Here is a 72,089-nt window from a genome sequence, read left to right on the forward strand (position 1 = left end):
ACAATTAGTTACTCCTATTGCCACTGCTAATAAACTTATGTGTGAGATATGAATATGAGAGAAGGCATAGCTCCATACCTAGGGAATCTGTAGAGTTCCAGAGGTGTTGTTGCCGAACTTTTTTTGTGCTAGGGAGAAAGAAAAAACCAGTCGCTGGAGAAGAAAAGCCAACTCCAGTCGCACAAGTTGTTGTGGTCGAACGATGGCTGGGTTGCTGTCCTGCGTTGAACGGCGGCTGGGCAACTTCCATGGGTCCTGAGTTGTCGAACGGAGGTGGGGGGCGTTGCCACTGAGGAGGTGATGTGCGCGAGGTCGAACGGAGGAGGAAGGGGTCACGATTGGAGGAGGGGCGCCACCACCTTGCCCTACGGAGGAATGGATGGAGGAGACTTGAGCTGAGATTTGAGGGATGGAGGAGATGTGAGCTCAGATTTGAAGCAGGGATGATGAAACCGAAGATAGAGTTCGGACTTTGCTTAGCCGAAGAAGAAAATGGTGAGTCCGAAATTGGTGTGATTTTTTCTGAAAAAAATGTTAAGTGGCGGGCTCCCAAAATATTACCGCCTTTTTCATTTGCTACATATATAACATTTACCATAATACTTTTTCATTTCTATTATATTCATGTGTTATGGAAATGGGTATTTGGTGTAGTGTGTCCTGGTTGGCTATGGTGGCGTACCACTTCAACTGAAGGTTGGACATAGTAACCCCCATCTTATCCAGCAAGTCCGCAGCAAACAGAGCCGTGTCTTACCCTAGTTCAGAACAGAACCCCGTCTCAGGAGCAAGCCGGTCCACGATCGGCTGGGAAGCGCTAAAAGCTGCCGGACGCTCTGAGAACTCGGCCTGACGAAGAATCATCAGGGCTCGGTAAACCTCTTCCCTCTTCTCCCGGCCACTCTCCCACGTCCGGGATACCAGTTTGGATTGTTCCTCCCGCAGAACCGCTTCTCCCTCTTCGGGCAAAGCCAGATGGACGAGGAGCACAGGCGCTCCCGAAAGGTCCTTGGTGGCAAGGTGACTATCCCAAGAGGATTCCTCGGCCGAGCCAACACCTTTGGTCTTGGCCCTCTTTGTCCCCTTCGCGACCTCACCTGTGCTTGAGTCCGCGGTTCTCTTCCCGAAACTCTGACTCACCAGCGGGTCCCACTCCAAGTCGATTACCAAAGGATAAGCAGGAGCTGAGACAGTTTCAAGATTAACTGTCCTGATCAGGACCACGGCTGAGGCCTCCCCGACTGAGTTAGGCTTCGGCATCGAGCTCCCAAGGATTGCGTCTGGCGCTTTTGTCTTGGGCGCGCCTTTGGCGGTCTTCTTTGCCGAAGCTCTAGCCTTGGCAGCCCAGACCTCAAGGGGCTGCTTCATCTTCTCCACGGGATCGGACATGTCGGAGTCTTCTGAAATGAACAAACAAAAAGGGAATTTGCCAAATAAACAAGTCACGGTGAATGACTAAAAGTTATCCAGGACGAACCCTTGTCTAGACCTCGGACTCGACTCAATTCTCCTAAGGCGAAGGAATGGATTCGATCAACCATGTCATCCGGGTATAGGAAGTTCCTATACTGAAGGAACCCAGATGAATATGTAACACCCTGGTTAACCCAGAACAGTTGCGGTGAACCAGAAATTTAACTCGCTACCCGAGTTCTTTGTTTAAAAATGTGCTTCTAGGTATTATTAACAGGCTAAGGTGGAAAACCAATCAAAAGGAAATGATATATTTTATTTAGAACATAAAACTGTTCATGGGTCCATAAAAAACATTTACAAGTTATTTACAACTCAAAATGGTCATTACTGTTTAAATTTACAACACGCTGACCTAAGCGGCAAAAATAGGGTAAACCCCCTAGTTCCTCTGAGAACTCCTTGGCCGTGGTGGTCAAGCGACCGCATATGTACACATCACCACCTAAGCTCTCCACTTAAGGCTGGGTGAGCTTTTCTTTCCCTTTACCTGCACCACATAGCACCCATGAGCCAAAGCCCAGCAAGAAAACAAAATATAGCATGAATATAATATCAACAATGATCATAATAATCATTCAGGACTTTCAGTCCAAAACAGATGAGTGACAGTTGAAAAGTCACTAAGGTGGGTTCCGTTCCCATTAGCCATGTGACGATAGGGTCACCGGGGCTTTACAAATAAGTGAACCTTTCACTAGCTTAAACAGGATAGGTGCTTGATGAACTAGTCACCAACGTAACCTATCTCATGACCATAGAGTCATAACTATGGGATTCCGCTCCCTAGCCATGTGACAAGCTGTCACCTAGGCCTTTGGCCTTGGCTCTGAGTAACTAATCATAGACTAGACAAGCGCTTATAAGTTTCATCGACCTTAGGGTCGGTCCAGCATTAATGCTCCTAGAGTCATTCAACGCTGATATTAATTAGAACTAATCTTTAATCGGCCCTGTGTTCAGGATGCTTATGCCGTTTCTGACTCTCAGGTCAGTAATATGCGACCAGTGCCGTCCCTGTCTAATCAGTGCCATACACAAGTAAGCAAGCTCTGCTAAGAATTTAACATGCAATCAATGTCCGCATTTATCAACCAACATGCCTCAACAACAATCATGCATGTCATATACACATGGTGCAGTTTTCTTACCTCTGATTCGAGCGAAAATGAATAAAAGAACGACGCTTGAGAACGATCTGACTTTTAGCCTTTTAGCGGTCACCTAGTCATAACCCAATATGGGACACCATCACTAAAATGAATAACAAAGGTTCCCAAACCAAGATCTAGCCTCCGGGACATCAATCCCCACTAATCCGGGTAATAGGAACAATCCCGAGGCCTAAAACTAAGTTCTTGAGGTCAAAACACTCAAACGGCTTCAAAACCACCCAAGTGCCGCGGCCCCTAGCCACACCAGGAGCAAGGGCAGCGGTGCCCCTTACCCAGGGCCACGATGCCCAGCACGCCCAAAACACCTCCAGCTGCTTCTTCGAGCTTGGGCCGCGACCCCCAAGAACAAGGTCGCGGCCCCCCACCCAGAACCAGCCAAGAACTCGATCTTCTTCATCCCAAACCCTCCAAAAACATACCTAAACACTTCAAAATCCAAAAATCAAAGTTCCCAAACTTCCCAATGATCCAAAACCATCAAATCTCATGGCTCAAACGAACCAAAAACTCAACGATTCACAAAATCCAATTCAAAGCTTAGAAACTCTAAAAACTCAAAACTTATTACTTAGATTACCTTTTATTGGGTTTTTTCTCATCAAATCCTTCGGTCAAGAAGCTTCTAATCTTTCTTAGGATCACTATGCCTCGATCCTCGCTTGATTTCGACTCCTAGAACTCAAGATTTCTTCAAAAATGCCTTGAACGGTAAAATGAACTAATGGGAAGAGAGAAAGTATTTTCTAACGTACGGTTCTATCTGACAAGCTACTTCAAGCTTAAGTAACCTCAAATAAAACCTAGTGCTTGGGGTCCCGAAAACACCCCCGGGGACATTACAGTCAAAACTCCCAGAATTTCCTCCTGATCTCAATACCTCCCAATCTATCATCAAATAACATTCTCATTACTCAATATCCCAATAAATGACCCCGTTATGAAAAAACCGCTAATTTATAATATAAGACTGTCTCATGCCGAATAGCTCGAATATATATCCACAATAATGGGATCTCATCCATAAATCACAATATGCACCAAAATACACAAATATGCCCTCAATGGGCCAAATCACCAAAACACCCTAATAATCAAATGTGGACCCACATGCATGCATATAACATCATATTATAATATAATTCACATAAACATGCACATATTCATTTAATGGCATAATTAAACAGTTATGGCCCTCCCGACCTACTAATCCAGTCATTAAACCGCATTAGGCATTTCAGGGCATTACAAATACATGAGAGTTTCCTGATCCACAGTGATGGGAGACGAAGGTCTCATCTCTCCATCAGCCCCGAACAGGGGGCTTGATAAACTAGTCTATCCTTAACTAATTTCCCAACTCGGGGAGCAAAATTCAAAAGCAAAGGTGAGTTACCTCACCCTGATACACTAGCACCGAGGGTCCCCTGTTCAGATGGGCCTCGTCGAAGAGGGCTTCCAGCTCCTTGGAGGTGGCACTCTCCTTCTCCTAGGCCTGGTCCCGCTTCCTTTTGGCCGCATCTGCCAGGGTCGCGCCCTCTATGACCTTGATGTGCTCAAGGGCCAGCTCCTCCCTCAATGTCGTGTCTTTCTTGCATTGTATCCCTCGGAGACTGGGGGCCTTGATCGTTTGATTGGCCGCCAGCATCTCGACCACCTGGAGGTTCTCAGTGTTGACGTAGCCCCCTACGTCCAAATCTTCCGCGCTTAGCTCGGAGTAGAATTTCTTCTGGTCCAGGATGAACTGGGTGAGGGGAGTCTAAGCATAGGGTCCTGCCATCCAAGGCAATATGTTGAGAATGAGGAATAAAAATCGAAAACAAAAAGGAAACTAGGGAACAGGAAGCCACTTACCCACTCGCTGGAAGTCCAGCATCAGCGTGGGGTTCTTTTCTAAAAGAAACTCGGATGTCGTGAACCAGTAATGTCTGACGTCCGGGGTGTGCTTCCATGTGCTGGTAGGAGCAGCATAGTTGCCACGCAGTTTCAGCCTGTAGAAGCCGTCCAGGGTCTTGTCCTTGACGCTGACCTACGGCTCCAGCTTGTAGAAATACAACACCTCTGCCGGTGTTGGATCCAGGATCTGCTTCGCTATGCAAAAGATGCGCCATCCTGCAAGCAATCGATATGCTTGAGGCAGGAGCTGGAAAGGCGCAATCCCCATGGACTTGAGGAATTGCGCGAAGTAGTCATGAAGCGGGAGAGTGGCTCCGGCACTGATATGGCCCATGCTCCAGGCCCCGAACTCACCCATGCCGGTGTGAGCTTTCTCCTCTTTCGTGGCTAGACGGTTATAGAACAGACCGAGAGTAGATTCCACGCCCAAGTGCTTCTCTAGGGCGTACAACATTCGATAATTTCGGAACAGGTTCTGCACCCCATCCATCTCCCATCTATTGCCACTGGGAGTCTTGGATCCTGATAGAGTGATAAGGGCTGCATTAACTTGTTCTTCCAAATGAAGGGTAACGCCTGAGGTCATGGCTGATGATCTGGGAGCAAAACAGAACAAAACAAATAACCAAGCAGTCAGCACCAAAACCCAAGAGGGTTGGTTAAGGTACGGGGGCTCTCCTATGAACTGCTTGGAGGAGTCCCCTTCGGATCAAGTCCGAGATCACTAAGAAGTCGCAGAACCATGATCGGGAAAAAAAACTAAGAAAGGATCTAGCTGTTCTCCTAAGCCGGCATATTGCCGCTTGTCCGGGAACCACCCGAACTCGAGGAGATCTGGGACAACCCAGACTAGTTTTCTTTTCCTAACCTATTCTAATGCACCCATAGCCAATCTAAACACAGGCAAGATTTAACAGCCTAAACAGATAAATATGACGATATAGCAAACGGAAGAAAATAAAAGCAAAAGTCAGGAAAACTTACTGTAAAAGGCTGGTCGTGAAGAATGGTGGGTTCCCGACGACAGTGGCGGTAAAATCGCGGTTTTGAACAGGTGAAGGTGGCTCAAAAGCACGTCTATGGGACAGGCTGATGTCGTCTGCTCAAGCGAAGGTGCGGAAATCGGGTGCGTTGGGAACAAGCGACGGCGAAGACGAAGTAGACGATGGAAAATGTCGTCGGCAAGCTCGAACATAAAAGGTCCTTTAAGTTTTTTCTTTTATGATAAAGTAAAGATATCAAATGAAAATCTGAGGTTATTTATAAGAACCATAGGGTTATTTCAATCTAACGGTTCAGCGCGATCAACCCCCATCGGACGGTCCTGGATCGTGCAGGGACATTAATGGACCTACTCAAGTACTGGATCACGGTACCCCTGAGGCGTGATCCACGCTGCCCTGATCCAAGGCCCAGAAAAAGAGTACCTCAAAGGTCGTCCCATCCAACGGTCCTCTTTGTCGCAGAGATAATAATGGGAACATTCGTGCGGATGGGACGCTTCGTAAACCGAGCTGACATACTAGCCCCCAGCACAGTAACCAATAGAATGTGTGCTGACCTTTCAAGACCAAGTGCCATCAATGCGCCAGTCACAATGGGACACGTGCACCCTTCATGATGAAGCAGGCCGAACGGGAAGGTCTCCAGACGGCCCTGAAGTAAATGAACCGGGGCTCTGGTAAACGAACCCAAATCCTGGTAAACGATCTGGGCTTTTTGGATTCTGTCTTGGACATCGAAGCGGGCTGTCACTCCGTGATCGATTAGCCAGCGGTGTCACCCGTCCGCGGACCCGTCGCCTTGGAAAAGAGCCGGGAAGTGCCGAGATAGTCCGAGAGGGAGACAAGCCTCCATCGCGCAAGCCCAGATGATGGCTTGGGGTAATTGTTATCCCCGTTTCTTCCTGCATGCACGGGTCCACACTGTAAGTCCATGACCCGTTTTCCTGGGAGTGAAGGCCCATACGAAGCCCATTAGGCGAGGGGAAAACGGGTATTGGTAGCCCAAGTCGCGGCAAGGCCCAAAGGGCTACCGGGAGATTAAGCCGGGACCATCGTCAGCGCAGGTTATATAAACCTGGGACCGCGTACCGATATGTTCCCCGAGGTACGGTAAAGGAGGTCGCGACTACCAAATCCAAGACTGGGTTGGGATCCCCGTGGACGAACCCGGGTCCTGGTAAATGAAACGGGGCCTTGGTAAACGGAGGGGGACCTTGGTAAATGGACCTGGATGGGTTGTCCGAGTTTGGCACGATAAAGTGTTTAAGATACTGACATTGTCCCATGAAGCGTGGGGGTTGTCCCCACGCTTAACCTGCAGAAGAGACTACCTCGGGATTGTACGCCGTTGGTTCAGAACTACGCCGCCACTACCCTGACCCATCTTGTCCCCCAAATCTTCCTCGTAGCCCATAACACCCAGACTGAAACACCAGTTTGTCGCATGTCTTAGACTAAGACCTTGTTTGGGCTGGCCCAATGGGCTTTGATTAATGTATGTTTCATATTTCAATCCTTTGTATTGGGCTCCCATCAGAGAAGCCAATGGTATTTACACCCTTATTGGGCCCGGACTAGCCCGACCCAAGTCCAGTGCACTCATGTGCCTATAAATACGAATAGTGGTGCACTGGGGAGGGGATCAGAGATTTTGATTGTAAGCAGTTACTCTGCTCAAACTTGTAGAAAACTCCATTGTCAAAAGTTCTCTAAGCTCTAATACAACTGTTTCGTGGACTAAGGCTCATTAATGCCCCAACCACGTAAAATCCTTGTTTACTTTTATTAAATCTTTTCTTTTACGCTCTCTAATCTTTCATAACTCTAGTTTCCGAAAAACTCGGTAAACAGCAGTAAAAGGCAGAGACTTATCATTTTGGTAGAAAAAAGTCAGCTTTGTGTGCGAGAGATTGTGAGGCCTTTGTTGTACCTAAGAAAGAGAGATAGTAGATCGTGAGAAGAGTGATAGAGTTTTTCAGATTTAGGGGGAAAACGTAGAAAGAGAGAAATAAAATGAAATGTTTCTCAATTCTCCCTTGTTTGGCACACATACTCGTTTTCTATATCGTAGCACGTCTTCTTTTGTCATTGAAAAATCTGCATTCTCTGAGCTCTGTAGTAATGCCCTTTTCTTGAGAAGAAACTCATCTTTTTGCTGCTTCTCCTTAATCTCTTCTAGAAGTTTAGACTTAATTGTGAGGCCGGCTAATCGTCTCATTATCAACTCAATTATGTATCTCATAATATCTTGCTGCAATGGGTTGCGCTATCCCCCTAAGTACTGACATACTTCTGTAATTCCGTCTACTGAGTGTGTCTGCCACAATGTTGGCCTTTCCCGAGTGATATAAAATATCACAATCGTAGTCTTTCATCAGCTCCAACCATCTTCTTTGTCTCATATTGAGCTCTTTTTGCGTAAAAAAGTAAGCTTTTGTGGTCTGTGTAGATTTCACACTTCTCTCTGTATAGATAGTGTCTCCAGCTTTTTAATGCGAAGACAACAACGGCCAATTCTAATTCATGGGTTGGATACCTCTACTCGTACTCCTTTAGCTGTCTTGAGGCATAGGAGACAACTCTTCCATTCTACATCAACATGCATCTTAGTCCTTGTTTTGACGCGTCACGATATACTACAAATCTGTAGGTATTATTAGGGACACATAGGAATGGTGCCAACACGAGTTTGTCTTTTAACGCCTGGAAATTTTCTTCACATTTTTTTGTCCATGTGATTTTCTATTGTTCCCTTGTTAAATTTGTTAAAGGTGTAGCTATCTTGTAGAACTCTTCAACAAATCATCTGTAATACCGTCTTTAACTGGTCTACTTCAACTTCATTCTTAGACACAATGTAACCCAGAAATGCCACATTTTCCAACCAAAATTCACACTTCTTGAATTTGGCATACAGTTGGTGATTCTTAATTCGTTCCAACGTTAGTCGAATGTGCTCCTCATGCTCGGCTTTCATTTTTGAGTAGATAAGAATATCATCTATGAACACTACTACAAACTTATCTAAGTAATCCTTAAAAACTTGGTTCAACAGGTCCATGAACGCTGCTGGCGCATTCGTTAAGCCAAAAGACATTACTAGAAATTTGTCCATATCTTGTCCTGAAAGATGTCTTTCAAATGTCTTATTTCTGCACTCTCAATTGGTGATACCCCGACCGTAGATCTATTTTTGAAAATACTGTGGACATTGCAGTTGAACGAAAAGATCGTTTATGTGGGGCAATGGGTATTTGTTCTTAATGGTCACCTTGTTGAGTTCTCAGTAGTCGATGCACATTCTCATACTCTCGTCCTTCTTCTTGATGAAAAGTCGACAATCAAAGATTTAGTATACAGATATGATGGGCATTACATATTTGGATAGAAGATAATATCAATTCCTAGGCAAAGATAACAGGTCTTTATATAATTCAATACTCAAGAATACGCACATCCATCCAAGTGAAAACAACATACTCATAATCAGACACCTCAAGAATAAACATTCCCTACAGAATTACTTACAAACAAGACAATTACAAGTTTCAAATTTTCACCAATTATGAATCTAAAAATTCTAAAACCAATAGCAAGATAATATTAACAGAGATGAAATGAAATCAAGTTTTCAAAAGGCTGCCATAGGTAATTGCGTCAAAGCAAGAGCAAACTACATTAGTTGTTTAAAAGAATAAAAATCAGCCAAAAATACTTTCAAGCACATAATCGACCAAAAAAATCGTCATGGACGAAGACTAACAAGCACCACACCCTATTGGCTATATAAATTTAGTAGGGAAAAAAGAGTCTTAAAAAAGGTTCTTATGAATCAAGCGCAAACCCTAATAGAAACTTGAAAAGGAAAAAGTACTGGAGATGAAATCAGACATACCAAGAATGTTAAATATACATACAAATTGAACGTATATAAAAAGAAAGTGAAGAAATAATGATATCACCGAAAAATCTTTCTCAGATCAGTCAAATAAGGTATACATGTTGAACATCGAAGAAAATGACAAAAATATATATATATATATATATATTGTAAGAGCATTTTCAATATCAATGTTCTACTTTATCTTTTAAATTATCTCATTAAAACTTTAAAAAAAAAATTACTCTATATTTTTTTTATATTATTTAAATATTATATTTTAATTAATTAAAATAATATAAAAATAAATAAAAAATAATTGATTTAGAGAAAGAAACAAAATTGAAGGAATAAAAAAATATATAAATTGTTTAAAGTAGATGTAAACTATCTTCACATGTAGAGAAGGAAATGTGTAGAGGTAAAATAAAGTATTGTTTTACCTCGGAAGGGGCAAAATCTTTCTTTCTTCAAATGTTTAAAGTTTTAGCTATTATACAACACCTATTGAAAGTGCTCTAACCACCGGAGAGCAATTGTAGGCATACGTACCAAAAAAAACAAGGATATTGAATGTATATTAATTTTGACATTAATTGTCATAGTTTCAAAAATCAATAAAAGTAAAACTAATATAAATTTATGAAAAATTGAACACTCAATAAAATTATTAATTTTACCATAATAATAAATTAAAAAATCTTAGTGAGTTTAAGAATTTGAAATTTTAAATTTATGAAAAAAATGAATATAACATAAATAACAAAAATTAAAATTGTAATATTTTCAATAGTTAAATAAACTATAAAAAAAACAAAAGATTGAATGGAAATTACTATTATGATGCACCTTATAAAAAAAATAATTATATTGGAAAAAACGTAAGTAGTATAAATTAAATTTTTACATATATAATCTAAACCTAGAACTATGAATGAAAATGTTTTATATGGTCCATGCAAGAATGAGGAACGTTGCATGGACGAGGCATCTCTCGTTCTTAATGTGGAGATGGACGACACTCCTTATTAGAGATAGAAATTGAGCGGGTAATTTGTAGGGGGTGCTCCCCTCCCCCATCCACGTTAATCATTTTAATTCTCATCCCGTCCCATCTCCGCATATTCCCAGTCGAGGGCGGGGGGAATCCCCGTTGGGGCGAGTAATCCACGCGGGTACCAATTTATTTAAAAATAAAATAAACAAAGATAGATTACCTAAAATTAATTTATATTACACTATTTTTATCACTTAAAATATTAAATATATCTAAAATAAAATTTAAAATATTTAAAAAGTTGCTAATATGCTACAAAATCACATAATGAAACATGTAAAATAAATACAAAATTAAACGGGAACCCCAGTGGGGCAGGAGAAGTGCTACCCTGTCCCTGCCCCGTTTAACATTCGAGGTTAGAAAATAGCCCCCGTCCCTGTCCCGTTCCGCATTTAGGCGAGAAATCCACTCCCCATCCTCGTTGAAAAAAATTTCATCCCTACTCCTCATCCTATCATTTTCCATTTTTAAAATTCCTTTTATTTAATTCATTTTTATTTTTATTATAGAGATTTTTTCAAAAATATTTTTTTTTTTGTGTTTTTTAACTTTTCTACGGTCCCAGCTTTTTTTAAAAAAAAAATACTACCTTAAGTTTTCTGAAAATACGCTTTTAAAGTTTTATATTTATAAAAATACAGTGTCAATGAAACAACTAAAAAACAACAATAATATAACAACTAAACATTAACTCACATATTTTTTATAAAAAAAATCAAAATATATATGAAAATAACTAAACAACAAATTGACATCAACACAACAACATAACACTTATATATAAACTTAAACAACTAAAAACCAACATGAAAACAACTATACATAAAATCTAAACAACAACCCCACAACAACACAATGCAACCCATTACATTTAAAAACAACACGACAACAACCTTGAACCCAGAACATGAAAAAAAACCCAGAACTTGCACCCAGCCATCACTGCCAAACCAACCTTGAACCCAAATCCCCTAGCCTCATCCTCACCCAAGCCCCAAAATTGAGCCCAGGTGCACCTCGTCCCAAGCTCCAAGCACCCCCGCGATTCACGACCTTGTCCAAGCTCCGAGCTCTGTAGTCCATGTATGTCACAGGCGCAATTCCACTTGTGCAAGCCGGCCCAACCCAGACCTCTGCGCAAGTCCAGGACCCTTCACCTCTCCCCATCTCAGCTCCAAGTCGCTAGATCCCCAAGCACCCAACCTTACTGCGCGCAAAACCAGCCTCGAGTTCCCAGTCGCGAAGCCACAGACCCAGCACCCAAAACGCTGATGCCGACGCCGAGCCTCTCCCACGCTTCGTCGCAACCACCAGCTGAGAGTCTCTTCGCACGAGTCCCTCCACCAGTACCCACACAACCTTGCCGACTTCCCACATTCGAGAGCTCCATCAGAGCCGGAGACGAGAGTCCATTAAAATGAAAGAACAAAATACGATGAACAGTAAAAGATGTTAAAAAAAACCGTGTGTCAATAAAATTATTTAAAAATTAGCTTTTTTGTCACTTTATGTAAATATTCCTTTATTATATGTATATATATATCATAATAAAGATTTTGTTTTATTTTCATACAATACACATTTATTTATATTACGTGTTAAATTAGTATTTTTTTTTATTATGTATGAATATTTATTGTGTTGTCATTAAGGGTGAACATTTAACTCGCAAAACCAGAGAAACTCGACCGATCCGAGTTCGAGAAACTCGATTTTGCAAAAAATCTGAAAATTTAGGGTGAATCCGAACCGATCCGAATCCAATCAAGTTCGGGTTCAGATTTAGTATTTTAATGGTGTGCGGGTTTGGGTTAAACCCGAAAGGGAATATGAAATTATGTTTTGAAAGTATGTTTTTATAGATTTTGGTTTTATAATTTTTGTGTGAAATAAAACACCTATCTAACCAAAAACAATTCAACAATTATGTTTTTGAATGTTGGCATGTTGCTGTAAATTATTTTATTTTGGTACATGACAAAAGTTTAAAAAAAATTTCAAAAAATGGCATTTTTGTTTGTAAAAAATATTGTCAAAGCCCATTCAAAGTCCAAACCCAATCCGACCCCACCATAACCCGAAATCTGAAAATACTCTAAATCCGAAAATACATCGGACAGATTCAGTACCATTTTCGTGCACTAAAACCCGACCAAACTCAAACTCAACAACCCACCCAATCTGCAGTTCTAGTTGTCAGTGTTTTATATATTTTTTTATGAGGAGGGGATAAAGCATTCCCTGCCAACTATGGTTCCTTACCATTTTTATTTAGCACTTTAGGGTGTGATTGCTTGGGGATTTGAAAATGATTTTATGTTTTTGAAAACTTAAAATTTGTGGGACCTACCAAAATATTTGATTAGTAGGTTATTTTTTAAAACTATATCCTAATCAGAATTCTAATTTTGTGTTGTAATTTAGAAAACAACAATTTTGCATTTTCTCTGTTTTGTGATTTTTTCTCTAAAAACTTAAAATCAAAATCATAATTTGTTTGTTCTCTCTACTCCTATCATTTGTATCATTGCTTGTATTTATTTATTTTTTTGCCAATTTTTATGATTTGAGTATGTTCCCACTAGTAATAAGGTGTTTATGGAACATTTTATGACATTTATGCACAATTCAAAAATAAGTTGTGCTGGTATTTTTATAGATGACAATGCAATATTGTTATAAATTTAATCAATAATTATTATTAAATTTTAATTTATCAATATAATTAAATTTTACTTAATTAAATCTATTGATAAATCAAAATTTAATATTATACAACCTATGTATATAAAATATATAAAATACAAATAATATTCAAATTCAGCTGTTCCAATCACATATTCAGTTTATGTTATATTTTCAAATTTAATACCAATCACATATTCATTTTTTTAAAACTCAAAAACAGTTTACTGACATTGAACCAATCACATTTTTAGAAACATGATTTTAGTCACTAAATTTAGATTTTCATTTTAGAATCTCACTTTTCAACAATACAGTTTTCTAATCGCGAACCAATCAGACCCTTAATATTCCGACATTAATAATTAAAATTAAATATAATATTTTGAAATGTTAAAAAATCGTCTAATTATTAAGTAGTATTCTTAGTTGTCAGATGCCGTCACAAGTAAATAAGAGTAAATATCTAATGGATAAAAAATTTCGTGGGCGTAATCATGTAAATACAAAGTAGGTACAGTTAAAAAAAAATAATAATAATTCTTATTGTAAATTATTATTAAATAAATAATGTCACTTTCAAAATAAATATATTCCAATTCGTTAACAACAAAGTCGTTGTAGTATAGTGGTAAGTATTCCCGCCTGTCACGCGGGTGACCCGGGTTCGATCCCCGGCAACGGCGTTTTTTTTTTTAACTTTGGCTCTTTTTTCAAACAGTGACCACTTTAAACTTTCTTTGCCTCTTTGGGAAGTTTTAAAGAAATAATCTACTTTTTGTTTTGTTAGTACCTTGTGTTTTCTTCCCTAATAAACAACTACATTTATTAAAAGACGAATGTGACTGTCTAGTGTCTAGTGCTATTGAAATCATGTTAGATTTCTTGTTACAAAAGCAATGAGTGTTATTCGTTCACAACCAGCAAGGCGCAAGGAGAATCAACTTGAATGAAGAACACAATTTTATGAGAATAATTTTTTTTATGCATCCTTGGAATTTCATGATTCTTGTTCTTATCAATCCAAACAGTACAATAGTCCACAAATTGTCATGTTTAGTCATTTCAAACAGTAAAAGCATAGCCATTTAGATTCAATTCAACAGAATGAGGACATAGGATAGCACAGTCTTATTCATTATGAAACGTTTTGAGAACAAAGAATGCAAAACACTTATAGCCCCACAGCTTATTTTGACTTCTTCTTGTCTACTTAATATTAAATGAGAAGCAAATTCAACAAGGGAATTAAACGTGTTTATCAAGTTTTAATAATAATCAGACTAGTTAACCATAGCCACACTACCTCTACCATATCACCTTCAGCCAAGGACTTTCACAACCAAACCCATCTCATAAGTAAAGAATGATACTGTAACACTGTTCGTACTCAAGCTTAATCTCAATATGTTTTCATTTAAAACTGCATTAAATATAAGATGAAATGCCTGAGCCTAGAGCTAGAACATTGCAGATCATTGGACCAGACAAACCAAATGTGTTGGGAAAAGATAACCCTTTTTTTTAGCTAAACACTTGTTACAAAGAAGACCAAAGGGTTACAGAAAATGTTTTATTTCACTGAGAAAAAAATAAAGTAAAAACAGGATCATAAGTATATGAATTTTGCAAGATTTGACATGAGCTCACCTGCTAGCTTTCTCAAAACTTGCTCTCAACTATTATAAAATTAAAAGCGGCTGCAGCGAACCCCAACCAAAACAATTTTTACACATACATATCAAAGTGGAGCACCACTTATCAATTTTTCTAATAAATAGCAGTAACAGTAGTGATATTAGTTTTGCCTATAAGCAATATAATTAGCCAAAGCAATCAAAGGAGCTGCCTTTTGGGGATCAAAACCACAGAGATGTTCTTGGGCTTCTCTGTTCAATTTCTCAGCAAACTCTCTTGATTTCTCAATCCCCATTAGCCTTGGATAAGTAGCCTTATCAGCCACCAAGTCTTTCCCTGCTGTCTTACCCAATTCTTGAGAAGATTTGGTCACATCAAGAATGTCATCCACAACCTGAAACAGCAGCCCAATACACCTAGCGAAGCTCCTCAGTTCCTCAACTTGCTCATCAGTGCCACCACCAAGAATGGCTCCCAAAACCACCGAAGCCTCCAGAAGCGCCGCCGTCTTGTGGAGGTGGATGAACTCAAGTTGCTCAAGCCCAACATTAGCCAAACCTTCTGAATCAATATCAACCACTTGCCCAGCCACGAGTCCTTCTGACCCAATTGACTTGGCCAGCTCACCTATGGCCCGGATAATCCTGGCCGCTGGGACACCAACGGTGGAAACCGCCACGTGCTCGAAAGCATAGGCCAAGAGTGCGTCCCCGGCCAAAACGGCGACGTCTTCGCCGAAGACCTTGTGGTTAGTGGGCTTTCCACGGCGGAGGTCGTCGTTGTCCATACAAGGGAGGTCGTCGTGGATCAGAGACATAGTATGGATCATCTCGACGGCGCAGGCGGCGGGCATGGCCACGGACTCGTCGCCACCGACGAGCTCACAGGCTGAGAGACATAGCACGGGCCGAACTCGCTTCCCTCCGGCCAGGAGAGAGTAACGCATGGCTTCGTGGATCATCTGGGGCTCACGGAGCAAAACGGCAGCGTCTAAAGCTTGGTTGACTGAGTTGGCCTTCTGGACCATGTATGACTTGAAATTGAAGGTGGATTTTTGCTCTTCGTCTTCTGTAACGGCTTCTTGCTCGGTCAGGACTGCGGAAATGGATGAAAAAGATGAAGTGGGTCGTCTTTGTTTTGGGGTTTGGAATGAAAAAGGTACTTTTTTCAAAGGATGGTAGTGGAGGAGATTGAAAGTTGAGGATCTGGATCTACCTGCTTGGTTGAACATGGAACAGGTTTGAACCCATGTAAGATTCACAGAGCTCATCGTTCCTCTCCCTTTTGAATCACTTTATCTTACCAAAAATTGAAGCTTTTGATTTCGCTATGTATGGCAAGGAAGAAGAAGAAGTCACAGTGCCAATGGCTACTATGGTAGAAAGACCGGAGAAAAAAGAAGCTGCTTGGGAAATTTTAAAGGTTGACTTAAGAAGAGTCTACAGCATTCTCATTCTGTGAATCTGGACATCTGAGAAAATCAATAATGGAAAAAGAGGAGTAGTTGTGTTGATATTAGGAAAAAAAATGGGGTCTTTAAAAAGTGGTGAGAGCAATATAGAGAGACCAACCAAACAAGAAGAAAAACATAGGACAAGGATAGGATATCGGATCAGATGGCATTATATATAACTAGAATCTCTTCTTTCCATCTTTTTTTCTTTAAAAGAAATAAAAAATGCATTTATCACAAAATTATTTGTGATCACCCCTATGTGGCATATATGGCAAGTAGCTTATCCTTCACCCACTAATTAATACAATTTAGTATAAGACTACACACATTATATTACAGCAAATACTAAATTTTAAACAATAACAATATATTATATTAGGAAGTATTGGACACTATTTGGTACCTACTAGCAATATTCATAAATAAGAGTATTGTAATTTGAGATATCAATATTAAGTATTAAATTAAAATATATAAGACTTAATATTATATTACACTAATAATAGTATGAGGGTACTACCGGCATATCTTAGCAATACTCTATAAATAAATAAATAAGAATATTGTTGGTATTGTTTGGTAACACTTAAAAAAATAATTTTTTATTTAATTAATTAAAAATTTGACAATTAAATATAAAATATGTTTAGTAACTCTGTTTTTTTTAATTAAATTAAAATTTATTAAATTTTGAAAATAGAATTTTTTTATCTTCAAAAATTTTTTAAACTGTTTTTTTTCTTCTCTTATTTAAATCAATACTTCATATTGTTAAATAAAAAATAAAAATAAAAATTATCAAACGCGTTTATTATTTTTTATTTTTAAAAATAAAAAAAATAATTACTAAACATATTTTTATTTTTTAAAAATAAAAAAAAATTATATTTCTATTTTTATGTTTAAAAAATTCAAAAACAAAAATTTTACCTTCACTAACAAGTGTGCCCAATATTATCTTACATTTAATAATGCAATTTAATATTGGATCTAATTTATTTTGGTATTCAACACCAGCCATACTCAATAAATAGAGAGTTCTCAACGGCTCTTGTTGATTTCATATTATGACTTCACTGTGAAACTTATCACACTTGATAAAATTAAAGCACAAAAAATAAAAATTTCATTTTCTTTTTATACAATACTTATTTTTTTTAAATGCCAAAATAATATTTTTAGGTTGATTAGTATTATCAAAATCATGAATTTGTTTTTGGAAATAACATATCACACGGAATTATTTGGTGCCAACACTTGCTAACACTATCTTATCTTATTATTATTTTATTAAATACCAATTATATATCAATTATATATTTATATAGTAAGTAATAAAATTTAAGGGTAATGGGGAGTAAAGTATGCAGCATATTATGTTATTTTATATCTGGAAAAATATTTTAATTATATTTTATGGAAAGTTATACGGTCATCAAATATGTCTATATATGATTTTTGTTACACTCTCCTTTTTAAAAAATATATATTACATTCTTAATTTCCTTAAATGTTTAGAGAGCAATTAGTTTAATTGAATTTTGAAAATAAAATATAAAAATGCTCGAGTAAAATCGTCCTGAGAGAAGGTGTATATTGTAGTTAGCTAGTTTGATATTTATCAAAAATTTATGAGAGGAAATTAAACTAAATATAGGTTTTTTTTTTTAACTTTGAAAAATATGGTGTATTTTTTCTTAAGTGTCATATGGTATATTTTTTTTGTCTATATTTTTATGGGAGTTTTTTTCGTATATATTTATAATATTTTATTTGTATATTATATTTTATTTTCTTATAAAATTTTAGTAGCCAGTTTTAATATGTTTTCATGTTAATTTTATAATTTTAATATCTTTGTATTATTCTTTATCATTCATATTATATAAAAAGTTTGTTTACATTATTTTAAAAAAAAAATTAAGACATTCATCACCATGTTTTTTATTTTCATTTTTTCTTCTTTTTTCCATTTCTTATCTTCTTTAATCAACATTTTCTTAACCAGCTAACACTATCAAAACAATTTTGATTTTTTTGTGATAGTAATCGTATGTCACTATCATTTTTTTAGTGATGTGTAGTAAATCGTTACAACTATAAAAATTAGTTTTATTTTGTAAGTGGTGCTATAGTAACTGGTTACAACTATGAAAATAATTTTAATTTTTTTTAGTAATGTACCATTATCAAAATATCAACTGAATTGTAACTAGTTACTTGGCGAATTTGGAAGAAAAAAAAACTGATATGAAAAAAATAAAATAAATTGATCGTGAAGGAAACTGGTTACAGTTAGGTCTAAAAAAAACATAGATATGAAAAAAAGGACCAGTGGTGATGATAACCAGTTACTTAGCTAGACCTAGAAACAAATAGAATCCAAACAAAAAATATAAACCGATCATAATCGTAATTGTTGTATTATTTCATATAATATAATGCTAGATTAAATAATGTGACAAAATATGATTTGTCACACCTTGTAACATATTATTGAGAGTCACAAAATTAGACACATGTGTGTGCCCAAATGTGAAATATTTTGGAGTTACAAAATCATTTACAAATTTGTAACTCCCAAATATTACCCAATAATGTATATATTATATGTTACACATTTGGGATTGGATTTCACAAAGTCATGATGAAATATGGTTGTTGGAGACATGTTTTTAACTCACAATGAGTGTTTGGAGGTTACAAAATCATGTGGGAAATGATTTGGGACGTTTTGAAAAAATGACTTTTTTGTGCACAAAATGGCATGTGGCCGTGGCAACTGACAATCCTGGCCGCAACCAATGAGGCTGACAGCCAACTTGGTTTTTCAGTTTTTTCCAAATTGAACGGTTCTAACATCCCAAATAACTTCCCAAATCTCCATTTTAATTCCATAAACATCCAATTAAACATTGGTAACAGCCATGGGGGTTGGTGGAATTTGAAAATCAAAGGATATCTCAAACTCTATAAATAGGAGTCTAATGCTCACTTGTATGACACATTATTTTCTATCCACAAAGCACTTGGTTGGAAAATACACCATAGAGGCTTGATAATTCGAGAGAGTTATTTCTTAGAGAGATCCCTTAGTGCTTAGAGAATATGGGAAATAAGCTTTTGGGCAAAGGTTTTGAACCTTGTTCAAGTTGGTGATCCCCACTTCTCTACACTTTGGTTGTGTGAGAGTTTGTTCTTTTTATTGGTTTTATTTTCATTATTTTGATCTAGTTGATCTTATTTACTTGTATTAATATTGTTTTGAGTTTGTAATCTTCTTCTTCTACATCTTTCTATTTACTTGTATTTTGAGCAATTGAGTTGTAATATTTCTTTAATCAATATTATCTTGTCTATTGTATTTTTGCATAGAGTTGTATTTTGGTTTTTCCATATTTCCATAGAGTATAAAAACATATTCTCTAACAGTAACTGGTTACAACTAGGTTTGAAAAAAAAATCAGATTTAAAAAAAAAAAAAAAGCAATCGTCATGGTACATAGTTACTTAGTCAGGTGTGAAAACAAATACAGATCTGAAAAAAAAAAAAAACAGATCGTGATAGTAACTAGTTACAGTTAGGTCTAGAAGAAAAAAAATCAAATATGAAGTGCGAAATTAGATTTGAAATTGCAAAATCAAATGTGAAAAAGAAGAAGAACAACAAAAAAGAATAATAATAAAACCATATCTGAAATGGTAAAATCAAATGTGAAAAAGAAGAAGAACAACAAAAAGAATAAGAATAAAACCAGATTTTAAGAAAGACGAGGAAGAAGAACCAAAGGGGCAGAGGTGCGTCGCCGGCGGGGGTGGAGATGGCATTGCCGGCGGAGGGTTTAGATGAGGGAACAAAATGGGGGAGAGAGGAAGAAATGAGAAAATAGAGAGATATTGTAAGGGAGAGAGGAGAGATTGAAAGAGAGCTTTGTGTATTTATGATTATAGTAATATATTTTATGGAATTGCCATATTTTAAACTTTTTTTTTAAAAAAAAACTTACCATATGTAACGCCCCAACTCCAGGGATCGTTACGGTGTGCCTTGTAAACAGTGCTAAACTCGCTAATCGAGTCATTTGGCCAAAATCGTGTAACTAAGTAGGATTAGCGGTTTAGGGATAAAATTTTTGGTTAAGATGTAACGTTTCATTAGAACGTTTAATATATATGTTGGGATCCCGAAATTATAATTTCAGAGTCTATTACAAGAAAATATTTACAACAGGCTGTTCTATGCGGCAAAACAAGGTTTAACCCTAGTTCCTTCTCAACCTCGGTCGTGGTCGACGAGCAGCTGCATATGTACACCTCATCACCTAAGCTCTCCAACTCAAGGATGGTCCAGCTTTCTTTTGCCTTTACCTGCACCACATAGCACCCGTGAGCCGAAGCCCAGCAAGAAAACACAATATAGCATGATATAATATCAACAGTAATTGTATTGCTTATTCAGGACCAACAGTCCAAACAAATAGGTGACTATCACAAAAGTCACAAATATGGGGACAGCACCCTTTAGCCATGTAATGATAGGATCACCAGGGCTTAACAGATATCAAAAGTCACTAATATGGGAACAACACCCTTTAGCCATGTGACGATAGGATCACCAGGGCTTAACAAATAAGTGAGCATATCACTAGATTTAGCAGGATAGGTGCATGGTGATTAGTCACCAACATAACCTTCCCCCCTGACTCTAGAGTCATAACTATGGAACAGCGTTCCCTAGCCATGTGACAAAAGTCACCGGGGCCATATGCCCTGGCTCTGAATAACTAGTCTCAGACTAGCCAAGCGCTTATAATTTTCATCGACCTTCTGGTCGGTCCAGCGTTAATACCCCATATGAGTCATTCTTGCTGATATCGATTAGATCTAATCTTCATTTGGCTCAGCGTTCATGACGCTATGCCATTTCTGACTCTTCGGTCAGTAAAACACGACCAGTGTTCAACTCATTGTGAACTTGACTAATAAATCACAGTCTCACAGATGGATCTAACACCATTGCCAATTCTGACTAATAAGTCAGTGCCACACACACAAGTAAGCCATGCCACCAAACATTTATCACATATCCAATATCCATAACAAGGTATTCAGCATGCTTACCTAACAAGTACTAGTACAATTAGGGCTATGCACGAACACAGAGGCTCAAGCTCTGAACGATATCATACTCAGTATATAAAGCATGTCCTAATCACATGTTTCTCGTGCATCATATGCATTATATTTAACAATCCAACATGCATCAATAATAGCCATGCATGTTATCCTTAATAATCAACCAACAGCATCAAGAATAGCCATGCATGTCACATATACACAGGGTGCAGTTTTCTTACCTTAGATTCGAGCTAGAACCAATATAAGAACGACCCTTGAGAACGATCAACATTTAAGCCCTTAGCGGTCACCTAGTCATAACCAAATATGGAACACCATCAATAAAATGATCAACATAAGTTACCAAACCAAAATCTAGCCTCCGGGACAACAATCCAAACTAATCCAAGTAGTAGGAACACTCCCGAGGCCTATAGCTGAGTTCCCGAGGTCAAAACGAGCAAACAGGGTGAAAACAGGGCAAGGGCTGCGGCCCTAGCACCTTGGGCCGCGGCCCCCAGAATTCTCTGAGCCAAGGGCCGCGGCGCCCAGCAAGACCAATTTCCTGACACCTGCTTCTTCAAGCTAGGGCCGTGTTGCCCAAGAACAGGGCCGCGACCCCCAACCCTGGACCATTCCCAAACTCGATTTTAACACTCCAAAGCCTCCAAAATCATACCTAAACATTCCTCAATCATCAAATCAAAGTTCCCAAGCTTCCCAATACTCCAAAACCCTCAAAACCCAAGGTTCAAACCAACCAAAAACTCAACAATTCACAAAGTCCAATTCTAAGCTTAAAAACTTTAGAAACTCAAAACTTCAAACTTAGATTACCTTTGATTGGGTTGTTTTCCGTCAAATCCTTCGGTTAAGAGGCTTCTAATCTTCCCTAGGATCGCTATGCCTCGACCCTCGCTTGATTCCGACTCCTAGAACTCGAGATTCCTTCAAGAAAGCTTCGAACGGTAAGATAAGCTATCGGGAAGGGAGAGAGAGATTTTATAACGTATGTTCTTATCTGACAAGCTACTTCAAGCTTAAGTAACCTCAAATAAAACCTAGGGCTCGGGGTCCCGAATACACCCCCGGGGACATTATAGTCAAAACTTCCGGAATTCCATCCTGATCTCAAATACTCCAAATTTATCATCAAATAAACATTTCTATTACCCCAAAATTGACCCCGTTATGACAAAACCGCTAACTCGTAATCTATGATTGTCTCATGCCGAATAGCTTGAATACATCTTCATAATAATAAAATCTCATTCACAAATTACAATATGCACCCAATTTACAAATATGCCCTCAACAGGCCAAATTACCAAAATGCCCTTATCATTATAAATACCCCCATATGCATGCATTTATCATCATATAATAATATAATTCACATTAACACGCATATGATCATTTAATATCATAATAAATCAATTATGGCCCTCCCGGCCTCCTAATCAAGGTCCTAACCCTTATTAGGAAATTCGGGGCATTACACCATATTTTGTATATATTTTTCTCATAAATATAGAAACTGTGTTTATTTTTCTCATATTTATGTACACTTCTCCATTTCTAAATAAGAAATAGTATGACACTTATTCTACCATGTAATTGTTGTTCTAGAAGATGTCATTAATTGTGCACTCTCCATAATGAAATTATACCTATGATGAGGAATTGTAGGATGGGATATATTGAATAGGTTACATCATCATTTTAAGAATGATTTTTAGCATTACTACAGTTTATGAAAGCAATTTCTATTTAGGAGATTTGAAGAAAGAATCACTCAGAAGAGATTTCCATTCAACTTAGCGATCTTTCTGAAAAGTAAAGATCTTATTTATATAGCTGAGGGATTACAAGAAAGCCTATAAATGTTACAACAAAGTTAACAACCACAGCTAACTCTAAACAATAAACTAAGTATAGTTAGGACAACTAATTAGAAAACTAATTATGGTTATCATCACCCTCAAACGAAAAGGGGTAATGTAACGCCCTACTTCCTTAGAGCCGTTACTAAGTGAGTTTAAAACGTGCATTTAACTCGCTAATCGAGGTTTTAAGACAAAAGTGTAATTAAACCATAAACAGAGCCATAAACTTGAAAATAATTCCATTTACTGAAAATCATAAAGCGTTTAACATTTGGGATCCCAAAATACTGTTTAAAAATATTTACAACTCAAAAGTATAACTAAAGTCGGCTAAACGACAAAATCTGGGATTAGTACAAACATCTCCCAAAATACCCCTGGTCGTGGCAGCCAGGCAGGCCAAACATGTACGCGCCGCTTCACGCTCTCCGTACTCATGGTTGGTCGACTTTCCCCTTGCCCTTACCTGCACCACAGAGCACCCGTGAGCTGAAGCCCAGCACGAAAACTGTAACGACCCAAAATTACTAATAAGGCTTAAGGGTCTTTATTAGTGTGTCAGGAGAGCATAATTGGAGGTTAAGAGAATTAACGGTAATAAAGCATGAATATGGGTATTGGATAAGTACTGCGGGCCCTGTTTGGCTAGTAAGGGCATAATTGTAATTTTGGCCCGTTTGGGCATAAACGTGATTGTGTGTGATAAAATTGTTGAGACCACATTATTATGTGGATAGGTGGATATATATATATATGCATTTATGTGTGTTTGTAGCTTTCGACACGAGGCGATCCTAGGGCTTGATAGCGGGAAAAGTCACAACGGGGTTTAACAGTTGTCTTTGGATAAGTCAGGGGTATTTTAGGTATTGGGTAGTTATTTAGACTATTGGGTTATGAAAATAAATATATGGAGATATATTTGAGGTTAGGAAGTCTAGGCGGGAATATTGGAGAATTTTACTGTTTTGCCCTCGAGGACGGTTCCGGCACCCCAAGCCTCGGTTTTGACTTAAATGATAAGGTTAGACTTAAGAAAATAGTAGAACACAAATAAACCGACCTTTTTCCTTCTTCTCAACTCTTTTCTCCCTTTCTCTCTCTCAAGGAAACTAGGCAAAACCACAAGGAAAGAAAAAAAAAAAAAAAGTCAAGTGGATTGAGCTGGAAATTGCTGAGAATTTAGTGGGGATTTGGAAGCTCAGTTCAAGGATTATCCAAGAAATCTTTAATCAAAGCCAAGGTGAGAATTAAAATGTGTTTTGAAGCTAGAAACTTTGAGTTTTTGACTGAGTAGTAAGATGATTGTGTGGTTGATGTTTAAGGTTAAGTTGGAGCTGATAAACTTGAGAATTTACTGGGATTCTGCTTAGAGAATGGGTTCAGCTGAAGAGGTAAACTTTAATTCATGATTAGAAGCTTAAATTTGAGTTTGGTTTAGTTGGATTTAGTGTTTGAAGTTCTTGAGTTTCAGAGATTGAAACATGGATTTTAATAAGTTTTAGGTTGGGTTTTATGTTGAATTATTCTGTTAAAGTTATCTTAAAAGTGTTGGGAATGATTGATATTGAAATAGGGAGCTTTGGGATGATTTTGGGTAAGGTTTAGAGGTTTGAAATGGTGGAAATTCTGGGCTCGAAGGGAAGGGTCGCGACTCTGTTCTAGAGCGCTGCGACCTTAGGATGAAGATGAGCCAGGAGGTCTCGGCCAGGGGTGAGCGCCGCGGCGCCCAAAGCAAGGGCCGCAGCGCGTGTCTTCTTCCAGGAAGGGCTTAGGTTCTGTTTTGGAGCAGGGCCGCAGCTAGGCTTCAAGGGTCGCAGCCCTTAGATGTATACTTGAACATTTGTGGTTTTAAAGCACGGGAATCTTACCTAAAGTGCTCGGGATCGATTTCACCACCGTGTTTGGTGGAACTCGATTTCCGGAACTAGTTTTGTACTCGAAAACCTATATTTGAATATTAATGGAATCCATTATCTTGGTTGTGACTAGGTGATAAGCTAGGGCTCGGGAAACAGATTGTGCTTGGGGGTCGTCCTTTCTAATTAAAGCACTTGGAATTAAGCTAAGAAAACTGCACCTATGTAGGTGGATAGGATGGGACTAAGTGTTCCCTATGTTTGTATGTGTTGTTATGTGATTGTGTTAAACCATGTGAATGTGTTGGGACTAAGAGTTCCCTATAACTGTATGAATGTCATGAGGTGATATTACGCCATTGGGACATGTGATAAACGACCTAAGGGTACCGAAATCAATACTTGCGCACATGGCGCGGCTCAAACACTGGTATTCGAGGACAGCTTATTAATCACTAAGCTCGGTTAAGCTAACTGGAGTTAGTGGGTATGTCACTGGGCTTGGCCTAAGCGAGCCAAAGATAGTGAATTAAATAGAGGGTGCGGCCTGCGGGCATTAACCCTAGTTATTGCTTGATATATGTCTATTGTGGATTATTGTCTATGACTTGATGAGTGTTTGGAGCTGAATTATTGGTTACTAACCAGTGTGCTGCCTCGAATGTATTTTATGGCCTGATGGAACTGATTAATGCTTTGTGATTATTGGATTATGCTCTGCGAACTGTTTAGCTGCTAATACTGTTATATTATGATATTATGTTTTCTTGCTGGGCTTCGACTCACGGGTGCTACATGGTGCAGGTAAGGCAAGTTGACCATGGGTTGGAGAGCTCTGGGGACGAGGTGTACATTGTCAGCTACTCGGCCACCACAGTCGAGGATTTGTACAGGGAAGGGGATCCAAAAACGTATATTTTGCCATTAGAGTGGCTTGGTTATTTATTTGTAATTAAGAACTTTGTATTTACGTTATTAGACCCTGATTTGGGATCCCATGTATCAAACATCGGTTTTAATAAAATTTAATCGCTTATAATCAAAATTCTCTTTAACCTAATCTGTTTGTGTCATTAGATACACATTTTGAATTAAATGAATTGATTAGCAAGTCTTGCACTATTTCAAACACACAGTGTAACGGTCTTGATTATCCAGGGCGTTACAACTTGGTATCAGAGCGTCCTAGGTTTAAAGGTTCCTGGAGATAGGCTGGACATGTACACTTGCCGCTAAAGACAAGCTTGACTCAGGGTTCTATGATTGAATATTTGAGACTATATGCTTAAGCTTTTGATTAAAATATGAATGTATTATGTTGTATGACCATAGGGAGCATGAGAACTGATATGGCCTGGCCCTTGACTATTGCATGATGTGATGGAGGCGTGTTGATCATCATTGCTGTTGCATGTGAATGAATATTTGAACGATGGTTTGAATATTGATTGCTTGTGGGTGATTACCCAAGCTGAATTTATATGTTATGCTTATCTATTGATTTATAGGAAACATGAGAAAGTGTGAATGAACATGGTAGCGATAAATTGGATAGCTAAATGCGTAGAATTGTGAATTAATGTCTATTATGTTCTATGTGTGTATGAACATTGTGATTACTTGGAACTAGATGTGGTTTGGTTCGAAGTACGAACCTGAGGGTTGAGAAGTTTAGTCAGTAGTGGCGGGTGAACTTAGATTTTTTGCATCCAGGAGGGTTAAGTAGACCTGGCATCATAATATAGGAGGGTTGTAGATGATAACTGGGGTCGGAAACCTCCATCTACCCTGAAAGTCGCAAAGATGTCCGTTAGCGTATGAGTAATGGTGTTGGTTCAGTATAAGGATACAGACGAATAAAGGATATTAAATGGAAGGCCTAAAAGGCGTTATCCTCTGGTTTAAAGAGGAAAGTTTGGGTTTGCTTAAGAATTGTTTAGTGGATGGGCAAAGCTGATTTCATTCTTGGTGATATAAAGGTGAGAGGTCATAACTAAGGGATTGTGCTAAGTACTTGTGACAGGAGGATGCTGGGAAAAAAATGATATTTAGACTGAGATATTGGCATGATGGATGGGAAAGAACTTAAATGGGAATTCGATAAAAGGAGTTATAAGGACACAACATGAGTTGCGGAGATTAATAAATCTATGAGCTTGATTTGAAATGATAAGACAGTGACAACATGTGTTAATGAGTGTTAAGAGTTGGATACTTCATTTTGGAAATTTATACAAGCGGTGGTCGTTGGGAATAATGACCCATGTAAAGGTTAAATTCTGGAATGGTTTAGGGTGACAGGGCCACTCCAATGTATCAGATCTTCGGTTGTGTTTGAGCAGCAGAGAGGGCCATGTTATTTGAGATCTGTGGAATGAGGTGTTGAGCATGAATGCTACAGGGCAAGGGATGTAAAAGATAGTAATTTTATTGGTAGAATTCGGTAAGGACAGATCCTCGACTATCAAGGTAGAAGGACCCCAGACAGTGCCGTTCATTCACATATATGCACACATAGCATTATAAAGCGAATACTTAAACATGAATAAATTCAATCAAAGGGCTACGCCCTACAACACAATCATATAGGGTTGTGCCCTGCACACAAGCTCTACAGGTACAACAGTTTTCTTACCTGTGTCCTGAGCTTTCCAAGCACCGATGTCCCGAGCACAGTCCCTTAGTCTGAGCCTCGTTGAAACCCTAGTCACAACACATCAACAATATCCATCCATCAAGTTATAATCCCTTAAATAACTTTGGGTCATAGTTCTAGTCTCCGGGACCTTGAATTCTATCAATCCGGGTGATAAAATCCATCCCGAGCCTTAACCTTTGAATTCCCAAGCTTAAAACCTCTTAAAAGCCCAAAATTGCACTAAGAGCCGCGGCCCCATGAGGCCATGCCGCGGCCCGCCCCCAAACCTGAGAGCAACCCCAAAATAGGGCAGGCGCGCCACGACCCAAGCTAGGGCATGTCGCAACCCGCCCCTCTTCCTGGCCTCCAACCTGCTTCAGAGGGCCGCGGCTCAACAAGAACAATGTTGCGGCCCGACCCTTCGAACCCAGAAAAATCCTTCATTTTTTCCATGAAAACCAATCCAATTAACCCCAAAATCAACCCAACAATCCCCCTGAATCATCACAACATTTCTAGAGAAATCCTAGCAGCAAAACCCAATAAAAACTAACCCCAAAACTCACCAAAACAATCAAGAGCAATTCACCACTTTACTCACATGCAAACTCTGAAAATACCAACAGCTATTCAGTACAATTTACTAAGATTAAAGCTTACCTTGAGCTGAGTTAAATCCTTGGATTAGTTCCCGAAGCTCCAAGCCTCTAGCTCCCAAAATCCCATCTCAACTTCTTAGTCTTTGATTAGATTTCACCAAGAGTTCTCCAAGCTTCCAAAGGAGAGAAAATCTTCAAGAGAGAGACAGGGTCGGTTTAGAGAATTCTGAGGGTTTCCTATATTTTGTTTTATTTAACTTAAGTCTATAAGGTTACCTCAAAGACTTGGGGTGCCAAAAACGTCCCCGGGGGCAAAATAGTAAATTTCCCCAATATTCCCTCCTAAACCTTCTAACCTCACATATATCTCCAAATATTTATTTCCATAACCCGATAACCCCATAAAACATCCAATACCCGAAATACCCTTCGACTCATCCCGTTGTGACTTTCTGGCTAACAGCTCCCTAGGACTATCTCGGATCGTGCAACACAGATATATCACATTTATCACATTTATGCCCTCAGTAGGCTAAAATTACAAACATGCCCCTAATATCCAAACGAGGCCCACATGCATATTTAATTCAACGAAACATGCATCTCTAATCACATATTCACACAAATTAATATATTATAACAATAAATCACCTATTGCCCTCCAGGCACACTAATCAAGGCCCTAAGCCTTATTAGCACATTTGGGTCGTTACAGGTAGAAACTACTTTAACTTTCGACTTAAGATACACAAAGTGATCCACATGAAGAGACTTAGTAAGTACATCAACAACTTGATCCACAAAAGGAACATAGCAAATTGAGAGTTGTCTTGCAAAAATCTGGTCCCTCACGAAATGTAGATAAATTTCAATACGTTTGCACCGAGCATGAAACACAAGATTAGCAGCCAAAATATCTGCACTTTGATTATCTACCCACGAAACTGGGCATTCATTTAATGAAACCTGCAACTCAATAAGCAATGAAACTAGCCACTTTATCTCAGCAGCAGCATTATCCAAGGCTCTAAATTCACTCTCTGTGCTTGAACGAGCGACAACTTTTGCTTCTTAGCAGACCAAGAGATGATATTGCCTCCTGAAACATAGCATAACCACCTGTGAATCTTCTATCATCGGGATAGCTGGCCCAATTTGTATCAGAATATTCTTGTAAACTCATATTGGAAGTTGGTTGAATGAGTATCTGTTGGGTTTTATGCCCTTAATAAAACCATATTTCTTATGTAACACGTTATTATTATCAATAAAAGAAGTAGAAATCGTTTTGTTTATTCAATTGCATTGTTCGCTTATTTTATTACATGTTTATTCAATTAATACAAACATTCATAAAATCCTGAGCATATGGATAGTTACAATTATAGTGACTAGGTCACAGTAGATTATAGTTGTAATTATATGCTCAAAAGAACGAGTCCTAGATTAGATCAGTGCATTGGATTTTCACTGATTAGGAAATCTACGATATGATCTACTTACACATTAGGAGTGTGATGTCTTGTCCAAGACATTGACCAAGTAGATATGATCGGATGTATTTGGTTACATCGTACTAGGACCGATATTGATTATTGATTGATAAATAAGTATCGTTGTTATCGAATCTAATCAATATCACAGCTTTGACCATAGGTTAAGTCGATCTTAATTCTGAGTGATAATATTCTGCTAATTATATTATTTAAATCTTTTGACTTGTTCATTACCAGCTTACCCTACGGTCTAGCCCATACTTACATCTTGGAGATTTAGTAATGTAATTGAGTAGGAGTATTATTCATAGATATGAAATCTATAACTTCTGTATGAGAAGTGAAAATATGATTTCCTTAATTTCTTTGTTCAAAAGGTTAAATGATTGAGATCTCATTTCTATGATTAAGTTCACGGAAATATCATTTATAAGGAACTTAGTGGGAGTTAAGGATAAAATACTGATGAGGGGTAAAACGGTAATTTTCACCCAGCTTGTTAGTAAGTCATCGATAGAGGATTGACTAACTGTAATGGTTATAGCAATGGATAACGTATTTATGGTTTGGAAAATACGTTCTATGAATTCAAGAGTTCAATTCCAAGTCTATAGTGGAGTCACGAGGAATTAATAAGGTAGTGAAATTATTCGTAAATAAATTCACGGTAACTTATTGGTGCTTGATTTCATGGATCCATGGTCCCCGCATCACCTTTGAGTAAATCATCTAGAATGTCTCAATTAATTGATTTAATTATCAATTAGGATTTTTTAAAAGTTGACTAGGTCAATTTTGGAAAATTTATAGAGATATGAGATTTAGATAATAAAAGAGAATCTTTGGGTAAATTTATTAATATTCATAAATTGGTGTCAATATAAATAAATAAAAATTAAATTAAGTTTCAAATTATAATTAGTTAATTTGAATAAGGATTTAGTTAATTAATTAAAATAAATAAATAAATAAAATGTTTTGAATTTAGGCCCAATTGGGATTTAAATTCAAAATAAAAGTATTGGGCCCAAGTCCATTTGTGGGAGCCCAAGGCTTTTATCTTTTTGTTTATTATTTTAATTAATTCAAAATTTAAATTTAAATAAAGCACATTAAGTTGTCTATATAAGGAATATGATATCTAGGGTTTTCAAAAAAAAAAAGTTAGTCTCAGTTGATTCATTGGGTAAGTGAAAACCTAGACACTCTAATCCTTTCTTAGCCACTAACTCTACTTCTTTTCTAGATCTCTATCTCATATGTTGAGAACCAGCCCACACTAGTTCTAGGTTGATCAAAGGCTTGGTGAGGAAGACTGTGTTGCTGATCTAGTTCAATCTCTTGATAATACTCTGCTACAAAAAGGAATCAAGAGTTAGAGAGATTGAAGGAAGGAGTTGTTCCAGTTCCGTTGCGTATTCGTAAGTTTCTACATCATTGTGTTTATGTTAATTTACAAATCTAATATTCATATGTATGTCATGTTATTCTATGTTTCTATTATGTGTTTGGATAATAATAGGAATCATGCATCTAGATTTAAATTCCAAGATCCTACAGTAACCCCTCTGAAATAATTCCTTTCAAGTATCGCATCAATCGTTTGCATGTTCCCAATGAACCACTGTTGGAGCATGAATAAACTGACTTAGTTTATTGATGATGAATGCAACATCTGGCCGCGTAATGGTGAGGTATTGAAGAGCACCCATAGTGCTTCTATACAAGGTAATATCATCAAAATGAGCTCCATTAGTAAGTGACAACTTGTGTGTGGAACTAGTAGGACTAGAACAAGCTTTAGCACCCTCAAAATGTAGCTTGACAAGTAAATATGTGATGTACTTTCTTTGAGACAAATACATACCTACTGAATTTTGATAATCTCCACTCCAAGAAAGTAATGAAGAGAGCCCAAGTCCTTTAAAGAAAAGGAAGCATTTAAGTCAGCAAGCTTGGTAATAAGATCTTTATTTGGACCTGTAATGAGAATGTCGTCCACATATACTAGGAGAAGAACAAGCTGAGATCCTAAACCAAAGACAAAATGTGAGGTGTCTGATTTGGTGGCATTGAAACCCCACTGAAATAGAGTGTGTTTAAGCTTGTCATTCAAAGTTCTAGGGGCCTATTTTAATCCATACAGAGCCTTGTGTATCTTGTACACATAACTAGGCTTGGATAAATCAATGAAACGTTAGGGATACTACATATAAACAACCTCAGTTAAGTTTCCATTTAGGAAAGCATTGCTTACATCTAGCTGCTTCACTTCTATAACGCCCTCTTAATCAGGGACCGTTACACTGTGTACTTAAAATTGTGTCAGACCTGCTAATAAGGTCATTTGGCTTAAAACGTGTAACTAAGGTTAGTGACAAGGGTTAGGGTTAAAATTTTTGGTCAAAGAACCATTGAATTTTATTCCAAAATTTTTATATAACATGGGATCCCAAAATATTACAACTCAACGATTAAAAAGAGTAAATACATAACAAAAGTTACATCAGCCGGCCTAAGTGGAAAAACAGGTTTGTAACCATAGTTCCTCTAAGATAAACCCCGGTTGTGATGGTCGAGCAGCCGCATATGTACACGCCGCCATCGAAGCTCTCCAACTCATGGCTGGTCAAGCTTTCCCTTTCCCTTACCTGCACCACAAAGCACCCGTGAGCCGAGGCTTAGCAAGAAAACAGAATGTAATGCCCCAAATTTCCTAATAAGGTTTAGGACCTTGATTAGGAGGCCGGGAGGGCCATAAATGATTTATTATGATATTTAATGATTATATGCATGTTTATGTGAATTATATTATTATATGATGGTGAATGCATGCATATGGGCTCATATTTATAATGCAAGGGCATTTTGGTAATTTGGCCACAGTGGGCGTAAATGTATATTTTGGGTGCATGGTTGAGATTAATTAATATAGCCACATTATAGGGTGGATTGGTTCGAGCTTTTCGACATGAGACGATCACGAGATGTAAGTGTTCGGTCTAGTCATAACGGGTTTAAGTTCGGGGCTCGGGGTGAATTTATTGATTAGAGCATTACCGGGAATTAAAGGGTAATGGGATGTGATTTATTGGTAATTAAAAATATGGAGATTAGTGGGAATTGGGAAGCGTTAATTATGATTAACGGGATAGGTGGAAAGTACCAATTTTACCCTTGAAATGGTTTAGAGGCTTTTATTGGCTTAAGGGTATTTTGGTCATTTTGGGTTTTGGATATATATGATTTAAAGGCTGCTGGCTGTGGAAAGTGGTAGATTAAAACAGAGTTAAAACAGAGTCTATCCCTTCTTTCTCCCTTCCTTCCCGTACAAGTTCTCCTTCACCCTCTTCTCTAGGTTTTGAGAGCCTATCTTGAGGAAGCTAGCTAGGGAGTCAAGCTTGGGGAGGTTTAGCTTGAGTTCAGCCATTAAAGTGGATTCAAATCGTGTTTGAGGTAAGCTTCAACCATTAGTTTCTGGTTCATACTCTGTTTTGAGTTTTAGTTTTTAACTTGTGAATCATTTGTGGAAAGTTTGAATTAATGGAGGTTTGGATGATGTTTATTTTGGGTCTTGATGAGGGGAGGTTATGGGTGATGTCTAGGGGTTTGAATAAGTGATTGGAAGAGGTTTTGGGCTAATTAGAGGGGCTGGTTCTAAGGGAAAATGCAGGGGACATTATGATGTGCGTGCTGGGTTTTCTGGGCAAAATTGGGTGTTGCGCCGCGGCATGGCCAGGGAGAGCCGCGGCCCTTGGAGGATGCTGGGTTAGGCGCCTCTGTTTGAGGGGCGGGCCACGGCATGGCCAAGGAAGGCCGCGGCCCTTAGTGACCTTTTAGCCCAAAATGGTGTTTTAAGCTTGGGAATTCAAGCCTTAAGCCTCGGGGTTGTACCTAGTACCCGGTTAAGTGGGGATTGATGTCCCGGAGGCTAGATATTGGTTTGGGAACTTATATTGAACATTTTTATTAATGGTATTCTATATGTTTGGTTATGACTAGGTGACCGCTAAAGGATTAAAAGCTGATCGTTCTCAAAGGTCGTTTCTTTTATTAATTCTCGCTCGAACCCAAGGTAAGAAAACTGCACCTCGTATGTGACATGCATGGCTATGATTGATGCATGTTGGATGTTTAAATGTAAACATTGATAGCATAGTGAATGCTTGGCGATCTTGCCCAATTTCATATGATTATTATTGAGGCATGCTGGATGATTAAGTGTGATGCATGTGATGCACGATAAACATATGATTAGGGCATGCCATGAGTGATGAATATGAGATTGGCCAGAGCTTGAGTCTCTGAGTTTATGCATGATCATGATTATGCTAGCAACTGTTTAGTAAGCATGCTGAATGCCCTATTCTTGGATAACTGGCATATGATACACATTGATAGCATTGCTTACCTGTGCATGGTACTGACTAATTAGTCAGATTTGGCAAAGGGGCTAGTATCAACTGTGAAGTTGTGACTCATTAGTCAGATTCGGCAGTGGTACTGGGCACTGGTCACGTTGCACTGACTCATCAGTCAGAATTGGCAAAGGTGTTGGTATCAGCTGTGAAGCTGTGACTTATGAGTCAGGTTCGGCAGTGGTACTAGGCACTGGTCACGTTGCACTGACTCATCAGTCAGAATTGGCAAAGGTGTTGGTATCAGCTATGAAGCTGTGACTTATGAGTCAGGTTCGGCAGTGATACTGGACACTGGTCACATAACGCTGACTCATTAGTCAGAGCGGTCTTAGCGTGGTTCACGCAAGCCAACGGAGATTAGATCTAATCGACCATCAGCATTGAATGACTCAAAGAGCATTAATGCCCAACCGACCTCGAGGGTCGATGAATGAAATAAGTACTTGGAGGCTAGTGGCTTACCTAGCAGCCACTCTCCTTCTTGAATCATGTGATGTTCACTCATTGGTTTGAAAGCTTTACGCTCAGAATGGCTATAATGATAATCATATGATAATGTTTATGAAAGTATTATGTTTTCTTGTTGGGCTTCGGCTCACGGGTGCTATATGGTGCAGGTAAAGGCAAGAGGAAGCTAGACCATCCTTGATTTGGAGAGCTTAGGTGATGATGTGTACATATGCAGCTGCTCGACCGCCACGACCGAGGTTTAAAGTGGAACTAGGGTTGAACCCTGTTTTGCCGCTTAGAACGGCCTGTTGTAAATACTTTTCTATAATAGACTCTGAAACTTTATTTTTGGGATCCCAATGTATATATTAAACGTTCTAGTGAAACGTTACATCTTAACCAAAAATTTTAATCCCTAAACCGCTAATCATACTTAGTTGCACGATTTTGGCCAAATAACTCGATTAGCGAGTTTAGCACTGTTTACAAGGCACACCGTAACGGTCTCAGGAGTTGGGGCGTTACACAGAACGTACAATAATAGAGAATATAAATTTAAATAACCATTCAATAATAATCAACAACAATAATTCATAGCCAATGTCATTTAGTTCAATCACACGATCATTGGATCGACCTGGGGTTGTTGCCCTATTCAGTTGGCTTTTAAGTCAACCCTCGGGCCTCTGCCTTAGCTACATGACCATAGAGTCACTTGGTGCCTCGCCCTTAGCTCTGTCTCACTAGCCATAGAGCTAGGCCAACCCCCGTGGTTCATCTTCGACCTTAGAGTCGATCAACGTAATAGTACGTTGCTAGTTTAGGCCAATACCTCTCGACCAGCACACAACACACTATTGCCGTCCTTGACTTATAAGTCAAGCCCTGATCCAGGATTACATACCTTACTTATAGGAAACAGATGTGGATAGGCACATCCCGACAATTAAGCACATAATCATGATAATCATACAATCCCATTGAATAACCATTTTCATAATACTAAGCACATTCATATAATGGGGCCACTTGCCCTAACCATAGAATTCACATAACGAATATAAGCACTTAGGCATCTAACATGAAGCATTTAAAACATTAACCTAACATAACCAATCCTGAGGCCCAAGCCCTAATCACATTGATATACAATAGATGGGCCAAGCCCTAATCACATACAACACGTTCTGCATGCAGTTTTCTTACCTTAGGTCCAAGCAAGCGAAAATAAGAACGACCCTCGAGCATGATCCCGGTTCCGAGCCCTTAGCGATAGCCTAAGTCATAACCATAAAATAGGATTCTATTAATATCGAGCGATCAAAGGCTTCCAGACCAAGTCCTAGGCTCTGGTTCCAACAAACCAGGTAGTGGAAACAATCCTGAGCCCCTAAGGTTAAGTTCCCGTGCTCAAAACCCTCTAAGGGTCCAAAAACCCCTCAAGAGCTGCGGCCTGATGCCCCTATGCTACGGCCACCTCCAACCAAAGGCCCAGCCTCCCCAACCAGTAGACACGCGTCGCGGCCCAGCCAAAGTTGCACCGCGGCCCGCCCTCCTTCCCTGGCTCCTATCTGCTCTAACAGAGCCACGACCCAACCCCTTTGAACCCAGAAAAAACTTCCATTTCAACAGCCAAATCTCATCCAATTTAATCCAAAATCATCCCAACAACATGACTAAATCATCACAAACACTCTAATATATTCCCAGCAGCAAAACCCAATAGAAAGCTAGCTTAAAACCTCATCAAAACTCCAATTCAATCCATGAGTTAAGAGATTCAAAAACACCTCAAGAAACCATGCATTCTACATAAATTAAACCATTAAATGATGTTCAGATGTTTACCTCAATTGAAGAAGAAGACCTTCTAGCCTCAAGAAATCTGAAACCCAATCCCAAGATTTAATTCTATGGCTTCTAGTCACTAATTCCCCTTAATTTCAATGGTTAACTTCAAGAAAAAACCTTGAGAAACAAAGAGTGAGTGAGAGAGAGAGAGAGAAAGGTCGGTTTTGGTGGTGGCTCATAGTATATCTGTTGTTTTTGTCTTTAATTAATTAAGCTTATCTAACTTAGGCCAGTCTCAAGGCTCGGGGTACCAAAAACGTACCCGAGGGCAAAATGGTAAATTTCCCCAACATTCCCTCCTACGCTCCCTAACTTCAAATATATCTCCAAATATTTATTTTCATAATCCGATAACCCGATTAATTATCCAATACCCAAAATACCCCTTGACTCACCCTGAGTCGAGTATTAGGTCTCGTTGTGACTTTCTCGCTAACTTGCTCCCTAGGATTGCCTCGTGCTGAATAGTTCAAATAAACCCACATAATAATGTGGTCTCTCACATATATTACATATATGCACATAAATACACATTTATGCCCATAACGGGCCAAATTACCAAAGTTTTCATTCTAATAAGAAGCGGGTCCACATGCATATTTAATATCCCTAAATATGCGCATTTAATCATATTATCACATAATTCACATATATTAACAATTAATATAGCAATTAAACACATAATTCCATATACTGCCATCCCTTCCCCTAATCAAGGTCTTATTAGGCAATTTTGGAACGTTACAACTTCCCAATTAGAAGAGACAACCAAGTTGAGAAGTGTATGAATTGTGGCTGGTTTTACAACTATACTAAGGGTGTCTTCATAGTTAATTCCAAGTGTTTATAAATACCCTATGGCAACTAGTCGAGATTTAAACTTGTCCAAGGTGCCATCTGCTTTTAATTTAACTCGAAAACCCCATTAGTTGCCAATGACATTCATATTTGAGTCATAAGGAACTAAAGTCCAAATACCTTGTTTGAGCAAAGCATCATATGTTAGGATTAATGCCCTAAAATCATGTAAAGACATTTTATTGAATTAAATAAAAGAACAATTTTATTATATTTGAATATTATAATTATTGTTTGAATTAATTATATGATAATATCAAGATAATTCCTTATTCATTCATGAGAATATGATCTTGTATTAGTATGAGAGAATTAAGATCATATATAATGAATAAAATATTCATTAACATATTAAAGTATGAAATCTTTAATGAATGATTACTAGTACAGTTTACTAAGCATACAAGATGCAAGTGATCTAGATTCGAAGTACTGATGTAGATAGACATCTTAGTAAAGATGATGTATATAATAGAGATTATATATGACAGGACCGATAAGAATTAATTTGTACGCCCTAATTTTCCAATGGGCTATTAGCGAGCTGAGATATGGCCTAATCATATCTCAGCCACGTGGATCCCCCATGACCAGAGCTGCTGTCGTCAGGTCCTACCTCGTTAGCTCGGGGTATCCAAAGGTTCACCAAGATTACTTAAAGACCCAGTCAGGAATGTAAAGGCCGCAGGTCGAGGAGGCATCCAGCTCGTGGTACGAGCTGGAGTTGGAAGCTATGACCTTTTGTAAAGTCAACCACGCAAGGTAAACATGCATATATCAGACATCACGCGTCTGATATATCCCTGACTTCTCAGACACGCAGCATGAACGTGCGCATTCAGGCAGCCACGACTGGGTTGGGCCGTGCGGCCCATTATCCCCCTTTACCTATTGATTAGACCACACTTCGTTTGTCAGGTTTTAGGAATTAATCATGAATGTCACAGAAGTGACATGATGGGTAAGAGGGTCACGGGATGACCCCCCCCCCCCCCCTTTTTTACCAACTCTCAGGTGCCCTCTCATATAAAAAGGGAGACCCTGGGAGTTGGAAAGGGTTGGATTCTATGGTGTAAGGAAATACCCTGTAAAGAATATCATAAATATAGCAATAATATTGACTGGTGGAGTAGAAGGGTTTTAACCTTTGAACCACCTAAAAACGTGTTTGTGTCATCAGTCCATCTTAAGATCATTCATCTATTTCGGTTCATTATTAAGCACTAATCTCTTCCTCTTATTCTCTTAATTACCTGTTGGCGAAGAACCGCGTCAACAGTATGGTGCTTTCATTGAGAGCTAGTTAGATTGGTGCTATCACAAACATCCAACTATGGTGACCACTCGATCAAGACACGGTAATGAGGCAGAACAACATGATGGGCAGGAGGCTCATCGTGCCGCCATCTCCGGTGAGCAAAATCCTGAAGTCCAACAGTGGCCGGGCAAGCAGCCGGTAGGCCAGGATGACACTGGAAGTTCGGCACCCAGGCCACCTAACCCAAGCCCATATTTTTACACTGCGGTAGAAATGGACAACGCTCAGCTGAGGAGCCAACTAGCGAAAGCTAGTCAGCAGATTAAGGAGGTGTTGGCCCGACTACCCCCTCTTACAACCGACGCTAACGTTGGAAAGAGGCAAGGCGAGACTCGTAAGTCCCGCCGGGGTAATCGGTCCAGGCCTAGCCGCTCGGACAGACCTCCGACATCCAACTTTATTCCCTCATCGCACCGTTGAGAGGCAAACTTCGAAGAAATACCCAGAGCCAAACAACAGTATAGTCGCTCGGTCCGAACTTCAACCCCCAGCTCACAGCCAGCCTCGAGCGCGCCCAGGAGGGCTCGAGGAAATTCTAGAAGGAGATCCGGGGAGGACTCACAGCACCAGCCCGTCCCCACCAGCCGTCCGGCGCCTCGTCCAGATCGCCAGGCGCGGGACCCGCAGGTTGGCAGGGACGAAAGGCCCCCACCTAACTTGATCCGCCTTGACGGAACCAGGATTGCATCTCCGGCCAGGCATCCTCCGTCACCAATAAGATATACGTCTCCTCCTCGGCCTATCCAAGATATCCCAGCTTATGGAAGCAGCAGGAGAAACCCGCCGTCCGCAGGACCTTCCTGACGTAGCAGGGCACCTAGAGGGAGCCCGGATCCTCTCCCCCAGAGGCGGACTCCGAGCTTCTCTAACGGGACCTACTGGACCGGCAGTCGCCGGAGTGACCTTTTTGGCGGAGACCTGCATCAACGCTTAAGCTCGGTGCAAAGTCCTCAAGCCACCCAGAGGGGCGACCTGCGAGATCGCCTTAACTCTCATAGGGGGGAACCAGTAGGAGGTGGCAGCCATGCTCGCTCAGGGGGAGACCTGTCCGAGATACGTAACGGCGGGAATGCCCCAAATAACCTATCTCAAGATAGGAGGGGCAATAACCCACCAAATGTATATAATGGATCCGGAGCTGTCGAACAACCCCAGAGTAACCAAGGAAATCAGGACAAAACCCTTGAGCGCCTGGCTCAGATGGAGGAGCTAATGAGGAAGCTCTTGTCGGAGAAAGAGAAAGACGAATATGACTCGAGGGACGAGCTAGAACTCTTCACCCCCAGTATAGCAGCAACGGCATACCCACCCAGTTTCTGTATGCCGCACCTGTCCAAATTCAACGGAGACAGAGATCTGTCGGATCATTTGGGGATGTTCAATACCCTGATGATGGCCCACAACATTGGCCCTGAGCTGAGGTGTCTGATATTTCCCTCCACACTGACCGGGCCAGCCAGACAGTGGTTCAAACAAAGCAAGAAATAATCAATCAGCTCCTGGAAAACTTTCTCTGCTAACTTCAAAAGGGCATTCCGAGCCTCCCAGGCTGCCCGCGTCAAGGCCGACTCCCTGGCTAACGTGAGGCAACAACCCGACGAGCCTCTGAAGGCATACCTAAGCAAGTTCACGAACGTTGTTTCTCGGGCCAGAGACGCAGATGACAGCTCCAAGCTCATGGCTTTGAGAACTGGAATCCTCGTCGGAGGGGGACTCTGGAACGAAATACAAAGGAAGGGAGTCAGTTCAGTGAACGAGTTCCTAAATAGAGCCCAAGGGTGGATCAACTTGGAGGAGGCCCAAGCCTCAGCTATAGGAACCAGCCAGGTCCCTGAGCAGCCCGCTGGAGTGGGAACGGAGGTTGTGACAGCGACCCAGAACGTTACACAGAATAACCAGTTCAGTGGAGGCGGTGAGGGCAACCGGCACGGCCCAAAGAAGAATAAGTCCGTAGACAAATTTAAGCTGGTCTACGTGACTTATACAGAGCTCACCCACTTTAGGGAGAACATCTTCCTAGCGAACTCTGCTCGCCTCCCCTGGAAGAAGCCGGAGTCGTTAAAGCACCAGAAGGGGAAAAGAGACATCTCCAAGTTTTTCCGTTTCCACAATGACGTTGGCCACAATACCGATGATTGTAGGCATTTGAAAGATGAGATCGAAACTCTCATCAGAGCCGGTCCCTTGGCTCAATACGCGCGGAACAGGGTTCTGACAGGCCGACCTGCTCCGGAAGTCCCGGTCAATCAGCCCGGGTCTCGGGTCGATCAAGACGTCCCTCCTCCAGTGATAGGAGGAGAGATATTCACAATCTCGGGAGGTCCGCATTTACCTGGTGCGAGCAGGAGTGTCCAAAAGAGGTACATAAACGAACTCAAGGCGCATAATGGAGTTGAGTTCATCCCGGAGCAGCGTCTGCCAAAGCAGTAGTGATTGGAGAGGCAACCGATCATTTTTACTGAAGAAGATGCCAACCACGTTCAGTTCCCTCATAACGACCCCCTGGTCGTAGCAGTGCAGCTCGCTAATCGGAGGGTTAGGAGAGTGCTGATTGATAATGGGAGCTCGGTAAACCTTCTATTCCGGTCCACGCAGGAGAAGATGGGTTTGACTGTCGCCGAGTTGAAGGCGACCTCCATGATGCTGTATGGTTTTTCGGGAGAAAGATCAGCGGCTATAGAGACGATCGAGCTAGTGATCACCTTAGGAGAGGGACCTCGGATAGTCTCCAAACTCCTCGAGTTCATGGTCATCGACTGCCCCGCTGTGTACAATGCTATTTTGGGCCGACCCACCCTCATAGCTTTTCAGGCCATCTCCTCCGTTCGCCACCTCACAATGAAATTCCTGTCTTCCATGGGAATATGCACGGTGCATGGCGATCAGCTCGCTACCAGGGAATGCTACAGAATTTCCATGAAGGGGAAATCGAAACCTGGGCAGCTAGCAATGACCATACATGGTGGAGGAGAGGAATCTCAGGAACCTTTAACTAATCCTGAGATTGAAAAACCTTAGTGCGCCGAGGGAGAAAGTAGTATCCTAAGTGAGGTTATCGACCCCCGAATAGGCGAGGACAGGTCCGAGCTCCAAGTTATTGAAGAGCTCGAGGAAGTAAACATCGATCCAAAAAATCCTACACGGATGGTCAAGCTCGGGAAAAACCTCTGCGGCAAGAGGAAAGTGGAGCTAATCAAATTTTTGTAGGATAACCTGGATGTGTTTGCATGGTCACACGAGGACATGGTGGGAATCAGTCCAAATGTCATCATGCACACCCTTCATTTGGATAAAAGCGTCCCTGCAAAGTCCCAGAAGCAGAGGCACCTAGGAACAACTCGGGCTGAGGCCTTAGAGGAAGAAGTAGCCCGGCTCAAGAAATGCGGCTTTATCCATGAAGCCAAGTTTCTGGTTTGGGTCGCCAACCCTGTGCTGGTCCCGAAACCCAACGGGAAGTGGCGAACCTGTATCGAATTCTCCGACCTGAATAAAGCCTGCCCCAAAGATTATTTTCCCTTGCCAAGGATTGACCAATTGGTGGATGCCACGACGGGGCACGAGCTCATGTCCTTTATGGACGCGTACTCAGGCTATAACCAGATCGCCATTAATCCAGCGGACCAGGAGCACACCAGCTTCATGACCCCGACTAACGTCTATTGTTACAAGGTCATGCCATTCAGGTTGAAGAACGCCAGTGCTACATACCAGAGGTTAGTAAATAGAATGTTCGCCAACCAGATCGGGAAGAACATGGAAGTGTACGTTGATGACATGCTGGTCAAGTCAAAGACTGCCGATAACCATGTTTCCAACCTGGAGGAATGCTTCAAGATACTAAGAAAATACGGCATGAGGCTTAACCCTCAGAAGTGCGATAGGTGTCAGCAATTCGCCACAGTTGCCTGAGCTCCCCCCGTCGAGCTGAAGGTGATCTCCTCCCCATGGCCATTCGCAGTTTGGGGAATCGACTTGGTTGACGCCCTCCCTACTGGAAAGGGCGGGGTCCGCTACGCCGTGGTGGCTATCGACTTCTTCACAAAGTGGGCTGAAGCAGAGCCTTTGGCAATGATCACATCCAAGAAAGTCCTCGACTTCGTAGTCAAGAGCATTATCTGCCGATTCGGGCTGCCGAAGAAAATCGTATCCGACAATGGGACTCAGTTCGACAGCGACCTCTTCATCGAATTTTGCGAAAGGTACGACATCATGAAAAGTTTCTCCTCTGTGGCCTATCCTCAGGTGAACGGCCAGGTCGAGGCTGTCAATAAGATGCTAAAGGCGAGCCTTAAGAAAAGACTAGATGAAGCCAAGGGGGTCTGGCCGGAACAGCTCCCCCAGGTTCTGTGGGCATACCAGACCTCGCATCGGACCTCTATGGGTCATACTCCTTTCTCCCTGGCGTTTGGGAGCGAGGCGGTCCTTCCTGTTGAGTTAAAGGTATGTTCTCATAGAGTCTAGGCATATGACTAGGATCGCAATCATGAACTGCTTTGCTCATCTCTCGACCTGATTGATGAAAGGCGAGAAGAGTCACAACTCCAGCTCGCGCATTACCAACAAATAATTACTCGTTATTTTAACTCAAAGGTTCAAAAACGCGCTTTTAGCATTGGCGACCTGGTCCTCAGGAGAGTTTTCTTAGCTAGCAAGGATCCCAGAGACGGAGTATTGGGACCAAACTGGGAAAGACCTTATCAAATAGCCGAGGTCATGAAGGAAGGAACATACAAGTTAGCCCGTCTTAATGGAGAGATGGTCCCACGAGCTTGGAACGCCATCCACTTGAAAAAGTATTATCAGTGACACCTTTGTAAGGCTTACTCAGAAAGGCCATATTTTATGTAATTAGCAATGAGAATTAAATCTTTTTTCACTATTGTGTATATTTGCGAATGTAATCTCAAGTAACCACGAAAGACCCTTTCCTAATTACTTGGGGGGGGGGGGGGGCATATGGTACCTGGATAATACAACCAGGTCGCCTTAGAGACTTAGAAGTTGATTCAAATCGATTGATCGATGTTTTTCTTAAAAAACATGAGATATTGATAAAGGATTAACGCGAACTAAGTCCTATCCTGGATGTAACCAGGTTCTAAAACTTAGAAGTTGGTTCAAATTGACTAATCGGTGTTTTTCTTAAAAAGCACAAGATATTAGTCAAAAAACTAACACGAACTAAGTTTTCAAAATAATGTCCTGGATGTAACCAAGTTCTAAAACTTAGAAGTTGGTTCAAATTGATTTATCGGTGTTTTTCTTAAAAAGCACAAGATATTAGTCCAAAAACTAACACGAACTAAGTTTTCAAAATAATGTCCTGGATGTAACCAGGTTCTAAAACTTAAAAGTTGGTTCAAATTGACTGATTGGTGTTTTTCTTAAAAAGCACAAGATATTAGTCAAAAAACTAACACAAACTAAGTTTTCAAAATAATGTCCTGGATGTAACCAGGTTCTAAAACTTAGAAGTTGGTTCAAATTGACTGATCGGTGTTTTCTTAAAAAGCACAAGATATTAGTAAAAAAACTAACACGAACTAAGTTTTCAAAATAATGTCCTAGATGTAACCAGGTTCTAAAACTTAGAAGTTGGTTCAAATTGATTTATCGGTGTTTTTCTTAAAAAGCACAAGATATTAGTCAAAGAATTAACGCGAACTAAGTTTCTTAAAGCAAGGTCCGGGATATGACCAGGACTTGTCTTAGGAGCTTAAAAACTAAGACTATTAAAATTTATAGACAAAAAGATGTAAATCGATTAAAAATAAAATTGATAAAGTCAAGTGTCTCGAGGTGAAAAACCTCATACAAGGTTACAAAAAAAAAATTGCATATGTAAAAGAAGGAAAGGCTTTAGGCCCCTCTGGGCTGCTCGGTTGAGGTCGCCGTCTCTCCCTCCTGCTCGGCCGATGCGGAGGCTCCCCCGATCTCAGAAGGTGCCTCTTGCTGGAGGCGGGCTTTGAATCCTTCCCGAAGGACCTCCCATTCCACTCCTAAGAAGGAGAAGTCGCCGTCTGAGTTAAAGACCCAGCAATGATAGAGCATGTCCTCCATGGCAGAGCTGGAAGCTGCTTTCTCCGTTTCCAGGGCGGCCTTAGCATCCTCGGCCCCAATCTTTGCAGAATTTAGCTCAGCCAGCGCGGTGGCAAGGGCGGCCTCGGTCTCTTGAAGTTTAGGACGGGCTACCTCCAGCTCAACCCGCGCAGCCGCCAGGGCATCCGTGGCTTCTTTTTCCCTCTGTTGGGCCATCTGCAGGGCGGCCAGGGCAGTTTGATGGGCGACCAAAACCGTCTGATGCTCGCCCCTCATCTCCTCGAGTCGAGTCCTGGACCTGGATATGCTCCGGTGAAGGGCCAACACACTCTACAAAAACAAAGAGGCAACTGCCTTAGGTTAAAAAAAAAAAAAAAAGAGAAAAACAGGGCAAGGCATGGTAATCAAAGATCATAAAAGGGTAAAGTCAGCTTACCGTTAGAGCCATTCCCAATGAAGAATCCATTACATTCTCCGGGCTCCTTGTTTCGATGGCCCGCAGGTCTTTCTCGGTGGCACGGTAGAAGTGGTCGACGGCGTAGCTCGCCGTCTCATACACCGTCCCCCGGAAGACGTCATGAATCTTCTCCAAGGCCCGGGGATCCACGGGGATGCGCACCTCCGGGACTACGGCTGTCATAGTCCCGGCCTCCGCCTCCATGTCTCGAGCAGGGGACAAAGCTCGTGGAGGGGGCGGGGGCATCTTCTCCACTGGCAGAGGCGGAGGTACCTTGGCCTAGGCGGTAGGGCTCTGATCCTTCCCCTTGGCAGGGGATTTGGATGTTGTCCCGATAGCCTTCTTGGTCATCTGGAGCTTCTTCACCATGGGCTCGGAAGCCCCAGCGGAGGAGTTCCCTCCAGTGAAATTAGCCCGCAGGTTTCCGAGCTGAGACATCTCCTCTGGCAAAACAAAGATATTGTTAGTACACAAGTTAGCATTTATGCAAAAACAACAAAGATAAGGGGAACATAATCCAAAAACATGTATCGTAAGGGATCTTACCCCCTGAGCTAGGAGAAGAATCTATGGTCACGACCATCGGCCCCGGAGCTTCTGTTGGGGAATCTAAGTCAATGATTACGCGAGCTGGCTCGGACTCTGGGTCCGAATTTGGCTCAGGACTAGACTCTTCTACATACTGCCTAAGACCTCGAGCTACGATACCCTCATGGAGTGATGGCCATGACCGAAGGTTGGTCCCATACTCCTCAAATAAGGCCAACCTAAAGGCTAAGGTGTTGTCTACGACTACAGTACCCCTAGGGCAGCTACTTTCGTAATCTAGCACGAGCCGGTCGACACAATGAAGCAGGGTTATGTCAAGGTCAGGGTTGCTTCGGTGGCGCTGGACGGGCTGGTTGGGATTAAACCTAGCTAGCCGGGGGTCTGCAGTGGCCCTATCTCAGTTCCTAAACAGATATGGGTTGCCTTGGCCGGAGGGACCTGCAGCTGCTCAGGACCGGATCCTCTCCTCGTCCGTCCTTTGGGCGACCTCCAGCGCCCGTTTCCTCCTCAAGAGGGGTACCTCGCCCTCCTCGTCCTCATCCCTCGCGGCCTCCTCCTCGGGGATGGGCCTCACCTCACGAGTTGGGGGAGGCACCCGGGGTCTCCTCAGGGCCAAATTCTGGCCTGGAGAGATCAGCTTGCATGCCAGCATCGTCTCGTCTGTCACGAGCTGGCGATAGTCCTTTTCACTGGGGGGCAAACCCGCCAGTGTCTCGTACTGACTCCCGAGGATCACAGACTTGTCTGTCCTCGCAAAAAGTGGCTGCAGAGTTATTCTAAGTCAGAAACGGATAAAGGGGGAGCTAACTAATACTTAACTTACGAGCTAAGAGTGAAGGGAACTTACGAGGATGTTTGAAGTAGTGCAGTTCTGATAAGTGAATTTTAGATTCACTTATTAGTGTCATTTTATATCTAATTTGTAGGTGTTTAGGGTGTTTTTGTTTGGTTTTATGCTTGTGTTGTGTTTGTGTAGGGTCCAAGGAAAAGTGGCGCGAAATTTGTACAAAACGGAAGTGAAATGAAGAAAAATGAAAAATTCGTGAATTAGGGCTGCATCGCCATATTCAGGGGCTGCATCACTATTTCTGGCTTGAATTAAGGCTGCAGCGCCATCCTTAAGGGCTGCAGCGCCTGTCTGAAACAAGAGAGCTCGTTTTTGACACATTTGTGGCACAGCAGCACCTGTTTAAGGGGCTGCAGCGCCGGGAGCCGTACGGAAATCGTAAATTGAGATTTTTGAAGGGAAAAAGAGGGCTTTTTGCAAAGGATATATAAGGAAAAGTTTAATTAGGGTCTAAGGAGGTTTTTGGAGGAGATTAGATCAGAGATTAGAGGCTTGGAGAAGAAGAGGAGGCTAGACATCATCAAGATCATCACCATTACATCTAGTTTATTTCTTCTTCCTTTCATTTTTAGTTTTTAATTATGAACAAATACATTGCTATTATGTTTATGTTTGTAATGGAGAACTAAACTCTTTTTGTGCTAGAGTATTAGATGAATCTATTTTGATTGTTGAATTGTGGTTTTTATTATTATTTCTATGAAATTCTTCTCGTTTGTTCATATCTTCTTGATTTAATTTTCTCATATTAATGTTTGGCCATCATTATTGTGAATTGAAATCTAGGGTTTATGCTTGAGAAAGATAAACGTAGATTGGACATAAGAAGATTTGACATAGAGTGATTGTGAGATTGAGAGATTCCTTGAACTCTATGAATTTGGCTTAGAATAATTATTGCTTAATGACGTCTTGATTAATTAATAGCGAATAGAGATATCATATTGATTAATTGCACATATGCTTGAGAGAGATAAATGCATTATATTAGAATTCTAGAAATTACAAATGAGGAGAATTGATTAGGATAATAAAGAAACCATGTTCATAATTGAATAGTGAAATCATTACTCTAGTACATTTATCTTTTATTTAATCACTTTCCAAGAGCATTAGAATTGATTATCTTGTTATTTCATATTCTTTATTTTATTGTTTGATTTATTTATTGACTTTTCTAATTAAAATTATAGACTTAACAGTAATAGTAATTAGTGAATTTAATATTTAATCCCTGTGGGTTCGACATCTTTTAATTTAAAACTATATTGCAATACACCGTCACTTGCTACCTCCTCCTCGGGGATGGGTCTCACCTCGCGAGCTGGGGGAGGCACCCGGGGTCTCCTCAGGGCCAAATTCTGGCCTGGAGAGATCAGCTTGCATGTCAGCATCGTCTCGTCTGTCACAAGCTGGCGATAGTCCTTTTCACTGGGGGGCAAACCCCCCAGTGTCTCGTACTGACTCCCGAGGATCACAGACTTGTCTGTCCTCGCAAAAATTGCTGCAGAGTTATTCTAAGTCAGAAACGGATAAAGGGGGAGCTAACCAATACTTAACTTACGAGCTAAGAGTGAAGGGAACTTACGAGGACATTTGAAGTAGTGCAGTTCGCAGTTGCGAAACCCCTTGGACATAAAGAACTGGTCTTTGAAGTCGTTGGGGTGGCTGGGCAGCTCGATGACCGCAGCCGTATTTGGAAACCGGGTCAAGTAATAGAACCCGTCGCCTCGCCCCCGCTGCTCCGGGCTGGCCTTGAGGCAGAAAAAATGTAGGATATCTGCCGGAGTGGGGACCTCCCACTCCTGTTTCAAGAACTGATATTTCAACCCCGCCAACAAACGATAGGAGTTGGGGGGGGAGCTGGAAAGGAGCCAACCTCACGTAGTTGAGGAAGTCGGCAAAGTATTGGTCCAGCGGGAGGAAAGCCCCAGCCTTGAAGTGCTCGTCACTCCAGGCCGCAAACTCCTCGTCGAGCAGCGCGCAGCTCCGCTCACCCTCTGCGGGAGGTCGGGCGATCAGAGCGCCCCTCCCCAGTTCGATGTTGTGGGAAAGGAATATCTTATTCACTTTCCCCAGGTCAGTGATCTTCGAGACAATCCTCTCTGCCTCGAAGAAAGCATTGGGCGCCACCTCGAGCTCTCGCTCCACGGCCGGCCCAAAGACAGGGATTGGGGAGTCTATCATCACCTCTTTCCTTTGGATTGGTGAGAGGACGAATTGCCTGCGATCCTCTTAGGAGCGTTCTTCTTGGGTCCCATCTGGTCGCCTAACGAACAAAAGAAGAAATTTCAGAAAAGGCGAGCTAAGCATAAGGGAGAATCAAAAAAGGTGTTTATTTGCACGAGCTGATGTAATCTCAGCCCGCGGAGAGAGAGACCACGCGGTTCTATGAACACGCGCCTGTGCTCCCAACAGATCCCTGATCACTCAGAATTCGTGTGTCAGGAGGGTCATGATAAAAAGTTGCCTTGGAAGGAAAGTTTTCAGTAGGCAAGAGGTGCAAAACCGCATGTGAAGCGTGTCCCCTAAGCTACCCGGTTTTGCACCCAAAGTACTGGATATTTTAAACAAGCATGCCAAAAATCCTACCCAGAAGAATTCCCCAGAAAATGTACCCTATAAGCCATGCTCCTTAATGGTTTTCTTCTACAATCGGTGCCCTAAAGTAAAAACCTACACCCTTCATACCCACAAAAAACCAACAGAATATTGCATGCAGCTACAGGAACTATTTACCTAGGCTACAGTGAAAGGAAAATTCAAAACATGCACATCAGAGAACTTACGAAGTAGTTTGCTGTGGGAGGGATGAAGGGGTCGTCTGGGTTGGGGCCTCGATGGAATGACTGGTTCCAAAACCTCAAAGGAACCCTTGCACCTGACCTTCTGGAGTGCTGGGAACGGTGGCCGGGAGGAAGAGGGTTTTTCTTTTGAGGATGAGAAGAGAGAAGAAAAGGGAAAGTTCATAACGGGTGGCTCATGCGTAAGGTGGCCACCCCTTTTATATACGTGAAAGGCCACGTGAGGAGGGTCGTTGGATTTCCCTGATGAGGGATCTAAGACTCTCCACTCGAAAGGCGAAACAACGGCTGAATATAGGCTAGGCCATTTAATGCGGTTCTCGGAAGACGTACCGTCACCAACCACGATGTTCCACGTATTTGGCACCTGCGTAAAAGGTGGAATATGGAGAGTCCATGGAGAAGCCTAAAAGCTCCTACTGTGGCCCTACACAGCGTCGTATACCACGAGCAAGGGCTTGGGGGGCAAATGTACGCCCTAATTTTCCAATGGGCTATTAGCGAGCTGAGATATGGCCTAATCATATCTCAGCCACGTGGATCCCCCATGACCGGAGCTGCTGTCGTCAGGTCCTACCTCGTTAGCTCAGGGTATCCAAAGGTTCACCAAGATTACTTAAGGACCGAGTCAGGAATGTGAAGGCTGCAAGTCGAGGAGGCATCCAGCTCGTGGTACGAGCTGGAGTTGGAAGCTATGACCTTTTGTAAAGTCAACCACGCAAGGTAAATGTGTATATATCAGACATCACGTGTTTGATATATCCCTGACTTCTCGGACACGCAGTATGAACGTGCGCATTCAGGCACCCACAACTGGGTTGGGCCGTGCGTCCCATTATCCCCCTTTACCTATTGATTAGACCACACTTCGTTTGTCAGGTTTTAGGAATTAATCATGAATGTCACAAAAGTGACATGATGGGTAAGAGGGTCACGGGATGACCCCCCCTTTTTTACCAACTCTCAGGTGCCCTCTCCTATAAAAAGGGAGACCCTGGGAGTTGGAAAGGGTTGGATTCTATGGTGTAAGGAAATACCCTGTAAAGAATATCAGAAATATAGCAATAATATTGACTGGTGGAGTAGAAGGGTTTTAACCTTTGAACCACCTAAAAACGTGTTTGTGTCATCAGTCCATCTTAAGATCATTCATCTATTTCGGTTCATTGTTAAGCACTAATCTCTTCCTCTTATTCTCTTAATTACCTGTTGGCAAAGAACCGCGTCAACATAATTATCGTTATAAACTTGTTGTTTGACATAAATATTTGATTCTTATCGTAATTGATGATCATTTGTAGATCAGTCTAAATCTTGAGTATCTATGAACTCCTGTTTGTATTTAATTGATCTTTTGATTCACTCGTTAAGATTTCTTAGTATAATGAGGCTAATGACTTTTGTTTTGGAGATTTAATATCATGAATGGCTGGGAACATGAATTACAATAACGGAATCCATATTTTCCTAACGGATCGAATATTGGTTCCCTTAAGGGTTAATTCTGGAACTGAATAGTTATTGAGCTCAAATCTATAATTTGATTATAGATTAGTTATTCGCTAGTGACTTAATGGTATTTAAGGATCAAGAGGTAATTAGACGGGTAAAACGGTAATATTGACCAGCTCTAATTAACGAATCAATAAATGGAGGACATAACTACATTTATTGATTATATCAATGGACTACAAAAGAAAACTCTGTAAATATAATTCTATAAATACTCAGAGTGCAATTCTATATTTATAGTGGAGTAATCATGGAATTAATAAATAAGATTATTGGATTAAAGAGTTTAATTAATAATCTGGTTTATTGGAGCTTCGTATTATAGGTCCATGGTCCCCTGATCACGTCTATCCTACACTGTCAAGTGTAAAGATGTCAAAAAGAAATATTTGTAGAGAGAATGACTTAATTGCAAATGAATTAATTTTTCAGGACAAGGAAATAATTATGTGATAATTGTAGGCAATTGATTAATTATGAATTAATTAATTATTTAACTATATAGTTTTTATTTTGAAAAACTATAGGTTAAAATAAATATTGATCTTGTTTGGATTAATATATAAACAAAGATTAATAATTATCTTATTTAGGATAAGATATTTATTTATTTAAAACTGATATTTTAAGATAAAGTTAATTTTGAATTAACTGATATTTATGTTGGGATAAATATATTGTCTTAAAAGTTGATTAAATAAACAAATGAGAAAATTAGGGAAAACCCTAATATGTGGGGCGACACACCCACTGTGCAGTGAGTTTGGCGCCACTCATAGGGATTCCCCAATCTCTATGATTTGAATTTTGAATTTCAAATTACTTGTTTAATCAGTTATTTATATATTCATTTTAAATATGATTTAAATTAAATAATTAAATACTAATAACATATAAATTTTAATTTAAATTCTATCTTAATAAAATAAAGATTAATTAATTAGATTAATTATCTTTATAAAAACTGATTGAGCGATATTTTCAGGACTAACGTTTTTCATGTGATTCAAAATAGACTCTCTCTCTGAAACAGAAGCAATAGATTTCCTAAACCTAATGATTAGTGCTAAAAAATGCAAATTCATTAGTTTTAAAGCGTAAAATAAATTAAGTTTTAATTAATATTTTCATGAATTTATTGTAATATTTGTCTTAATTGAAAATATTAATTTTTAATTTAATTTATGTTTAATTTTCAGAAAATAATTTGCATTTGAACAATAATAAAAAGATAGAAAAAAGAAATAGTTAAAATTGACAAAAAGATAAGATAAAATGGTATTTTTGAGATTAAAGCCCAACTGAAGGAGAAGCCCAGGCCCATTTTCCTCCCCAGCCGAGCCACGCCGAAGCCAGCCGCCGAGCCATGCGCCACCTGTCAGCTTCACCCTGTTGCGCCACCTGTGCCGAGCAGACCAAACTCCTTCAGCCTAGCGTCAACTCTAGTGGCCCAATGACATCTTCCAGCAGGCATTTCAAAGCCCAGCATCCCTTCGGCCAAAAGATCCCAACAGCCCAGCAACGTGACCCTCCAACCCGAGCCCAGCCTTCCTCAGCATTCCCAGCGCAAGCCTCCAAAGGCCCAACACATTTGAACGCCCAACACCCCAAACGAAGGCCTAGCTCTCCCACGGCCCAACTAGCCATTTTCCTTCAGTAGCCTGCTTGCGTGGCATGTTTTCATTGGATGGAAATGGGTCAAAACCCACTTCTACCACCAGCCACCTTCAACCCATATTTTGTGGGTATTAGGCCTTGCAAAATTGCCATTTTGAGCTTTAAAACTCATCTTTTTTAGTGTTTTAGAAAAATGGCATTTTGACCATACACCAAAATAACTAGGTTAATATTTATAATAAGATTTGATTTTTCAAAATCATATTTTATTATTAATATTTCAGATTCCCCATTTTGTTGTTTAATTTCTTTTTAGTCATTTTCTCCTTCTATAAATAGGGACTCTTTCTTCACACTAAGTATGTAATTTTTGGGAGTAAAGAAACTATAGCAAAATTTCTACTCATTTTCTTCTCATATTTTCTTCTTAGAATTTTGTGAGAATCATGAGCATAATGACCTAATCTTTCTAGGAAGGTTAGAGATGATTCCATATGCTAGTGATGTTATTTTGCTACTTTGATTTACTATGTTCTTAATGTAATATATTTGAGTTATTTATGTTCTTTCATCCCTATCTCTATTTTGTTATCTTTATTTACTTATGCCAATAGTATAAAGGATTAGTCATGCTCTTTCTATGTGCTTCTAATTAGTAAAAGTAATATTGATACATAATTTTATGTCTAATCTTCTATTGCATTATTGCCCTTGGGTATTTTGTCATTTTTAGATTTTTCATAAGATTAACATTGTGCTTTTAAAGTAAAGAACTTTATAACTCAAATGGACTTTTGTTAGAAAAGAATATGGACTTTAATGTTATATTTTCCAAGTAAATATTGGGATGTGAACTATTTACTTGTGTATTTTTGTAAATCAAGTAACCAAGTAACTAAGCAAGCATATGGATGATTCTTGAAACCTTTCCATTTCTCAAACTCTTGATTACATCTTACCTTTATTTCACTTATCCCATTTTATCATTTCATCAAAAAGACAACATCAAAATCTCAAATCTCTTTTCATTTCCATCTTTTTTATTTATTTCTTGTTACTAATTTTTGTGTTATTTTATACTAATCTTTTGAGTTTAGGTTACCTCCTTGTGGATTGACCGCATGATTATACTACAACCACCGCTTAGTGGTTGTCACAATTTCGGCGTTAAACACCTGAAAAATGTTCAATTCTCTTCTCTCAATCAAACCTCTCTAAATCTCATGTGTTGAGTACATCTAGAGAGAAAGAGCAAGGTGTGTGCTTTCAGAATTTGGATAGGAAGATCATTGATTTTATACAAAAAGATTTGAGGACACTTGATAGGATACAAGAGGTAATCTCTAATCTGATTGTATGTGATTTAATATATATATATATATATTTGTGTGTATGATCTTGGCTGGTATTAATAATTATAAAAAGGGTCTATTCCCCACAACGATTCTTTGATTTGCTCAAATACCAACATCATACTCATCTTTCATTGAGGCAAACCATCGTGGATCTTTGAGATCTTCCTTTACAAAGGATGGTTCAGTGGGAAGCAAAGACTCCGGAAGTGGATGATTTGTTGCAAGATAGGCCCTTGGTTTATAGATGCTACGTTGTGATCAAGTTGTCATCTGATGAGTGTGAGGTGGAGCAATTTCTGTAGTAGACAACCTTGGATTATCTTGTAACAATATACTAGGAGGGGCTTCAGGTAGATTCATAACACCATTTGTGAGAGGTGTCACGGGAGGGGCTTCAGCTGATACTAGTATGTTAGGCGGACATAGTGGAGCCTGGGTGGATGTTGAATGAGTTTTCATCGTGTCTACAGGAGGTAGAAATGTTGCTGATGCAGAGGGGTTCTCAGTATGCACACCAAAATTGACACCAATAGGAGCATGATTAGTAGTTGTATATATTGGTGTTGTATGAAATTGAGCAGTAGGAAAATGAGAGGAGGAAGAAGATTGTACCTGATTCTTAGAAGGAGATATATATGGTGAACATTGAGTTTCATTGAACACCACATTTCGAGCAATGAAAATTCTGCCAGTTGTATTCTCACAAAGGTACCCCTTGTGCTGAAGAGAATAACCTAAGAAAATACATAGTTCAGATTTATAGCTAAGCTTATGATTATTGTAAGGCCTTAAGTGAGGAAAGCACACACATCCAAAAGGCTTTAGGAATGTGTAGTTAGGATTTTTTCCAAATAAGCACTCATTAGGACTAATATCAGCTAGCACCGGTGTAGGGAGTCTATTAATGGTGTAAATAGCACACTGGAAAGCATACCACCAATAAGTGAGATCAACCCGACTGAGTAAGAAGTGTAAGAGCTGTTTCAATAATATGACGGTGTTTCTGTTCAGCTCTCCCATTTTGTTCACGTGCGCGAGGACACGGATGCTGAAATTTGATGCCTTGACCCCTCAAGTAACATTCAAAAACTCTGTACTCCCCTCCCCAATCTGCTTGAATACTCTTGATTGGTAAACCAAATTGTTTCTCAGCCAACCTTTTAAATTGAATAAACACATCAAATGCTTGTGATTTACGTGTCAAGGGAAAAATCCATGTAAATTGGCTATAGTCATCTATAAAATGAGCATAGTATTTATAACCTTCTTTGGATGTAACATGAGTCGGACCCCAAAGATTTGTATGAATGAGTTCTAAGGGCTGATTTGCTCTACTACTAGACATAGGAAAAGGTTGTTTGTGACTTTTTCCTTTTTGGCATGCATCACATAATTTTAAGTTCTTTAATGAACGAGAGTTAGGAATCTGAGACAATATTTTACTTAAAATTCTAGAAGAATGATGCCCAAGTTTTGAGTGCCATATATTGACATCTCGATTAACATTACATGAATAAACTTGTGGTTTGGAATCAACACAAAAATTAGAAAAATGTTCTTTATTGATAGAGGAATCATTATGAGTTGAATCTAGTTTGACAGAATTATGAATACAACTTTGAACATTTGAAGCTAAACAAGATTTAGAATGAACAAAAGGAATTGAACAAGACTTTGAATGCGTAGCTAGGTGACATTCCAGAGAAGTCCTTTGTGAACTTTGAGTATCCTCACCAAGCATGTACATACCATTTCTAACGTTCCCTTTGAGCAAGAGTCTCCTTGACTGCTTGTCCTTAACAAAACAACAAGATTTGTGAAATTCTAGAAAAACATCATTATCTTTAGTTAGCTTAGACACACTAACTAAATTTTTAGTAATGGCAGGGACTTTAAGGACAAAGTTTAAATGCAAGGGAGATGAAGAAGGGGAAGGCAGAGTTGCTTTACCAATATGAGAAATCAAGAGCTTCTTGCCATTACCAACAGCTAGATTTTCATTCCCAGTATAAGGTACAACTGAGTCCAAATGTTCCATCCCATATGCAACATGATTGGTGACGCATGTGCCTGCATACCAACCACCATCATCACCATAATTTTGGACAGAGGAAGTGACATAGGCCTGAGGATCTTGTTCAATTTCTTACTCAGTCAGATAAACTCGGGGTTGAGTGGTGCCTGCCTTTGAGGTGATAAAGGTTTTATCAAACCTATAATGACAAACTACAGCTGTGCGGACACTTTTCAAGCAAACTTGACAAAGAGGTTTCAAAGGGATGGGAGTGCCTCTTAAATATCCTCGACCAATGTTTCTTGAAGCAGAGTCATAGGTAGCACTTCTACCAGAGTTGTAATGTGATCTGTAAGCAATAGAGGGTCCATTTCTAGAAGCACCAAAAGTACGATTGGCCCCTATTTTGTTGGAGAAATCTGCCATTACGTGGTGGCATTCAAGATGACTCTCATGAGCCATTAGTAGCGCCTGAATTGCTTCCAGAGTAAGCGAATCACCTTGAGAGGTAATACCCAACACCATAGGATCAAACTCGGGACCAAGACCATTGAGGAGTGTCAAGACCATATCTTTGTCACCAATACAACATCCAGCAATAACTAAGTTGTCACAAATGGATTTAACTTTGAAAACATAATCAGTATTGGAAAGATTACCTTTCTGAATATTTATTATTTGACCATTGAGATGTAGTGATCGAGCTTTCAGTTGACTAGAAAACTTTTGTTCAAGAGGGTGCCAGACCAAATAGAAGGTAGTATATGTAGCCACAGATCCAAGAATCCCTTTAGTCATGGAGGATCTGAGCCAAGACAACAATAGTTGATCCTTTAGTTTCCATTGTGTATACTCAGGGTTAGGTTCACCATTGACCAATTTCTAAGTTGGAGAAACATTGTTGAACAAGGGGTCATCAAAATCGTGTCCAATCACAGTAGGAACAACTTGTGATTTCTAAGCAAGAAAATTAGTGCGATCTAGCTTTAGAGTGAGCGATGAAGTGAGAGAGTTGGAAAAGGGGTTCCATGCGTGAAGAGACATGGGATTTGCGAAGGAGCCAGAGGCCATCGCCGGAGGAGCATGCGTTGTCATCGTCATCGTCTGAGGAAGAACAGAGGGTTGATCGGTTGAAGAGGGAGATGTAGAAGAATCCATGGAGTCGTTAGTCTAAAGCACTGATACCATAACACAGTTTATGAAATCAATTTCTATTTAGAAGACTTGAAGAAAGAATCACTCAGAATAGATTGTTATTCAACTTAGCAATCTTTTTGAAAAGTAAAGATGTTATTTATATAGTCGAGGGATTACAAGAAAGTCTAATTGTTACAACAAACTTAACAACCACAACTAATTCTAAATAGTAAACTAAGTACAGTTAGGACAGCTAATGAGAAAACTAACTATGGTTATCAAGCATAAAAGCAAAACGGATTTTTCATTGTTTGGCAATTTAGAAAGAGAAAAAAAAACTTCCAAATAAACAATATTTTAGATAACTATTAGCCAAAAAAAATCCAAAAAGTAGTAATTAATTTTTTTTAGTTAATTTTTTTTAATAATATTTTAAATTTTTATGGATAATTTTGACTTTTTCTAAACATTATACCCTTCCAAATATTTTTATACATCATATTGTATTAAAAAAAATTATTCAAGAATTGAGAATTTTATGAAGAAAAAAAAAGCAATAATTAATTGATACTATTTGTAAAACTCAAAAAATTAATTATAAAAAATAAATTAAAAATTAGGGATTTAATTGTGAAACAAAGTAAAACTCCTATTTATGCTAATAAAATCCCTTTTAAGAATTAGTAACCATATTAGTTGCATATTTGAGAAAAGCATTCAAATCCTCTCACTAAATAGCTCCATGTCATCTAAAATAACAAATTCTTGTATTTATTTTCTTCAAATTAATTAACTAATTATTATTTTAAATAAAGTGAATGTTTCTAAATGGTGAGACATGAAAGGGGTAACAAAAATATGGACATAAATCCTTAAGAAAATGACTTATATTTACAAATTATAAATATATAGGTAAAAAACTTATTATATATATATGTGTGTGTGAATTTTTTTATAGGGGCTTCACTTTAAGTCATACCGGTAGGGCCCTCAGTGTTTACAACCCGTGAATATTTTTCAGCGTGATTTTTTTTATGACCGTGTATATTGTAGCTATTTAGAGTATCCTGCAAATTTTCAGAAAATTCTGAATAGTTTACAGTACCGAAAACTAGGTTCAAACATGTTGTTGCATGCGTGACTAATTTTTTTTATGCGCGCAAAAAACAACATGTTTGAACCTAGTTTTCAATACTGTATGTTATTTGAAATTTTCTGAAAATTTGCAGGATGCTCTAAATATCTACAATATACACGGTCATAAAAAAAGGTCACGCCGAAAACTGTTCACGGGTCGAAAAACACTGAGAGTCCTACTGGTAAGGCTTAAAGTGAAGTCCCTATAAAATAATTGTCCTATATATATATATGGGGAATTCTCCTATAGGGGCTTCACTTTAAGCCCTACCGGTAGGGCTCTCAGTGTTTCTCGACTCTTGAACAGTTTTCGGCGCGATTTTTTTATGACCGTGTATATTGTCGCTATTTAGAGCATCCTGCAGATTTTCAGAAAATTCCGAATAGTTTACAGTACCGAAAACTTGGTTCAAACATGTTGATTTCCATGCGCATAAAAAAAATTAGTCACACATGCAACAACATGTTTGAACCAAGTTTTCGGTACTGTAAACTATTCGGAATTTTCTGAAAATCGCGCTGATGCTCTAAATAGCTACAATATACACGGTCATAAAAAAAATCACGCCGAAAACTGTTCAAAGGTCAAGAACAGTGAGAGCCCTACCGGTAGGGCTTAAAGTGAAACCCCTATAGGAAAATTGTCCTATATATATATTACTAAAGACTATTTTATTTTAATCTCTTTTTACCAAAATTTAGCGACTTGGCTTCACCTTTATTTTTATTTTATTTTTTATTAAAAAAATAATGAGTTATTTTCACCTCTTCACTAATGTGTATTAGCTAAAGCAATATGTTGTTCTTAATTTGTTGTATCTTTTATGGGTAAATACCATTTTGGATCCTCTGTGTTGCAAAAGTTACTGTATCGGACCCCATATTTTATTAAATGACAATTCGGACTCTATATTTTGTAAAATAAAACAAAATGGTACCCTAAGCCCGATTTTGGTCAACTAATATTTTGATATGATCAAAATAACCTTGGATATTTTATTTAATAAATTAAATTAAATTACATAAAATAAAATAAAATAGTATTAAATTACAAATAAATAAAAATTGAAAAAACAAAAGCAAAAATGATATTTTTTTATTAAAAAATTTAAACGAAATTACATTAATATTAAAACTAATCAAAGCCCTAACTCCAAGGTATTAACCATATACCCAAATAAAAATCTGAATTGAGATTAAAAAAAATACACATTCAAACTCAAACACAACCTCTGAACATTCAAACTTGGATTTTCCAACAATATCATTACCAACTCAAAAACTAAAAACTAAAACAAAATCTCCAAAAAGTTCAACCATATCATTAAAAATAAAAATAAAACAAAACCCAGAATTTCATCAAAGCATGTTAAGTTCATCGTCAAACCCAGATTCAACATCAATACAACAACCTTATCAAAATTGATAACTAATCAAGATCAACAAAAAAAAAATCTTCAACAAGAATACCAAATCTGATGTTCAAACTCTACAAGATAAAATGTTCCAAGCGATTAAATTTCAGACCTGCCGCACCCAACCTCCATCCACCCACCTGAATTCTAGCCCCTATGTCACCCATCTGAGTCGTCGGATTTGAGACATCGCACCCACCTGCCGCACCCAACCTCCGTCCACCTGCAATAGTCCCTGACCTATTGCGCCTGAGTCCAAGCCCCTAAGCCACCCACTTGAGTAATCATCAGATTTGAGACCTCGCACCCAACCTCCGTTGACCTGCAACAATCCCTAAGCCCACTTGCTTGAGCTAATCGGAAGGGAAGCTTACCTAGAAGAACCCAGGAGCCAAGCAAACCTGGCCTCCACATGTCTCACCAAGCACCACAGAGAGAACCTAGAAGCTTACCAATCAGAAGGGAAGCTTGGCTTTCACCTGCAACCCGACCAACCTCGGATCTGAAACCTTAGACCAACCCCCGTCGCAGATCTGAAGCCTTATTATAGCCACAACTCAAACCTCATCGCAGTCACAACTCAACCCAGTTGTCACCTCCATCCCCGACTTTAGATTTTGTAGCAAAGTACATGCAAAACACAAGATGGAAGAAGAAGAAGAAGATGATGATGATGATGACGAAGCACAATTTTGATTCTGTTATACCCAGATTTCGAGCCATGTTAAATGTGACCTCGAAAGCTGGATTCGCAGCGAATGAACCCGTAAAGTTCGAAGTAGGCTCCAGGATTAACTATCGAGCCTGCAAGACTCGAGACGACCTCGAATGTGGTGGCCTCGATACGCTCACGATCTCAAAAGGTAGCTCCCGAGACGCATCTATCCTCAGGAATGACCTCGAATAAAGGGTGCCGAGGCTGACACACGTGCGATCTCGAAGCCATGTGACCTCGGGAGATGTCATTAGCTCGAAAGCTGATGAGAAACCTGGGAGACTAAGGCCTTGGAGATATATGATAATGACTGAATATCTATAAGTGTTGTTTATAAGGGGCGTGTTCTGCATTTATTATTGTAAAACCCATAAAATCATAGGATATTATTCGATTAGTTATACGCCCCCTGGTCTTCAGGGGACATTTCCTTTTATATCAGATCGCAGGCATTTAAAGCCATTTATTTTATTTACACCAAAAAAAGTAACTATCCAAAATATGTGGGATAGTATTCTGCATCCTTCTCTATAAATAGAGAGGTCATGCACCATTGTAATGGACGGAAATTCTGAACCTTGAGAGAAAACTCTGAAGAATTCATGCTTAAGAATTTTCAGAGATAATCTTGAGTTTAATAACAGAGACTCGTGGACTAGGCAGATTTAACTGCTGAACCACGTAAAAATCGTGTTTTGTGTTGTTATTTTTTAATTGGTCATTATTGTTTGTTGTTTACGTGCTCTTCTTTCACTGTTGACGAAAAACGGCGTCAACAGATTCTGTTTTTGTTTTTTGTTTTAGGGTTTTGATTTTATTAGTTTAATGTTTTATTTCAGCCTTTTATGTTAAATAAATTAAAATTTTATTTTATTATTTTTTAAAAATAATTTTTTATTTTTTATTTCAAAATCTATTTTATTTCAATTTTATTTATTTTTAATTTAATATTATTTTATTTTATGTAATTTAATTTACTAAATAAATATCAGATGGTAATTTAGTCATATTAAAAAATTAGTTGACCAAAATCGAGTTCAGGGTACCATTTTGTTCCATTTTGCAAAACACAGAATCTGAATTGTCATTTAACAAAACACGGGATCCGATCGGTAACTTTTGCAAAACAGAGAGTCCAAAATAGTATTTACCCATCTTTTATTTTGATTTCGATTTTTTTTTCTTCCACCTGCCAAGATGTGTAACAACATTTTTTTTAAAGCTTTTATAAATTGTTAAGGATCAACCCTCGGTTAAAAAAAACTGAAAATTTTCATAAATTGCATTAAAATTCTAAATATGTACTTTGAACATGTGAATATTTATCTCTTCCCCTTGCTTAGGACTCTATCAAACTTCTACATTACCATAATATTATATTTAATTTTGATGACTAAAACTTAAGCCTCACTCCATCTTTACTTCTAACTCTTTTTTTTTTTTGGTTTAAAATATTATTTTATTATATGCCAAATACAAAATATAAATTATAGATGTATCACAATCAATACAATAAATTAAATCAATAAATTACAATAGAATTTAGAGAAGAACACATTGGGGAGAGCGGCTAACTTTTGTAACAAGGAAATTTCATATTTTTAAAAAATTTAAGGGATACAATTGTCTTTTTATATATATTTTTAGGCTATAGTAATAAAAAAAATCAACCACATCGCTAAGATGTGGCTATGTGCCTACAGCAAATTATACATTGATTAGTAAAAAACTATTGTAGTGTATTTATTCACGAATTAGATTCCCCTCCACAAATAAAAATCTTGAATTAGATACCATTTATTCAAGTACGAAATAGAGATTCTTCACTAGAAAATCTCATCTTCCAACTAAATTCCATCAACATATTTCTTCTATAGAAAATGTGTGTAGATAATGAATTTTTTTAGTTTTAACGGTTTTTTGTATTAACTTTAATATAATATTCTAAATATTTAATATAATATATCTTTAAAACTAATTAAAAATAAATATTTATTAATTATATTAATATAAATTCAAATATTATAAAATATCATTATTATAATAATATTTAATATAATACTACATATTAATAATTATATTACTATAAATTCAAATGTTATAAAATTTTATTATTATATTAATATATAATCATAATTTTTACTAATTCATTTAATATGAATTCAAATATTATAAATAATATCATTATAATAATATTTAATACAAAAATAAATATTTAATACTTATATTAATATAAATTTAAATATTATAAAATATCATTATAACAATAATATATAATATATAAACTTAATTTTTATTAAAAAAATTATCAGTTATATTTAGAAAAGTTATTATATTATATATATTTTTCTAAAAATCATAAAAATATTTCGGTTTAATTATGTCATTCTTTTATATATAATATTGTTTACTTATTTGAAATTTATATGATAATCATACAAATTTAATAAAAATAATTAATAAATTCTATAAATAAAACTGAGCAAACGTACATTGCACTTTGTTTGTATCTAGTGTATATCTCTCTATATAAAAATTGTGTAGATAACAGAAATTATTAATTAATAGAATAATTCAAATATTTAATGGAATATACTTCTAAAACTAATTAAAAATAAAGATGTATTAATTATATTAATATAAATTCAGAATGTTATAAAATATCATTATTATAATAATATTTAATATAATACTAGATATTTAAAACTAATTAAAAATATATATTCATTAATTATATTAATATAAATTCAAATGTTTTAAAATATCATTATTATTATTATAATATTTAATACAAGATTATATATTTATTAATTATATTAATATAATTCAAATGTTATAAAATATAATTATTGTAATAATATATAATACATAATAAATACATTATATATAAGTATCGTGTGTATAAATAATATGAATATGTAACTAAATAAGAAATTAGAATAACATTTATCTTTTATCAAGAATAAACAAGCTTCTTCTCCAATCATTGAGGTGTAATTTGAATAATATCATGAATGTTTTGTACCTTAAAGATGGTAGTTTGTGATAAAAAAATGTTTTCATTTTTAAGAAAAAAAACTATATATAAACAATGTTTTTGTTTTTTTAAATATGTTTGTATCATTCTTTTATATATAATGTTATTTATTTATAAATCATAAAAATTTTAAAAAATAATTAATAAATTTTCTAAATAAAATTAAGCAAACGTACATTGCACATAATGTATTTATATCTCTTCTATATAAAAAGTGAGTAGATAACGAAAATTATTGGTTTTAACGGTTTTTTTAAAAAAATTCGTTAACTTTAACGAAATATTCTTATATGTAACTGTATATTGTAAACATGACTTAAATTTTGACAAAATTAAATAAATAAATAATTAAACAAATTAAAATAAGATATTTTACAATAATAATCATTTAAAAATAATAAAGCATATGTTTTATAACTTAAATCAAATTTAATTAAACGTAAACTTCACGTATTAGAATAATATCATATTAAACATTTAATATAATATAATCTACTATCAATTAGCGACAAACTTAAATTTAATATATAATCTATTGTTGTCACTGTCAAATTCAAAAACTAGAACAAACATAAACCTAAACAAAAATTAATTAATTAAAATAGGATAAAATCCACGTATAATAAAAATATTATATTAAACATATAATATATAATATCTTGTTGTCACTGTCAAATTCAAAAATTAGAACAAACATATACTTAAACAAAAATTAATTAATTAATTAATTAAAATAAGATATTTTTAAGATATTTTATGATAATTTAAATAATTAAATCATATTTATTTAAAAATAATAAAGACATACATATCATTTTTTGTCTTATAAATTTGTGTGATAATTTGGTTTTTATAAAGTGATTTGAGCTCTTTTTCTTCATCAAATTCACCAAAGGACATTGCAAAATACATTAAAATCTTAAAATAGTTGATGTATATATATTACTAACTACACTATAATTTTTTTTATTCTTACTTTATTTCTATTATTAATTTTTTTTAAATATTATTATAATTTATATATATATCACGTAAACATGTAAATATTAGCAATATATATATAGAATTATATTTCATTCTATTATATATATATATATATATATTAAGAAAAACAGTGGACTAAGAAAACGAAAACGTGATTGCATTTTATTTATACACAGTATATATCTCTTCTATATAATAAGTGTGTAGATAACGGTTTTTATTTTTTAATGTTAACTTTAACGGAATATTTTTATATTTAAGAGAATATTCTTATACTTAACGGTAGTTTGTAAACACTTAAACTTAAATAAAATAAAATAAATAATTAAAAAATTAAAATAAGACATTTTTTGAGATATTTTACAATGATAATTATTTAAAAATAATAAATAATTAAAAAAATTAAAATATGATATTTTTTTAGATATTTTACAATAATGATTATTTAAAAATAATAAAATCATATATTTTATAACTTAAATAAAATTTAATTAAACTTAAACTGACTTATTAGAATAATATCATATTAAACATATAATATAATCTACTGTAAATTTTTTAAAAAAAAAAACTAGCAAGAAACTAAAATTTAAAATCCACTTATAATATTTAATATTATATTAAACATCTAGTATATAATCTCTTATTGTCAAAATTAAATATAAACTTAACAAAAATAAATAAATTATTTTATTAAAATGGAATATTTATTTGAAATTTATATGACATTAATATAAATTTAATAGAAATAATTAATAAATTCTATAAATAAAACTAAGCAAACGTGCATATTACACGTTATTTGTATCTAGTATTTATATATATATATACTTAATTATTTGTCTAAGATCTTAGGATTTGATATGATTTTATCCAAACAGAGTTCAGGAATGGGAATTAGTAATGAACATGTTTATTTATTTAAATTTGTCTACAAATAGAAATGCAACATATGATCTCACACAAAAATTTAGGATTAATGGCTCATTTCTCATTAATTATAGATTGCGAATCTTCAATTCATTAACTTAAAATTAAAAATAAATAAAATTAGAACTAACAGATGATTTTTACTTTGATTAAAAAAAAAAAAAAACCATTTTTAAATCTGAGATTGCTCAAAAAGTTGAGAGATTTAAATGGTAACCCGCTGAAAGTCGTGGACATTTACTGTATTTCGATCAATAAAAGTACATCATTTTCTATCCCTAGTTGGCTCTAGATATTTCTTCCTCTTAACAATCGATTTAATAAACATAATTACTATCGTAACTACTTTCAATCACATTTAACAAACACATAACACCCTAAATATAGCCATGGCATTGGAAAGTCACATAGTGAATAGTAAGTGATTATAATTAAATAAAAGAGCTGTAACTCAAAATTAGATACATGTCAAATTATGGTGCGACATCAATTACCCTTCAAACAATATCACAGCGGAGAAGAAAGAGTATTGTCCCTCAAAATTTTCCAAAAAAGCTATTCTAGGAGACCCATGTCATGTCTCTCTCTAATGTCTTAAGAACTATCCTTGAGCCAGTTTAATGGTCTCTGTAATCTTTGAGGTTTACTTACTATTGTACAAGAAGACGAAGGTAAAGATGAAGAACCCAATCATCTGCAATGGAAAAGCATTCAGATGTTGATTAATCAAGACATGAATCAGAAAAGGATCCAAGGAAACAAGATTACAGTTAGAGAGAGCGTACTGTGGTGAATGAAGCTCCGTAGTAGGGAAAAGCAGTGGTTATAAATCGCTCATATTCATTGTGATTGAAAGGCCGTACAGGAATCTGCAAATTTTGATGTTTAAAACATATATTCAAACATTTTAATGCTTTAATGATTGATTAATAATGAAGATTAAGTACTCAAATCTTGCTAGACTGACTGACCTGTTTCGAAAGGGATAAGGTTGAGTATCCAAGCCTCTGATATTCAACCTTAAACTGGAACACCCCATAGATATCAGGCACCTTGAATGATGTGTAGTACAGTCCCTGCAAAATCATGTATGCAAGTGGTGAGATAATTAAATTTATAAAATTACAACTTGCGAAATGAGAATGTATGTCATTTTAATAGGAATACCTTCTGGTCAGTCGCTAGAGTTTTCAACACATAAGGGCTCATCAGAAAGAACTGAACCTGAACATCGTCAGCCACATATGGAACCCAGCTCTTTCCAGTCCACTCGTAGATCTCAACCGAAAAGTTCTGTTAAGTAATCAAATAAAAAAAAAATCAAGACAAAGCCTTTTGTCTAGCAACTCAGCAAGTACGAGGTAGGTACAACGAATGAATGTATGTCCCTTCTCTAGTATACATGCAGTAATAAGAACCCTCAATCGTGCTTACCAGGTCATCTTTGATCCTATATATTGCAGGTTCATCTGTTTCTTCAACTTTGTGGTGCTTAATGTTGACAGCCTGAATTTACAACATGAATTATATGTCGAACAGAATACGATACAACAAAAATATATAAATAAGAGAAATGTATAAACAATATATAGTTGTAACATAAATCTGAGATGACAGCAGTATTTATACTTGAGTGCATATTCAAACCTTCAAATGACCCCTTTCATGGAAGACCCATTTGCTAAGTTCAGTCACAAACTGTTCATTGCCTGATTTCTCATATCTGTCAACAGAATTTCGACATAATGTCAGCATGTTGCCAAAAACGTCACCCTTAGAAAAATATCAAAGGAAGGGGGCTGTTAAAACATAAAAAAATATAGTTCTTTGGAAGATGAAGAAGGCTTAGTTATCTGCCAGTGTTATAGCTTGATTTGGCTTATAGAAAAATGCAACTAATAATCAGTTGTTTAACAAGTATGCGGAGAAGTACTTTCTTATGTATGTCCCCGAGGAAATTGTTCATCAATGCAGGTTTATCATTGTTGATACAGTATACATGAGAAACTACAAAAATTTCATGAAGAAAACAAAGCAGTAAAGTTCTTAAACTAAAAACTACAATGATAATAAAAAGGAATAATTAAAGCTTCACCCACTTGTGTGAACTTCCAGCCTTCTGCACGGCTGATGAGAAAAGCCTGTGTATGACATGCAGAAGCAAATTCCACAAGTTACAAGTATTTAGTGAGAAAAAGTCCAAGAATGAAATAAAACCCTACTATACATACCGGTTACTGAATATATCTAAAGATCCTGATATAATAATCCGAGCATTGTTTCTAGCCTGCATCAAATGATTTTTCCATCAATTCAACAAATATTACAAATTAGACAATTAATAACCTCTCCATCAATTCAACAAGTATAGAGCACATTAGACATAGATCTACTTTCTTCTTGCAGAAATGAATGATTCAGATATCCCCTCCCCCTTTATATAATATATACATATATGTATATATATTTATATTAAAAGGATACCACTATCGTAGTGATAATTTTTAATCACAGGCATTTTAAGTATTTTTGGTAGATAAATAAACAAGCTACAACTCTAATTTTTTTACATAATCATGTATAATGAAGTTATAAGGTACCTCCCACAAAATTTTAAGAAATTTTGAATAATTCAGGACGTTGAAATCAAAATTCAAACAACTTATTACACGTGTGCTTGTTTCAATATTTATACGCGCATGCAATAGGCTATTTAAATCCTGATTTCAACATCTTAAATTATAAAATTTGTGAGAAGTCTCCTGAAAAAAAAATTTGAGTTACAACTTATCCATTTACTGAAAATACTAAAAAATACCTATTGGTAGTGATTAAAAACAATCACTACCTAAAATTTTTTCATGTATATATATATTCAGATATTACAATCCATGCATCTAGGTAAGGCTCAGCTTCATAATTTCAATACAATGGAACAACAATGTTTCAGAAACAGACACCACATATTTTTCTTTAATATGCAAAACTTTAAGCAGATAGATTTTATCTGCAGGCAGGATGAGAAAAGGATAAGTGAAAACTGAAGGTGACCGTCAACACAATTTTTAGATTGCATGTAATTACAAGAACAAATAGAACAAGTGATAAAGAAAGGTCTTTCTACTTTCAAAATGCATTGCACAAAACGCTAATGGAGAGCATCATTTTAGTTTTAAATGATTGAAAAAAAAAGGTGCGAGACATGAGAGAGAGACTTACTTGCACAACAGATACAAGTGAAATAGCAGATCCAGTGAGTGATGGAGTTTGCGACGACTTTGAATTTGGGTTCAAAGAGTACGCGGCCAGAGAAGCAGAGAGAACATTCAGAACCTACCTCAGAGTTGAAATCCCAAACATCACAAATTCAAACCCAAAAGAACATAATTTGCAAAACTTATCAAAATCACATTGCTAAAGCTTTATATTACATAACAGGAATAAACGCAGATTTGGACCTTACCAAGCTATTGGCAGAATTAACTGAATGTGCAACTCCTCTGAAAAGTACTGGTGCCTGTTTCATGAATAATAAAAAGAACTCAGAGTGTCAATATGTTTCATCTACTTCATTCAATAATGGGTAGCTTTTATTTTACTGGAAAATAATCAAACCACAAACAGTACTAATGAAATATTAAGCTTTACCTCAATCTTAGTCTTTCCAAGAATAACATCAGACTGAATGAAACTATCGCTGGCAATCAATGTATGATCCCCTTCAGTCTCTGACACTGCATAGTGAGTGTGATCAATCACCATAGCAGATGAATCCTACAATGTGAAAAGCCATAGCTAGAATTATAGTTCTTGCAATGCTATAAAATAATGTACCACGTAGAGCAAAACTATCATCTTACCTCATCAAAATCAACTCCAAATTCTGTAGCCACGTTGCGAAACAAATCGGAAGAAGAAGCATCGGCAGCCAAGATCAAGTCGTGACCAGAGTCAACGAAATCGAGCACAGCCTCCAAATTCAAACTGCCTCCAAAACCTGATTTCCATAAATCAGATTACATCTATATAAGAAAAACCAAAAACACATGAATCAATATTGAAATTGACGGGAAAGAAACATACTTTCGGTGGAGGGGGAGAAGAGAACGAGACCGTCGTATATGTACTGGCCGTAGCGTTGGAGAGCGAGCTTGGGGTCATCGGCAAGCTTGAAATCGAGTTCGAATCCACGAGATTTGAGAGAGTTGAAGAAGATGGAGTGGGTTGACTTAAGAGAGAAGTCATCGAGCAGAACCAGGAGGCGTCGACCGGTAGGGTTTTCGGGGGAGAAGGAGTTGCAGAGGAAAGGAATGAGTGAGATCACGATGATGAAGACGAAGAGTCCTCGCATTGTGCTGTATCTATCTCTCTCTCTCTAGGATTTTGGAGTAGTAGCAGAGAGAGAGGATTTCGGAGAAGAAAAAGAAAAAGAACAAGAAAACGAAAATGGATCCACACTGACAGACCGTCGAAAATGAAAGCCGAAGAAGTCTTCTCCGGTTGCCTTACACCAGAGATCTTATAATTTCGCTTAATCACAACCGTCCATTGTTACAGACACATTTTTCTATTTTAACAAATTTTACATTATAACATTTTTCAATTTCACAATTTATTTCTCTACATCATTTAAATATTATATTTTTAAACATATTTTATTAATTAAAATAAAAATAATAATTAAAAAATAATAAATATATATAATAAATTATAAAAAATAATAATATTAAAATATTATATAAATATAAATATAAATTAATTATAAATATATGTATAAAAGAACTGATGATGAAAGATATTTTTGTGAATTTTAGCTAAATATTATAGAGAAAGTGTGTTAGAAAATACAACACCAAAACATATTTTTTTTATGATTTACTTCAAACTTTTACGTTATACCATACATCATATTCTCTATTTTTTCTCTATATCATTTAAATATTATATTTTTAAAAAATATTTTATTCATTTTAAGAAATAAAATAATTAAATATAATAGTATCACACTCATATATATACAAAAGCTTATAAAAAAATAATAAAATATTTATAGTTTGATGAATAGTATTTCACTATATATAGAGAAATACTATTCATTTAGGTAAAAAAATATAACTTGACATCACCCATTAGAAAATTATTTAACAATTTTTTCTCTATATTATAAAGAATTAGACATTTTACCTCCTCCATTAGGAGTGCTATGAAGATTAAAAGGGACTAATAGGAATCCCAAAAACGGCAATCTCGGACTCTAGTTTTTTTTTTTTTTTTTTGTGTTATTGTAGTTATACAAGTTTTAGAAAAATTCTCAATAATTTAGAGGGTAGAAAATAAAATTCGAACAATTAATTTTATACATATACAAAAAGAAAAAAAATGTATATACATACAATAAATTGTTTCAACTCTATTTTCGACATGCTGAATTATTCGAAATTTCTTTAAAATTTGCAGGAAGTTGGCTATAACTATAAAGAGCACCGCCAAAAGAAAAAATTATAGTGAAAATACCTCCACGTGTCTATATAGGGAGTGCGTGTCTATATAGGGAGTGTGTCATACTGTTAGGGTCAAAAGGACTACCCTACCACCACATAACTTCCCAAACTTTTTTTTATCATTTTAATATATTTTTTTTATGACTAAATTCTTTAATCAAATAAAATAATGCAACATACATAACAAAATTGTCCCATAAATAAAGACGATAAACCATTTTAAAACAAAAATATATCTCAAAGAAACGTCCAAAAGTTTCTATTGGTGTCCCACGAGACGAGAATGTTGTTAGTGAAGAACATATGGAACAAATTACTATCATTGGTATTGATTGGGGTGATCGACTTGCAAAAGGATATGACTAAGAACATCGGTATGATTGGTTCGGTGGTAGCCGAGTTGGAGAAGGAGATGTTCGAGAAGTGTAGCCATTTGACGAAAGATTTCTTGTCCTTGTCAAGCTTGATAAAGGAGAGACTAATCTCATGCAAATGAGGCTCTTGTAAAAAGAGAAGTGACTAACCTCCATAGGTTGGCTGGTGCTGCGAGTTTCTCTAATATGAAAGTGCGGAACCAAATGTCTTCCATGGTCATCGAAATTCCAAGGAATTGGAGAATTTCCTTTGAGATATTGAGCAATATTTGTTAGGATTATTGTTTGGAAAATATGTTATAAAATAAATAAAATAATGATAATTTTTCTATATATGGAATATTTTATGTTATTATTTGAATAACATTATATAAATATCATAAAATCTTTAATTCTTTAAAGTGGCTATAATTTTGTATCGGTACAAGGGAATTCAGATTATAGATAATGTACTAAAATAGTATGCGGTAAATTAAAGTGAATTTAGTAAGATCTTTAATTAATTACTGCTAGTATAGTACACTAGTATTATAAATATATATGATCTAGACACGAATCACGGATGTAGTTAAATTTTTTAGTGAATGTGTTTGATATAATAAGATTACATAGGACTAGTCTCAATGTAATTATCTTTTTATTAAATATCGTTTATCATAAAGAGTTATATAAACATATCAACTACTGATCGATCTAAATTCTTAAGTTCTCTCATGTTTATGTCAACTAGGTGTTTTGATTCACTTGTGTTAGAATGATCAAACTAATGATCTTTGTTTTGGAGATTCATTGATGTTAATGGTTAGGGACATGATATACAAATATGAAATTCATGCCTTCTTCACTAAAGATTGAATTATGGTCCCCTTAAATGTTAATTTTGAACTTAAATTTATAATTAAGGTTA

At 37.6% G+C, this 72,089-nt stretch overlaps 2 protein-coding genes and 1 non-coding gene across 3 annotated transcripts; 1 reads left to right on the plus strand and 2 right to left on the minus strand.

The window, feature by feature from the left end:
• The first annotated feature begins 13,784 nt into the window (after positions 1 to 13,784).
• TRNAD-GUC (transfer RNA aspartic acid (anticodon GUC)) lies at positions 13,785 to 13,856 on the plus strand. The gene has a single exon. It is a non-coding gene; the product is annotated as a tRNA-Asp (tRNA).
• Positions 13,857 to 14,669: 813 nt separating this feature from the next.
• Positions 14,670 to 16,400, minus strand: LOC133812578 (geranylgeranyl pyrophosphate synthase, chloroplastic). The gene has a single exon (XM_062246355.1). It carries the CDS (start codon positions 16,076 to 16,078, stop codon positions 14,969 to 14,971), a length of 1,110 nt encoding a protein of 369 aa, XP_062102339.1. The 5' UTR covers positions 16,079 to 16,400; the 3' UTR covers positions 14,670 to 14,968.
• Positions 16,401 to 65,715: 49,315 nt separating this feature from the next.
• LOC133812580 (dolichyl-diphosphooligosaccharide--protein glycosyltransferase 48 kDa subunit-like) lies at positions 65,716 to 69,840 on the minus strand. The gene is made up of 13 exons (XM_062246356.1): positions 69,391 to 69,840; positions 69,168 to 69,304; positions 68,956 to 69,081; positions 68,771 to 68,824; positions 68,527 to 68,640; positions 67,539 to 67,594; positions 67,407 to 67,448; positions 66,955 to 67,030; positions 66,742 to 66,813; positions 66,475 to 66,600; positions 66,279 to 66,383; positions 66,093 to 66,176; positions 65,716 to 66,001 (listed from the first exon to the last, which is right to left on the minus strand). Exons 1-13 carry the CDS (start codon positions 69,656 to 69,658, stop codon positions 65,951 to 65,953), a joined length of 1,311 nt encoding a protein of 436 aa, XP_062102340.1. The 5' UTR covers positions 69,659 to 69,840; the 3' UTR covers positions 65,716 to 65,950.
• Between the last annotated feature and the right edge of the window lie 2,249 nt (positions 69,841 to 72,089).

The sequence above is a fragment of the Humulus lupulus genome, chromosome 1 (genome assembly GCF_963169125.1).
Source record: "Humulus lupulus chromosome 1, drHumLupu1.1, whole genome shotgun sequence".
NCBI classification, from domain to species: Eukaryota; Viridiplantae; Streptophyta; class Magnoliopsida; order Rosales; family Cannabaceae; genus Humulus; species Humulus lupulus.

Coding starts and splice junctions, on each gene's coding strand:
- LOC133812578 (XM_062246355.1), bottom strand. CDS start 16,078: ATGAGCTCTGTGAATCTTACATGGGTTCAAACCTGTTCCATGTTCAAC.
- LOC133812580 (XM_062246356.1), bottom strand. CDS start 69,658: ATGCGAGGACTCTTCGTCTTCATCATCGTGATCTCACTCATTCCTTTC. Junction 68,825..68,955: donor TTGGAAAGACTAAGATTGAG/GTAAAGCTTAAT, acceptor TTCATGAAACAG/GCACCAGTACTTTTCAGAGG. Junction 66,384..66,474: donor CTCTAGCGACTGACCAGAAG/GTATTCCTATTA, acceptor ATGATTTTGCAG/GGACTGTACTACACATCATT.